This window comes from Cupressus sempervirens, chromosome 2 (genome assembly GCF_028749045.1).
Source record: "Cupressus sempervirens isolate cs-2001-9-10 chromosome 2, ASM2874904v1, whole genome shotgun sequence".
Classification (NCBI taxonomy): domain Eukaryota; kingdom Viridiplantae; phylum Streptophyta; class Pinopsida; order Cupressales; family Cupressaceae; genus Cupressus; species Cupressus sempervirens.
In genome coordinates this window covers 79,321,927-79,394,015 of record NC_143119.1, presented here as the reverse complement: position 1 = coordinate 79,394,015, position 72,089 = coordinate 79,321,927, and positions in this window count along the sequence as shown.

The window sequence follows — 72,089 nt, the reverse complement described above, 5'->3', positions numbered from 1 at the left end:
CAATTTTAGGTCTTTTTCCAAGCTTGGCAATGGCCTTAAAAATCCTCTCCTCGACCTAGTTTAGGACTTCTTTATCTCCTTCCCATTCTTGCCCAATATTTCCTTCTTCTTCATTTTCTTCCTCACTTTTTTTGCCTACGAAAACATTCATCCCTCTACAAATCTCCTCTTATAATGCTTGGACCTGTCTCTAGAGGTCTCTAACCTTAGGAGTAACAACTCCAACCCTTCAACCACACTCCCTTTGTAGAGCCATCTTGTTGTATCAAAACCCACAACCACATAGTTGTGGTGCAAGTTGCCTCATGGTCGGTGCTCTGTCTACACACTTAGGGAAACTAGCTCTAATACCACTTTATGGGGACACAACTCAAGACAAAATGAATGAAACAAGAAAAGGGAAATATTATTATCGGAAATGATATTCTATTACATTTAATACAATAAAAATAGACTCCACAACATGCCCTATGGGCTTACAATTTTATCAAATTCTGGAGAAAACCCTTCTCACAATACCTTCTCCCAAACTCCACCAAAAACTTCCTTTACAATGCTAGAAATTTCCTTAAGTAACCCAAATTAGGTTTAGGGTTAGGAATAAATTTTAAAATATTCCATTTTTCATCCACATTCAAAAAAAAAGGTTCTAGAAAACTTGTCAAAAGTTAGTGTTAATTTAAAAGAATCCAAACATAATATTCCAACTTTCGAGAGGCATAACTTTTGATTCGAGACTCTGATTTATGAATTGTTTAAATTTCTAGAAAGCCCTCCAAGCACACTCTAGCCCTATGCATAAGAATATGTCATCCCTCATTTTTTTGGCATGTATGAGACCATTTAGTGCCTCAAATCTGACTTTGAAGTGGTCTTAGGAGGTCTCCATACAACTTAAAACTACAATAACTTTCAAACCGTAAAACCTTTTGACGGGATTCTTTTCCTAGAGTGCATTAAACTACAATTATAATCATCACTCCAATTACAGCCTATAAATCATTATAATTATTGCTCAATTACAAGATAACCTATTTTCTACATTGGCACATATCCCAAGGTGCTAAAAAACTCTAACCCACAAAACCAATAGTGGAACTATGAGAGTTGGAATCTTTATTTGACCTAAATGGGTATCCAAAAATGAGAACACTTTAAACAAAAAACTAACAATAAGCATTTTTTGGGTGATACAAGTTTTCCCTTACACTATTGGATGCTCCTGCATCATCCTTGTAGAGGTCTCTTAGATCCTTCATTCCTACACTTTGCAATTTTAACTCCTATATGGCTAGGACTTATTGAGAGCATCAACAACCCTATTGCACACACCTTTCTTGTGTTTGATAAAAAAGGTGAATGCTTGCAAATATTTCACCCACTTGAGGTGTCTTTGATTTAGTTTCTCTTATCCATTCAAAAAATAAGGGCATGGTTGTTTGTATAAACCAAAAATTCATTTGGAAGGAGGTAATGCCTTCATTTATTCAAGGCTTGCACTATTGCATAAAACTCTAAATCATAGTTTGAGTAGTTTTGTCTAGCCTCATTTAACTTCTCTTAAAGGAATGCCACAAGATGTCCTTCTTAGATTAAGACTACTCCAATAGCTAACTTACTAGCATTACATTCCACCATGAATAACTAATTAAAATTAAGAATCCTAAGGGTAGAAAACTCTTCTATCCTCTTCATCAACATTTCAAACCCCCTATCTATAACATCTGTCCATTTGAACTAACATTTCACCCCTCCTTTGATGGTGTTCAATATAGGTGTACATATATGACAAAAAACTCATACAAACTTCCTATAACAAGATGCCATCCATTGAAAACATCTAACATCCCCTATACTTTTGGCAGTTGGCCATTATAATACAAATTTGACCTTTTTGGGATCCATCTTGATACATCTATTGGCAACAACAAAACCAAGGTACACTAGTTCAATTTATAAGAACATACATTTTTCTTTATTGATCAGCAACTTCTCCTAGTGTAGCCTCATCAATTATATCTCCAAGTTCTTCATATGCTCCCATTTGGACCTACTAATGATTAAAATTTCATCCAAATGCACAATAAAAAACTTATGTACAAAATCTGCTAGTACCTCATTCATTAGTCTCATGAAGGTTCTTGGGGCATTTCTTAGGTTAAAGGACATTACTAGCCATTCATACATCCCTTCATTTATCTTGAAAGTTATCTTCCATTCATCACTAGGCCTCACTCTAATTTGATGATACCCTAACTTTAAATCCACCTTGGAGAAGTAGCAAGGGCCTCCCAAATTATCTAGAAAATCTTCAATCCTTGGCATAGGGAATCTATATCTAATGGTGATCTTATTGATTGCCCTAGAGTCTATACACATCCTCCATTTTCTATTTTTCTTATGTGCAAGGACTGTAGGGACTACACAAGGACTCAAACTTTTCCTTATGAGCCCTTTCTCTAACAAATCTTGAATCTTCTTTTCTATCTCTACATTTTGGCTTGGTGGCATCTTGTAGGATACCTTATTGGTAGATTTTCCCCTGGTATTAGGTCTATTTGATGACTTACTTTCCTTATAGGAGGTAGTGCACTAGGCAAAGCATTATCCACTATCTCATGATATCTCTCCAATAACTACTACAATTCCTAAGGCAATTGAATCTTCTCTTTGGTCTCTTCTCTAGGCCTTACAACTACTGCACAACACACCCCCTTTCCTTCTTCATAGCCTTTAGGAACTTAATTCCACTTGAAAAAATCACACTTGATCCTACATGTTTCTCCTCTTTAAGCTCCATCAAAGGTTCCATCTAAAATTTCTTACCTTGTTTGGTTATTACATAGCTATTCTACTCTCCATCATGTATGGCATTTACATCATATTACCATGGAAACCTCAACAAGAGATGGCATGCATCAATAGGTATTATGTCACATAGGATGGTATGTGCAAGATCATGGTGTGCCAAAAAGTGGCGATCTGAAAAATATGTAGTTCTGAAATGCCTCAAAGAATTTCAAAATCTATTCCCACTTTTTTCCCAACCATCCTGATACTAAATGAAAATAATTAATACCTTTATAATTCCTACTATATCTTTCAATACCAACCTTATATGGTCCTCTTTAAAACATCTCGAAAATGTGTTTTTGGCATGTTCTTATGTGTTTTTTACTTAGAGCATGTAGCCGATGACTTTTTTTAAACCAAAATTTGATGCAATGAAAAGGGTTTCTTAAGAATGTTCTTAGCTTTTCATAAATGTAAGTTTTGTCAAATTACGAATTCAATAAGTAATTATTACTTATTTTCTAATGGAGTTAGCTACAAAGTGATGATTAACATACTGATTGAAAAATAGCTATAACTTTCAAATTGTATAAGATTTGTGAAATCCAAAAGATGCATCACATTCTATGCTTCGACTAGTATAAGAAAAAAAAAAGAAAAAATTAATTTTGATTTTTTTTTGAACTAGTTAAGGTGGTCAGCCACGGGATTTTTTTTATTCTAAAAATAGTATAGTAGAAAATTCATAATTAATTATTTATTTGGAATAAAAATTTCCAAAAATATGCATCACATCCAGGCATGAGTCTACTTTTTATATCTAAAATTATATTTAAAAATATTATCATTTGATTATGATTAAGGTGGTCAGACATACACCTACTTTTTATTTTTGCCTTGAAATTTTTTTAGTATTGCATTAAAATCCAAACTTTTGACCAATCAAATAATTTTTTTCTCCAGATAAGGCCTTGTAGTTTAGAAACTATATTCAATTTCCTACAGATTATTTTCTTATGACTTTTTAATATAAAGTCCAGAACCACTTTAAAATTATGTGTCAAGTTGACATAACCCTGATTTACTGATTTTTCACTGCCACTTAAGGCCATAGTTTGGTACACCATGATCCTGCACATACCCAGGAGCTTGTCTTTGTATTCCCCAATCCCAAAATCTACTAGTGATGTAGAAGCATCCTAGGTTGCATTGGTATCTTGCAATTATTTCTTATTCTTAGTTGCTACTAAGTTGAAATGTCTTACATTACCGAGTTTCTTAGTGTTTTTGATTTCACAGCTATTTCTGAGTTTTCTTGTGGTTGCCAAGAATTCTTTGGTTACTGAGTTATCCTATAGTTACCAATAATTCCTTGGTTATTAATATCTCCTTTGGTTTCCAAGTTTTCTTTGGTAGTCAAGTTTCCTTTTGCTACTAAGTTCATTTGGGTGCAACATTTTTTGTTGGTTGCTAAGTATTGTTGAGTTCATCGAGTTGCAATATTTTGCATGGTCCTTCATTTACCAAGTTGTATATATGTGGTTTCTTATATAAGTTGACCTTTGCATTTAATTTATTGATAAATATTTTTTGAGAGCCAAATTTTTTCCATGTATGTATTTAAAGAGGTCTTTGGTAGAGCCTTAAAGTATCAAAGTTAGGCATAAGAAATTAGGAAGAACAAAAGAAAATTGAATTATGAAGTTTGATCTTTGTGGACAAAATCTAAATTGTAATGTGGTTGTAACCCAAAAGGCCTTATAGATGGGAATGAATTGTTGGAAATGAGAATGGAGTAACTGAGAGGGGGAGGGGGTGAATCAGTTACCACAAAAACATTTCATAGTCCCTTAGATGTCTAAAATTTTGATCTTAGTTACAGATTACTGAAACTTGATAATGCAGCAAATATTAATAATTATTAAGAATAGATAACCAAAATAATTTAGCAATCATGAACACTAGAGACACCAGATTTAACGTGGAAACCCAATATGGGAAAAACCACCAATGTAACTAGTTACTATTTTTCATTCTTCTGAAGTGAGCCCTGTTAGGAGCCAACCCTATTAAAGGTTACAAAACACACTATTAGGTGTGACCCTGTTAGAGGATTTAATCACCCTGTTAGGAGTGGCCTTGCTAGAGGTCTTTAGAACAATTCAACTGAACTGTCACCTTGTTAGAGGATTTATAGAATGGCTGTTAAACCAACTCTGTTAAGAGATTTTGAGTTCACTGTTACAATGGTTAGAAAGCAACAATAAAATGACCTGATATAGTGTGCAACTTATCTTTGCTGATTGCAGATCTCTGTTATGCTTGATTGGATCCTTACTGATCAAATACAACTTTGCAGCTCCTTTAACACATCTGATCCTCAATCAGACTTTTCTCAACATTAGCTTCTTCATACTATAATTCGCATTCATAACTTTTTGATAATCACACTTCTTTGTTTTTGATTTGCAACTTGAGTGACCATATATACCTTCCAGATTATCTTAGTCGGCTCAAATCACTAACCAATAATCAAAGAATATACAATAGTCAGCTAGAAATAAATAAAATTACAAACTAACAAATCCCTTTACTGGCCGACCCTGCTCAGTTAATACTGTTCAAAAAATAATTCTCGTGTTAACCGACTGAGCTCGGTTAATACAGCCAACTCCGTGACAACCCTTCAATCACCTGAAGAACTGGGTAAGTACTGAGTTTCCATAGATGACCGAGTGAGCTTGGTGGAAATTGTTTTGGTAATCACTGAAACCTTCATTTACCTTCCTGACTCGGTAAACACTAAATCCTTATTTTACCTTCTTGACTTGGTAAATACTAAATCCTTCATTTACCTTCTTGACTCGATAAATACTAAATCCTTCGTTTACCTTACTGACTCGGTAAATACTAAATCCTTCATTTACCTTCCCAGCCTAGTAAACACTAACTTTTCTTCGCTTACCTTCCCATCTCAGTAAACACTAACTTTTGTTTGCTTACCTTCCCAGCTTGGTAAATACTCTGTCACAGTTTTCTTCGATCACTGAGTGAGCTCGGTAAGTACTGAACTTCCTTCGTTAACCAAGTTAGCTAGGTAGAAGCTATCTTTACAGTGTAATATACAGCAACACTTGGTAGACTCTGTAAACTACTATGCTTACCTTCTGAGCTCGGTAGACTCTGTCTGATGACTGATATGACATTTGTGTAACATCAAAGACAACACTCAATTAATCAATTGTATCCAACAATCTCCCTCTTTGGCATTGATGGCAACACAACATGTCATAGCAGAATGAAATTTGAAAACAAGTCTTTCTCTTATAGTGCAACACAATATGTCATCATAATACTTCTCTCTCTTTTAGTAATCTCTCTCTATGAAGGAATTGTATAACAGAAAGATATGACAATTTTATTCTCCCTCTACAAATGCTTACAAATTTCAGAATAGATATTACATTTTTACTCTCCCTCTTTGACAACACATGCCAAAGACAATACAACACAATAAAAGCTCTTCTTCATATGCCAAAAGTACTCTCAACTGGATTACAATGTACCTTATGTACAGATTCATATGCAATGACTTCAATACTTTGTTGTATTAACTTGATAGATTTTCAACTTGTCATAGGTTGATGCATCACTTAAAACTTTATTTTAGTGAACTTTAGATAGGGGAGTGACCCCTAACTTACCTTTGAGATACAAGAATGTATCCTTAGATAGTGGCTTTGTGAATATGTCAACAATTTGTTCCTTTGTATGCACATATTCCAGTCTGATCTCCTTGTCCTGCACCAATTCTCTGACAAAATGGTATTTTATTGCTATGTGCTTGGTTTTGGAATGCATCATTGGATTCTTAGATATATTGATTGCACTAGTATTGTCACAGAACATAACAACTGGTTCTTTGATTTCCATCTTCATTCCTTGTAATAATTGCTTAAACTAAACAATGTTGGAATAGTTTACTGCTGCAGCAACATACTCTGCCTCTGCTGTAGATTGGGATGTACAATTTTTCTTTTTGCTTGTCCAAGAAACCAATCTCTTTCCAAGAAAGAATGCTCCTCCACTTGTGCTTTTTTTGTCATCAAGATTCCCTGCCCAATCAGCATCAGTAAAAACTTTCAGATCCAAATTACCCCCAAATTTGTACCATAGTCCATAATCTTCAGTTCCTTTCAAATATCTCATTATTCTTTTAATTGTCATTAGGTGAGTTTCTCTTGGTTTTGCTGAAAATCTTGCAACAATACCAACTGCAAGAGCAATATCTGGCCTGGTATGAACTACAGTGCTGATGGTTTCCTTCCAGTATTTGATAGCAATGTTTTTTTCTATCATCAGGGTTCTTGCACAATCCATAATGGATTTGTTTCTTCTTTCAGCTATTCCATTTTGTTCTGGAGTTCCTAGTGCTGAAACCTGTCTTTTAATACCTCTTTCAATGCAGGAGTTATTGAATTCATGTGAAATGAATTCACCACCTCTGTCTGACCTTAAACATTTCAGCCTTTTCCCTGTTTCTTTTTCAACTCTTGCCAAATACCATTTGAATTTCTCAAATGCTTCTAATTTATTCCTTAGATACATGAAAATCATCATTCTTGAATAGCCATCAACAAAAAGAATGAAATTTTTTTCTCTAGTATAGCTTTCTATTCTAATGGGTCTACATAAATCAGTATGCACAATTTCTAATATATCTTTAGACTGATAGTTTTTACCTTTAAAACTAGTTTTTCCCATTTTACCAATTTGACAATTCTTGCATAGACCAACCTCAGGTTTCTTAATGTTAGGAATGCCTCTTACTTTCTTGAATTTGCTTATTTTTACCAAATTATCAAAATTGACATGACACAACCTTTTATGCCATAACCAACTCTCTTCAATTTGAGCAATAAAACATGAGCATTCACCAAGTTATAGATAGAACAAGTTACCTTTAGTTTGGGTGCTAGATCCTATCAGTTTTCCTTGCTCATTCAACAGTCTCGCCTTTCCATGCATGAATTCTACCTTGAATCCAGCATTTAGTAACTGTGCAACACTTAGCAAATTATGTTTGAGACCTTCAACCCAGTAGGCATTATTACATATAAGTTCTTTGGATAGATAGATTCTTCCTCTTCCTTTTATGAAATGAGGTTCATTATTACCAAACCTCACACTGCCACCATCATAGTCTTCAAACTGATCAAACTTAGTTTTATCACCAGTCATATGATGTGAGCAACCACTGTCTATAATCCATGTATCATTCTTACTTACATGAGAGATAAGAGCAATTTTATCTTCGTCACTATCAGAGTCATCTTTAACAACAATATAAACAATTTCATCCTCATTATTATCAAAATCCTTAGAATTTTCAGCCATGAAACATGATTTCTTACCTTTGTTCTTGGATGATTTAAAGTCTTTCTTGCCATTCCATTTGTGATCTTTCTTTTCATCATTGTTTTGCTTGTTTGGGCACCTTGCTGCAATATGACCAATTTCATCACAAGAAAAATAGATTAGAGGAACTTTACCTTTGTATTTTCCTTTGCCTCTAGAATATTTCTTGGCTAGTAGAGCTTCAATCACTTCGAGATCACTATCTGAACTTTGTCTTGATTCATTTTCACTTTTTGACTATGATTCTATCTTCTTTTTTCTTTTCTCTTTGAGTGAGAGATTGGCTTGAAATGCTGATTCAATGTTTTTGGAGGCTGGAACATAGTTTTCAAAGTTATCTAGTTCAAATGCAGTTAGTCTTCTGACTATGGCCTCAAGATTTATCTTATGATTTGCTTCATACCTTCTTTCCTGTATTGTAGAGACTCTGATTGCATAAATGGGAAGCAAGATTCTAAGAACTTTTCTTACAATTGTTTCTCCTTTGATGTCACCTCCAGCTGCCCTGATTGCACTTACACATACTTTAACTCTTTCAACATACTTTGCAATGTTTTCATCCTCTCTCATCCTTATTTGATCAAATTGTCCTCTTAGACTTTTTGCTTTTTCTCTTCTCACATTATCATCCCCTCCATAGATCTCCTTTAGCTTGTTCCACATGTCAAAGGTAGTTTTGTAGTCCTTAATGTCATCAAATTATTCATAGCTGAGAGCAGATGCTATGTCTATCATCATATTGTTGTGAGCCTTCTTTTCAGCAATATCATTAACTGACAATGTGCCAGAAGGTTCTTCATATTTTTCTTCAAGGTATTTCAGTCCAGTATCACCAACAGTAGCCAGATGAAGTTTCATCAATTCTTGCCATGCTGAGAAGTTATCTCTGTTAAGTTTTGGAATTTCTCTTTTGTAAGACATCTTGATCTTTGGCTTAGACCCTTCAAATCCTTTCCTGCAAGCACCAAAAAGCTCTGATACCAATTGTTGGAAATGAGAATGGAGTAACTGAGAGGGGGAGGGGGTGAATCAGTTACCACAAAAAAATTTCACAGTCCCTTAGATGTCTAAAACTTTGATCTTAGTTACAGATTACTGAAACTTGATAATGTAGCAAATACTAATAATTATTAATAATAGATAACCAAAACAATTTAGCAATCATGAACACTAGAGACACTAGATTTAACGTGGAAACCCAATATGGGAAAAACCACCAATGTAACTAGTTACTATTTTTCATTCTTCTGAAGTGAGCCCTATTAGGAGCCAACCCTGTTAAAGGTTAGAAAACACATTGTTAGGTGTGACCCTGTTAGAGGATTTAATCACCCTGTTAGGAGTGGCCTTGTTAGAGGTCTTTAGAACAATTCAACTAAACTGTCACCTTGTTAGAGGATTTATAGAATGGTTGTTAAACCAACTCTATTAAGAGATTTTGAGTTCACTGTTACAATGGTTAGAAAGCAACAATGAAATGACCTGATATAGTGTGCAACTTATATTTGTTGATTGCAGATCTCTGTTATGCTTGACTGGATCCTTACTGATCAAATACAACTTTGCAGCTCCTTTAACACATCTGATCCTCCATCAGACTTTTCTCAACATTTGCTTCTTCATACTATAATTCGCGTTCATAACTTTTTCATAATCACACTTCTCTGTTTTTGATTTGCAACTTGAGTGACCATATATACCTTCTAGATTATCTTAGTCAGCTCAAATCACTTACCAATATCAAACAATATACAATAGTCAGCTAGAAATAATTAAAATTACAAACTAACAAATCCCTTTACTGGCCAACCCTTCTCGGTTAATACTGTTTAGAAAATAATTCCTGTGTTAACCGACTGATCTCGGTTAATATAGCAAACTCTGTGACAACCCTTCAATCGCCGAGAGAAATTGGTAAGTACTGAGTTTCCATAGATGACTGAGTGAGCATGGTGGAAATTGTCTTGGTAATCACTGAAACCTTCATTTACCTTCCTGACTCAGTAAACACTAAATCCTTCGTTTACCTTCCTGACTTGGTAAATACTAAATCCTTCATTTACCTTCTTGACTCGGTAAATACTAAATCCTTCGTTTACCTTCCTGACTCGATAAATACTAAATCCTTCATTTACCTTCCTAGCCCGATAAGCACTAACTTTTCTTCACTTACCTTCCCAGCTCAGTAAACACTAACTTTTCTTTGCTTACCTTCCCAGCTCGGTAAATACTCTGTCACAGTTTCCTTTGATCACTAAGTGAGCTCGATAAGTACTAAACTTCCTTCATTAACCAAGTTAGCTCGGTAGAAGCTATCTTTACAGTGTAATATACAACAACACTTGGTAGACTCTGTAAATTACTATGCTTACCTTCTGAGCTCAGTAGACTCTATCTGATGACTGATATGACATTTGTGTAACATCAAAGACAACACTCAATTAATCAATTGTATCCAACATGAATGTGATGACTTGATGAATATATTAAAACATTTGTTCCTCTATCTCCTAATTTTTTTATTATTTTGTGCTTATTTTCTATTGTGTTTACTCTCGCAGGAAGTTAGCATAGCTAGTAATGCCTTTGGCCTTGATTATCTCATCCCTCCCTACATTAGGTCATATTAGAGCTAGAGGTTCATCCTTGTGGAGATTGGATCATGTAGAACCCTAAATGAATTTGGTTGTATGGATGAAGATCTACATATTTTACCTATAACTTGCGAAGGGTTATAATGTTGCAAGAACCTAATTGTAAAGATGGTTTGAGGTAGAGGACATGTTGATAATTTTGTGTTGGATACATTGAGATAGGTTGTAGCTAGATTAGATGCTGTAGATATGGACTAGAGAAGAGGATCACATCTTGATGATGTGAGTGATGATTAAGTAGCAACACCAAACCCTAACACAAAGCTTGAAGAAGATCAAGATGAGGCAAGGTTTTGAGAGTATTGTCTAGCGCACATTCAAAACCTACTATTGAAGTTGTTGCTTACTATGGAAAATTAGATAAAAAAAATTTTTGGATTGGATCTCTGAAATGGAGAAGTTTTTTGAGTATGAAAATACTCTTGATAATAGGATGGTGAAGATTATGGTTCCAAGGTTGAAAGGAAATGTCTCACGATGGTGGGAGCATTTTGAAATTAATAGATAAAGGAAAGGAAAGGAGAAGATCAAGATTTGGACAAAGATGGTGAATAAGGTAAAGAACAAGTTCCTTCTTACTGATTACCAAGTTAGTTTGTTGAGAGAGATGCAAAATTTGAGACAAAGAGATATGATTGTGAAGGAGTATACTGACAATTCCCATAGATTGGACATCAAATCGAGACATGTGGATGATGATGTTGATAAAATTGCAAGGTACAAAAATGGATTGAGATCTAAAATTCAAGATGAGATAAGTTTTGTGAAATTGGAAAGTGTGGAAGAAGCATATCAATATGCCTTGGAAGCTCAAGAGATCTTGAAAAAGAAGCATGAACAAAGACAAAGAGGTAGAAGTGGTAGATTACATAGAGGAAGAGGTAGATCTTATGGAGAAGGTGGCACATCTAACAATATTGTGCAAGATAAGAATAAATTTGAATGGAAGAATGATGCTAAAGGCAAGACCGAGTGGAAAGGAGTTGATTCCTACCAAGGAGATACTAGTTCTTATCAAGGAAGAGGTAGTTCTTATTCTAGCTCGATGGTTTTCATCATAATTATTTGAGATATGGTAAAGAAGGACATGGATATTTTAAATGTATATCTTATGAAAGTGGGAAAGATAATAGAAATGTTGTGGTAAAAGGAGACATTGAGGATTCAACAAGTGGACATAAGGCTAGAGAAAATATGATGGTGAGAAGAACCTTATGTAATAAGGGAACTGATGAGGAACCTATCCTAAGGAGAAGTCTTTTCAACACCAAATATAAGATGGCTAGAAAATGTTGTAAGGTGATCATTGATAGTGTAAGTTCTACAAGTTTGGCATTAGAAGAATTGGTTAAAAAAATTTATTTGTAGAGGTTGGAGCATCCTAAAACTTATCATGTTTCATGGATCAAAGATGAGCATAAGATATTGGTAAGTGAACAATGTATTGTGAAGTCCAAAATGGGGTATTATTTTGATGAAGTTCTGTGTGACATTGTGCCTATGGATTGTTTTCATATTTTTTTAGGTAGACCTTTATAATATTATAGATATGTTATACATGATGGAAGATTGAATCAATATACTCTATGGGTGAATGGGAAAAATAAAATGATGTTGCCTTTGATTGAAAGTCTAGACAATGTTATGTGTACTACTATGAGAATTTGCATGGTTAATAGAAAGAAATTTGAAGGGAAATGAACAAGAATAAATTTATTTTTTTCCATAATCCCTAGGAGACTAAGTTGTGGAAGTAGTAACTAAGTATCAAAAAATAGTCCTAAACAAGTTTCAATCAGTACTCACTGAGTAACAAAAGCTAGTAGTGATTGAGTGACAACAAAAACTAGTAGTATTGACCAAGTACTAGTGGAAATTATAGAATGTTTGAATGAGTATAAAGATATTGTTGTAGAGGATATACCTAATGTTTTAATATTAGTAAGAAATATAATTCATTGTATGGATATGATTCTAAAAGCTAGTTCTCTGAATAAAGCACAACATAGATTGACACGTACTAAGAATGAAGAACTTAACAAACAAGTGTATAAGTTGTTGCCTAAAGGTTTAATCAGATGAAGTTTGATTCCATGTGATATACCTATCATATTAGCACCTAAGAAGAATGGATAATGGAGAATGTATATTGATTCTAGAGCTATTAACAAGATCATAGTGAAATATAGGTTTTCTATGCCAAGGATGGATGACATAACTGATTTTTTGAGTGGAGAAAACTATTTTACCAAGATTGATTTGAAGAGTGGTTATCATCATATCAGAATCAAAGAAGGTGATGAATGAAAGACTTCTTTTAAGAATCTACCTCTACCTTGTAACTAGAATCTGCCTCTAGGTGGCTCTCTTCCTCTGAATCCCCCGCTTTGAGATGACCCCCTATACTAATTATTCCACTACTATTAGAGAATTGTGCTTCATCAATCCTATTAAGAATTTTTCCTCTTCCAAAGCTACCTCTACCTCTAAACCCTCTATTATTTCTTCTTTCTCTTTGATATGACTCATTCTTCCATTTAGCTTTATCCTCTATTCTCAATTCCATTTGAAAGAATTTATGCATATTGTTAGGTTCCATCATGGTGATCTCATCTTGGATCCCTTTTCCTAGGCCATTAATGTACCTTTCTACCTTTTACACCTCATATTCTTGCCTTCTAGCTTTGAGACTCAGTCTATTAAACTCTTCAATATAGGCACTTACTATTAGTTCTATTTGTCTTAGATTTTGAACCTTTTGATACATCTAGATCTCATAATTAGTACACAAGAACTATACCTCCATTCTCTTCCATACTACTATCTTCTTCTTCCCTTCTACTACACTATAATCCTTCATCATGTTCCACCATACTAGTGTTAATCCCTCAAGCCTAGTCTTAGCATAGATGACTCTCTTCTCCTCTTGTACCTCCTTGTAATCAAACTAGTTATTGATGGCTTCCAACCAATCTAGAAATTCTTCCCCATTGAAACTGCCACTATATTTGTTAAGAGAATTGAAGGAATCCAAAAGCATGTTTTTATCCTAATCCACATCAGGATCCTTATTGGAAGATGTCTCCCCTATGAGGCTTTCATCTTCCTCGTCACTCTCATCTCCACACTCTATGATCCTCTTCTTACTCTTAGTGTCTTCTTCATTGGGCTTGGAAAATAGGTCCATCACCAAATCCACTTTGGCACCCTTGCTCATTACCTTGGGTGGCATACTATCAACTTCTTTGTTTCCTTCCTCATTTTCCATAAACCAAACTAAAAATACTCTTTGATACCACTTTGATGCAAAGGGCCTAGGATTTTTAATTTTGAATCATCTAATGATTTCTCTTTCCTGTCTTCCCATCCAAGCCTCCAAGATTCCTCATCAACTTGCTTCATAGGTATAGTTGGTCTGGTATAAACTTAATCTCCCATCTATGGCACTAGTCCTACTTACCCTTCTTTCCCCGAGAACCCTAACCCTCACTAAGGATCTTGTACTTCCACTGCTTTGGAGTCTAATTGTGACTTTCTTGACCTCATTCAACACTTCTAGTTGCAACATAACCCAAAGAAAATTCAATCTCTTGACATAGGCTAATTAGACCTCAAGGCTACTAGGTCTAGTTCTCCCATTCTCCAAATTATTCTAAAAAACCCCTAGAAAAAACTTAGGAATCTAGTTGATATCTCCTAGAACACCAAGATTCCATATTTTCAGAGCTTCAAAACACCCATAACCCTATTTACTCTTAAGCCCTAGTTTCTAGCCTTTATTTTAGGCCTCGAATCTAGTCAGCAATCAAAAATCTCCCAACCTCGTCAAACCTCACTTTAAACCTCCATTCCACTTTCTTATTCAAAATGATATCTTAGGGTTTTTAGGAAATCCATTTGTTATACCTAACATGTTCATTGGTGTGCTTTACAACATCTTTTACAAAACTATCCAGACTTACACACTACTAGCAATCAACCTACGAAATCATCTCATGGCTTGGAAATTAACCCTAAAAATGTAGAAAAAAAAAGAAAGAACACTATGTGCAAAATCTGACCTATCACCCCACTTGGTTTCATGCATTTTCCACCATGGGTGATTAGGTTAGAGAAAATTTTATACAAGTAACCCTGTGAAGACAATATTCAGGAAAATTAGCAAGAAAATATTGTAACTTGAGAACCTGATAACTTCAACAAAAAATTGATTATGGAAAAGAACTAGGAAAAACTAATCTATCAAAAACATGAACTTGATCTCCTATATCAATCTATACACTGCCATACTACATCATAAAAAAATGTAAAACTCTGGAAAAATGTTTAAATAGTAGTATCACACATGCATAAACTAATAATAATTCTTCAATCCCTTCAAAATATAATATCCCATGCTCATAATCCCAAGAATGGGTAGTTAAAACCTCCAAAACTAGTAATTGTAAAAGTTACTCAAGCAACTTTTGAGCAACTTTTTCTCTTTGGCCCTATTGTTCACATGGGTTCACCTTAAACTTTTCTAGGATGCTAGAGAAGATACCTAGGACCTATTTAGAACATCAATGTCCTTAGTTTCCCATCCCCAAACTTATTTGACCTAATGAACAACTTTTATCTCAATGAGAAATTTTTGAGCAACCTAAGACAACTAGGCTCTTACATTTGGATGAGTTGCACTCCAAGGACTCTTGAAGATTATTTAACACACTCACACACCTAACTAACCTCTAATCACATATTTTACCATTTTTCCCCCTTGTATTTTCCAAACATTGACCAATCTCATGAGAACTAGGGTGGCAACCATGTCTATGTTCTTGTCGATTCATTTATTATCATGTAAAATTAAGAGGGATACGTATATATTTTAGTCACATATTTTATATTCTTAAGTCCCTATGCCTTCAAATAATTTATATTTTCATGACATAAAAATTTCAATTTTTTAGTCATGCCCTTGCGACTATCTTATCACCTGGTCAATGTGATTTATGTCTTAACCATTGTTTCGCCTGTTACAATGCAAAATAGTTACCTAAATAGTTAGTCATGTGATCACAAACACCTTTAGGTTCATATATATTTAGGATATGACCTTACAAATCAAACTCTAGTGGTCTACCTCTACCTTGATTCACCTAGTTGTAGGTAGTCAGGAGAAAATCATAGTTAAAGTCATGACCCAACAATTACATTGATCACTCAGTCATGGGTTAATTTCTAGGGTTGAAATTTCAAGTTAGAACTGAGAAAAGTGTATAATTCATGTTGGTCATATAATTGACCCATTATTATCAACTGCATTGTCTTATGTTATGACCCAATGAAGAGACAAGTTTCCCCTTTGTTCATTAAGTCATGGTAGTTAAAACCTAAATGTTTTTTGTACTGTGACTAATCAAAGCTATTAGCATTCCCTTAGTCACACAGTCACCTAATCAAATATGTTACAAAGTATTGTGATCACACCATCAAGGGCTTAAAGGCTAGAAGGTAGAGGATAGCCACAACTCAGTGAAGTGATACATTTTTTCTAACAAAATCATTGTCCTCAGGGTCATAAACATTTTTTATTAGTCAAAAATTCAATTGTGAAGCGTCGATTATAGTAGTGACTGGGTTGCTCAATTAAGGGAGCAATGTAAAAATATGCTATGAAATGGAAAACCACAAAGTGTTGTCATTAAATTCCTTGGTTGCTTGGTCACCAAGGCTAAATGCTAAATAGGAAAATTGGTTATAGTGCAGTGATCAAGATGAGATGAATATAGTGATGGTTTTGCAAAGACAGATGTATAAGTTTAAAAGCAAGTTGGAAAATTGTGAAGAAGGTAAACCTAAGTCAAAAAATAGGAAGAAAGAAAGGGGTGGTGGAATGTTGAAAGGAAATTGGTCCACAAGGAAATATTAAACAATTGACTTCTATTGATTAATGATATGCCTAATTTGGCATAAAACACACTATCTGATATAGTTCTTGAGTGGCAAACTGATTTCCAAAGCATCTGCAACTACCCTTTGATGTTCTCTATGTCTATTTGACACAAAGGACATCCAATCATTTCTCTAGTTATCCATTTATCCAACCATGTAGTTATGAATGCCATTTCTATCTCTTTGATTCAAGAAATTATATGAAAGATATGATTTTATACATAGGGTCATGCACTCCAAAAAATCTTCTTTAGATCATCAGTGATTATTCTCTACAAACTTAATGGCAATAGTTTAGCTTTGGCTTAGGGCAAAAGTTTCCCAGTTATGCTTGAGCTATAAATGCAAGTTTTGTAGACCCTCCAAGGGTCCATCTTTTCTTTGTTTCTATAGTAGTAGTATTATATGCTCTATTACTATAATTCCTCTTTTTCTTATGAATGAACATAATTATCAATTGTGTCTCCTTCTTTCATTAATGTATCATGCAACATATTTTTCCTTACACTAATCTATAGCCTTCATCCTTCATTTATATGCTATGTCTATTGTCTTTCATTGATATAGAGTGAAGTCCCTTCCTTATACCATTTCATTGATTCTTGATCTATGCATGATTGTTGAGTCAAAGATAAGATAGAATTAATATATCTAAGGATTATATGGATGAATTGTGCTTTCTTGGGAATGGATAAGATTGAACAATACTATTTGGTGTATTACCCCTCCTATATTAGAATAGGTAGTTTTCTTTCATCCATTCCTTCTCCCTTTCCCTCACAAGAAATAATTAGGTGCACCCTAATAGTAATGAAGCCAACTTTCTCTAGAGACTTAGTCTCTAATTGCAAAGTCCCACACTTTCAAGGTTTTTTACATATTACACGACATTTCCTTTAGGTAAAAGCTTTAGAAAAGGGCACAATATTTTGTGTTAAAATATTTTGGTACACCTGATGTGACACTCATTAAAGTATTCTTAACTTCATTGGTTCACTAGTGTCAAAAGAAAAACTTCAAATTCATGTTGAGGAGATAGTGTTGATTCTTAACATTTCAAGCCTTCAAGAGGCTCACATTCAAGAACTCATTGAATCTACTCTATCTCTACATTTTGGTTTCTAGACCAAATTCATTGTGATTCATGCCCAAAGCTCACATAAGGGCATCTTCTAGAGGTATATTTCCATATAGCAAGCTTTCATTTTCAAATCCTAGAAGAAAGAGAAATAGATTATCTCTATCACCAATTAGGAGTGAAGAAGTAATACATAAACCTTGAAGATTTCTTTCTACTCCTCCTATTGATAGGTCATAGCCTAGGATACCATCTATCAATTTAAATAGATCATTGTTCAACATAGCATAGCCTAGAGTGCATACTTTTGCTACCTTCAATGATGGGTGTCCTCTTATTCTATCCCTGAGACATAATATTCTAGTTGCTACAATTAAAATCCTACCTGACTTTACTAGTGAAACCTCTATCTCTCACTTAGAGAACATTCAAGAAATATCAAATATCTATAATATGCATGGTATTACAAAAGATGATATTGTTGTTCGGCTTCTAGCTTCATCTTGAAAGGAAAGGCCTTATAGTGGTATAGGGGATTACCTCATAATTTAGTCACTTACTGGGATGAGTTAGATGAAAATATTTGTAAGCATTTTGAGGATAAAAGAAATCATTTTTCACTCTTGGAATAGCTAACTACCACTAAAAGCGTAGCCCATGAATACATGATAGACTTAAATTTATAGATTTTAGAAGACATATGATAGAATACCTACTATAGTGAAGCCTTCCCTTGTTAATGCCTTTTTGTACTAACTCAAAGCCTTTAATATTAATATTTCTACCACTTTACAATCCATGAGTAGGGACACCTTGCCTACTACATATGAAATTTCTATAAGGGAAGAGAATATCTTGATACAAGGAGAAAAATTAGCTCCATGATCTACAATGCCTTTCCTCCTAGACATGCCTAATCATCAGCTTATGGTAGCCCCTTTCCCTACCACCTTTGTAAGTCAATCCCTTTTTGTAGCCCCAATAGCTTCCATATCTTTTAATGGAGTAGATAAGATCGAGGCCATGATGCAAATGATGATGTAGAATATAGACAATAAATTACAAGATTAGGAAAAGAAGATGGAGGATAACTTCTCAAGAGTGCAAAAGATGGGCAATGAGTTGGTGACCATTAAGAGAAAACAACCTCAAAGTAATAGGCCTCCCCAACCTCATTATCTAGGCCACATATATAACTAACCACCAAATCTAGGTCAAATTTATGCTCCATAGAATCAAAATAGGTCCATGGGTAATACCCCTATTGCAAATACAAACACAAATCCAAAAAGGACATTACTTCCTCAAAACAACCTTGCTCAAGAGCAAGACTTTTTCCCTTCTTGCAACTATTCCTATGGGAATTGTATCTGTCAAAGACAAAAAGCATCTCAAGCATTGGTTAGAAAGGGTCAACCAAAAGAACAACAATATAGTGCTCATCAATCTACTGATGCTTCTTATGTATAGTAGTAGGATGAGTGTTTTTTTATGAACCATCAATTCGAAGAGCATTTTCATACCAATCATGATTCCATAGCTCACAACAGTAGGAGTAAAATAAGATCTACTAAGGATGCTATACCTCCTCCACCAAATCAAGCTTCAACTTTAGCTATTGTCTCTCACATACCTATGATGAATGCACAAAAAAAATGTGTTCCTTGATAGAGGCAAGATATTGGAAATAAGAAGGCTATTGAACCTCAAATTGCTCACTTTTAATCATCGGTCTCTATAGCTCCCAAAACTCCAACCAAAGTAGTAATTACTCCTCTCAACATTGTAGATCAAATGAACAAAACCACTATTAATATCTCCATATGGGATGTTGCTGCTACTATACCATCATAGAAGAAACTACTCCAATAAGAGTTAGAAGGCATAGGAGTGGAAGATCAATTAGCTAACAAGGAAAATGCAACAAGCCTAGTATAGCCAAAAAAAAAGGATAAACAAGTAAGAAAAAAAAAACCTCCTCCCTTTTATGTCTCCTTGATCATAACAGACATGCTAGTCCATAATTGCATGGTTTACTTAGGGGCTAGTAATTTTATAATGCTTAGATGTATAGCTGATCTCCTTGGTATTAAATATGAGCCAATGGTTAGGGATGTGCTCCAATTTGATGGTAACTCTGTAAAGATAGTAGGACTCTTAAAAACTATAGAAATGGAACTACATGATTGCTCTAGTTGTACTATTGCACAATTAATTGGCTATATTGCATCTAACTAGACTTACATGTTTTTTAGAACAAGGAATATAAAAAAAGCTTCTATAAGTGTAGAACCCCTAGCCCTCAATCATATAAAGACCTATATTCCTAGTTCCATAAGAATGAATTGCACAGTTCATGAAGTAGATGATGAAGATATAGCAAGTGAGCCTGCTACTTCTTTGACATAGGTGCCTAATTATATTTTGTATGAGTGGGCCATTGCTTATCAATTTGACCTAGAACATGAAGCTAGGGAGATATGTCTTGGAACCTATTGCATAGTTGAGGGAAACTGTCCCTATTCCCAATCTTATGAAAACAAAAGAAAATACATGTGGGTTGTGGAATATGTTCTTTGATCGCTCATGGGAAAAAAATAGCTTTGGTGCTACTGTTATGCTCATTTCGCCTAAATTAGAGAAATACTATTTTTCTTATAGACTCTAATTCAAATGCATTAATAATGTGGTAAAATATGAAGCTCTGATCTAAGATCCTCAGCTTACACAAAGGAGAGGTATCAAGCTCTTACATATATTTGGGGATAGTGAGTTGGTTGTTAATAAAATTAGAAATCAAAATGTCACAAAGAATAACCTTCTCAAATCATACAAGCACATAGTGTGGGATTTACTTGAAAGTTTTTTGGCCTTCACTATTCAAACTGTCCCAAGAAATAAAATAAAACATGTTGACATGCTTGTAGGAATTGGTTCTTATTATGATTTACCCGAGCATGTTGTTGATGAAAAGAGGAAACACATCAGAATAATTAGAAGACCTATTGTTCTATAAAATTGTACAAATTGGAAAGTGTTTGATTCTGATGTACAAATTGTAAATTTCATACAAAATGAAGCAGAATTCTTTGCTAAAAAACAATCCAAGTTGCAAAGCTAGTATGGGGACCAAATCATGAACGTTAGCTCCAACAAACTTCCTAAAGGTCTAATCGCCTTGGAAGGCATTTTCAACTCTATTGATCAAGTAAGAGGCAAAGGTTCAAACCCAACTACAAGAAAGGATGACTACACACCTGCCATTATTGCTAATGGAAGGAATCCCAATTTGGGATAGGTATGCACTAATATTGAACAAGAAGTATTCATTAAATTATGTCAAGAAATAAATGATGTTATTGCTTGGACATATGAAGACTTAAAGGGTTTTGACCCTAGTTTATCTCAGCATACCATAGATTTAAAAAATGATGTTTAGCTTGTTAGGTAGAAATAGAGGTCAATTAACCCCAAGGTTGAACCATTAATGAGAAAGGAGATGTTGAAGCTCATAGAAGCTAAAATTATTTTCCCTATCAAGTAATCCTCATGGGTGGCTAGTCTTATTCCTGTTAGGAAGAAAAGCTGAGAAATTAGACTATGTGTAGATATTAGGGACCTTAATAAGGCTTCTCTTAAAGATCGGCATCCTCTTCCTTCTATAGAACAAGTTATATTCAAGGTTAGTGATTTAGAAAAATTTTCTTTCTTAGATGGCTTTTCAAGATACAATCAAGTGTTAGCCTAGGAGTGAGGCAGATACAAGACAACATTCACTACTAGGTGGGGTACCTATGCTTATTATAAAATTTCATTCAAACTAACCAATATAGGTGCCATATTTTAGAAGGCAAGGGAGATGGCCTTCAAGGGTGTGCAAGAAATTTTTTTCCTAGTCTATCTTGGTAATATAATTGTCTTCTAAAAACATGCAATAGATCATTTTTGTCATTTGAGATAGGCATTTGAAAGATGGAGAGAGTATGGTGTGCCTCTAAATCCAAAGAAGTGTGTGTTTTCCAATGACCAAGGAAAGATCCTAGGACACATTGTGTCAATAGATGGGTTAACAATAGATCTAGGAAGAGTAGAAGAAATTCTCTCTCTCCCACTTCCCACTCATAAGAAGGGATTATAGAGCTCTATTGGTAGGATCAACTTTGTAAGAAGGTTCATCCCTGACATTTCTTTCTTGGTGATGCCTCTCAAACTATGTTGAAGAAGAATCTAATGTTCACTTGGACTAAGGAAAGGAAGGCTAGTTTTGAAGAGATCAAGCAATCAATTGCATCAACCCCTACTCTTCTCAATCCCAATTTTGATAGATATTTTATCCTCTACTCTCTTGGAGGAGACTCAAGCATTTCAACTATGCTCATAAAGTTGAATGATGAGAATTTGGAGTATTCTATTTCTTTCTATAGTGAAGGGCTTAAAGATTATGAGGGTAGATATAGATATGTAGAGAAACAAGTCCTTGTTTTTGTAAGAGTTTTGAAAAAGTCTAGACATCTCCTATCTCATAACAAGATCTAGCCTTTGGTCCCACATGACACTATGAAAGAGTTCTTGCTAAATAAGGATATCAATGAAAAGAGAGTTAGATGGATCACCAAAGTCATGGAATATGACATTGATATCAAAATCACCAAGCTTTTTAGAGGCAAGGGATTTTGTGAGAAGATGGCTTCATCTTTTGAAACATGTAAAGATGTTGCCATCTTGATTCACGGTGAGAAACCAGTGGAGAATGAAAATTAGATTGGTTAGTTGCATGACATGACTACCTTCTTGATAGAAGGAAGATATCCCCAAGGTCTAGATAGAGCCAAGAGAAGATAATTCAGATTATAGGCTATTCCCTATGTCTTGGTGGATGGAATATTATTTAGGAAGGATTCTAATGGAATCCTACTAATGTGTATATAGACCAACTAGATTAGCAAGTTGTTGAAAGAGTTCCATGATAGCCCTACTCATGGTCATGTCTTAGCCAAAATTACTGCAATGAAGATAATGTAGGTTGGCTATTATTGGCCAACCTTATTTAATGATTTTCATAGGTGGGTGAGGAAATGTGAGAAATATGCTTAATTCTCAGGAAAGAAAAGTTTAGTTTCCCTTCCTCTCCATCTCATCCAAGTTGACCAACCCTTTTCTTAGTGGGATTCAGAATTTATTGGTCCTAAAAACCAACACTCTAGTCCTAGTCACAAATAAACTTTAGCAGCTATAGATTAGTTCACAAGATGGATAGAGGCAGTGGCTCTAAAAGATGCAACATAGGCTTTAGTGGTTGAATTCCTTGATGAAATAGTGACCAGATTTGGTGTTCCATCAAATATCATATCTGATAATGCAAAATATTTTTTTGGAGCTTATATATCCTCTTGGGCTCTAGCACATGGGATATGTTTGAGCACTTCCTCAAATTATTATCCCCAAGGGAATGGTTTGGAAAAATCCTCTAATAAGAACTTCATTAGAATCATGAAGAGGACAATTAAAGATAACCAAAGGAGTTGGCACGCAAAGATAAGAACTACCCTTTGGTCTAACAAAATTACACCCAAGAGAGTGGTTGGGAACTCATCTTACATGCTAGTATATGGAAGGGAACTTTAGTTTCCCTCTCTTGAGTTGGCTTATCAATTGGAGCTAGAGGAGAATGATCCGATAATAGTCAGATTATTAGAGCTAATTGAATTAGAAGAAAAGAGATAGTAGGCTATGCATACACTTGAGGCTACTTAGTAGCAAGTCAAAAGAAGTTTTTAAAAAAAGGCTATAGCCAAAGTAGTCAAAGAAGGAGACATAATTCTCAAGTGGGATGTAGATAGAGCTAAACCTCGTAGGAACTCCAAGTTTGATGGTATGTGGAGTGGTCCTTATGTTATCACCAATTGTAAATAGGCCAATAGTTTCCAACTATCCAGGCCTAATGATGATATTCTACTAATTGCAATCAATGGAATTCACACTAAGCCTTGCTTCTAACAAAGGTTAAGGTTTTCTTTGTATAGTAGAGTAGCTTCATGTTCCAATAAGTGCATGAGCACATGCTTTCTTTGTAGAAGATAGCAAGATTTGAAGTTTTATAGTTGTAGAAGAGGAAAATTTTTGTGAAAAGTTGAGAGGAATACAATTTGGATCTCATTTTTCATGACTATATAGCCCAATGGATTACTCAAGGCCAGTAATCTTATGCTCTGCAGGAAAGCATCCCCTCTGAGTCACCAAAAATGTTGACAATTTTCCCCATGTATTTTTTAAACATTGACTAATCTAATGAGAACCAGGGTGGCAACCATCTCTATTTCCTTGCCTATTCATTTATTATCATGCAAAATTAAGAGGGATACATAAATATTTTAGCCACATCTTTTATACCCCTAAGTCCTTAGGCGTTCATAACTTTTATGTTTTCACAAAATATATTTTTGAAATTTTTAGTCTCAACAAATGTCTATAAAACCAACAAATTTTTAGTGACAAAAAATATGTTGCAAAATGGTAAACTAGAGAGTGTTGCAGTTAAATGTCTTGGTTTTTTGGTCACTAGGGTTGATTATAAAGAGGAAAAATGGTCACAACATAGTGAACAAGATGAGATGAAGATAGTCATAGTTTCACAAGGCCAGATGGTTAAGTGTAAAAGCAAGTAGAAAAGCCACAAATGAAGGTGGGCCTAAGTCAATAAATAGGAAGAAAGAAAGGGGTGGCAGAATGCTGAAAGGACATTTGTCCATGTGGCAAGATTCGATGATTGACTTCGCTTCACTAATGATATGGCTGATTTGGTATAAAATACACTATCTGCTACAATTCTTTAATGGTGAACTAATTTTTGAAGCATCTAAAACTACCCTTTAATATGCTCCATACCTATTTGATAAAAAGGACATTCAATCATTTCTTTGGTTATCCATTTATCTAACCATGTAGCTATGAGTGTCATTTTTGTCTCTTTGAAGTAAGAAATTGTATGAAACATATGATTTTCTACATAGGGGCATGCACTAAACCAAATCTTCTTTGGATCATTAGTGATTATTCTTAGAGGACTTAATGGCAATAGTTGATCTTTGGCCTAGGATAGAAGTTTCTTAGTTATGATTGTGCTAAAAAAGAAAGTTTTGTAAACCCTCCAAGGGTTGGATCTTTCTCTGATTCTATAGTTGTGGTATTCTATGCTCTATTATTGCAATTCCCCTTTTGCCTATGAATGAATATAATTCTCAATTGCATCTCCTTTTTCCATTAATGTATAGATTTCATCCTTCAATTATATTCTATGTCTATTATCTTTGAATGATATAGAGTGAAGTCTCTTCCTTATACCATTTCATTGATTCTTGATCTATGCATGATTATTGAGTCAAAGCTAAGAGATAATCTATGTATCTGGGGATTATATTGCTAAATTGTTCTTCCTTAAGTAAGGATAAGATTAAACAATACTATTTGGTGTATCACCCCTCTTAGATTAGAATAAGTAGTTTTCTTTCATGTATTCCTTCTTTCATTTCCTCTCAAGAAATAGTTAGGTGCACCCTGATAGTACAGAAGATAGCCTTCTCTGAAGACTCAATCTATAATTACAAACTCCCACACTTTTGAGATTGTTTCCATGTTACATGAGGTTTCCATTAGATAAAAACTTTAGGCCAGGGTGAAAACTTTCAAAAACCAAAATTAGGGGGGTGCCCTGCACCAATAGTATAAAGAGAGAGAATGGGATACAAAGAGGGAGAAGGAATAATAGAGAGGGAGAGGGAGTGGGGGTGAGAGAGAGATATAGAGGGGAAATATGATAGAGAGAGATCAAGGGATAGGATAGAGAGAGAGAAGGGATAGGAAAAAGATAGGGAGGGGATAAGATAAAGAGAGGGAGGGAGGGAGCAAGGGAGGGAGGGGGGGGGGGAGAGAGAGAGAGAGAGATTGGGAGATTGGTGTATGTGATAGAAAGAGTGAGAGATAGATAGAGAGAATGATTGAGAGAGAGAAGGGGATAGGAGAAAGAGAGATAGGGATAGTATAAAGAGTGAAAATTAGAGAGAGGGAGTGATGGAGAGAGAGAGAGAGAGAGGATGGGATGGAGACAAGGATTAAGAGAAATGATAGACACTTGTTTAGTATAATACATAACCTAATCTCTAATCTCTCTCTCAATCTAACCTTGTGTAGTAGTAATACAAAACCCAATTAGGTTCAGAATATTTTTTAAATTTTCATATCCCAATTGGGTTATTTGAATCCAAAAAACCCAATTGGATTATGGCTTGGTGATAGCCTATGGAAATGACCCAAAGGCTTGGGAGACTATTTTCCCTCCATTTTTTTTTTTGTAAGATGTTGTTCCATCCTCTAAGATGAATTCTTTTCTTTGTTTTCATTAGGTATGCTAATGGTGAAGTAGGTATCTCTAAAATCACTACCATAATCTTTCACATCCTCTTATCTTTCTAACCATATAGTTTTTTATGTTTATGGACAACATTAACATTGTAAACTTTAATTACTTTTACCAATGCCTTGACTTTCCTCACAAACATATGTCTACCATTTTCTAAATAACTTTTGATATACTTTACCAAATTCAAAATAAATTACATATTATCATTCAACACTTGATTTTATGCACATTTCAAAAAAAAGTTTCCATTTTCAATTATTTTGATGCAAGTTATGGTCAACACACGAATAGGTACCAAAATTTCAAGATGTAGCCTATTCAATAATTCATAAGAAAAAGAACTCACCATAAAATTACAAAAAAAAAATATACAAGTTCTAGATATGACTCAACTATCATCCTACCAAAGGGATATGCAAAATACTAAATTAAAATATTTCTTTTGTGTTGCACAAAAAACAACTATATTATATTTTCTAAAAAAATAGAAAATATTTTTCTAGTATGCAAGGTTTGACCCACCTAATCTTATCCATTTTGTAAAAGCTCTAGTAGTTTAGAAAGTAGATTCAAAGTACTACAATTTATAAGTTTTATACATCTTGTAATTTTAGTGGATGGCCCCCAAATGTCTCATCCAAGTTTAGGTTTACCTAATTTCAAAAAAAAAGGTGTCCACTTATAACCCCCTTTTTGTACACCATCTTGGTGCACTTACCATATTGATGACTTGCCATGATATTGGATAGCCAGTATTCCACCTTTCATGTACATGTTCCAAAATATAAAATTGAATTTTTAGCTCAATAGTTACATCAATAAATCTTATAATGTGTGAAACTTTTTTCTCTTTCTTCAAAATATCTCTAGCAATAGAGATCACTTTCTGAATTATCTCTATATGTGGAAATAATTAAAGTTGAATTAATGACAACTTATTCATTATCTCTACATCTTTAGCTATGATCTTGGCTAACCTCATCTAATTTAATGTTAGTTCATTGTAGGAGGTTGAGCTTGAACTTACATTCTTACCTAAAGTGATAACATTAGCTCTCATGTTTGCATGCAATATCTCTAATGAGTAGGACGTATCTACTGTAAAGAAATTTATATCACACAAATTTAAATATAAAGATTTTATGGTCTTCAAAATTGTTGCCAACTATGTAATAGATGTAGAAATCTCATCTTGTATCTATACAATTTCATGCAAGAAATTTTGTAATGCTTTCTACTCCATTATCCTCTTAGACCATTTAACAACTTCTCATTTGTCTCTATATAATCTGTCTAAATTCTATCAAATACATACACTAGCTAGTCCACAATTGTATGATGATTATTTACATATCTTATCCCAAATACATCTATAATCTTTGATAGTATGAAGTACATGTCTTCTCTTCTGCTCTCTTTTCAATTGTTCTTTTCATTCCTTATGGCTCAACAAGATTTGCAATTCTTGCATTTTCTCTAGCATGAAATTATTTAAATCATATGTAGGTAATGTAATTACCTCATCAAGGTTCACTAACTCATCCTGCTCCTCTACATGAGTCACAACCTAAGAACTAGAGCATATATCATTTGGTAGTGATAGTTGCAATTGCTTCCATTTCTCACTTGATATCTCCTTTGGCTACTGCACTGGTGTAGATATCACCTGTTGTATAGGTGTCACTTGTGTAGGGTGTGCAATCTTTGCACTTGGAAATTGAACAAGAGGTTTAGTAGCCTCTTTCTCTTTCTATGTGATTTCATCCTCTACCATTTTAGTGCATGAATTTTTCTCAAAATTTACATCCTTTTACAAAATTGGCTTACAAATCATTTGTGTATATACAATTAATGTATTACCAAGTTACTTGGCACATATAGCCTCTATAACTAATGTGACAGTAACATTATCAGTCTTCTTGACTTCAATCTTTAGATATTCAATTATCTGCAAAAAAATTGGGTTAGTACAGAGTTCTCTTGAATATGTCTTTAAACTTTGAATCTCTTTTTTTGTTAGGGTATGTGCAGGATCATGGTGTGCCAAAAAGTGGCAATCTGAAAAATATGTAGTTCTGAAATGCCTCAAAGAATTTCAAAATCTATTCCCACTTTTTTCCCACCCATCTTGATACTAAATGAAAATAATTAATACCTTTATAATTCCTACTATATCTTTAAATACCAACCTTATATGGTCATCTTTAAAACATCCCAAAAATGTGTTTTTGGCATGTTCTTATGTGGTTTTTATTTCAAGCATGTAGCTGACGACTTTTTTTTAACTAAAATTTGATGTAATGAAAAGGGTTTCTTAAGAATGTTCTTAGCTTTTCATAAATATAAGTTTCGTCAAATTACGAGTTCAATAAGTAATTATTACTTATTTTCTAATGGAGTTAGCTACAAAGTGTTGATTGATATACTGGTTGAAAAATAGCTATAACTTTCAAACCGTATAAGATTTGTGAAATCCAAAAGATGTGTCACATTCTATGCTTTGACTAGTATAAGAAAAAAAAAAAAAAAAAAAAAAATTATTTTTTTTGAACTAGTTAAGGTGGTTAGACATGAGAGTTTTTTAATTCTGAAAATAGTATAATAGAAAATTCATAATTAATTATTTATTTGGAATAAAAAATTTCAAAAATATGTGTCACATACAAGCATGAGTCTAATTTTTATATCTAAAATTATATTTAAAAATATTATCATTTGATTATGATTAAGGTGGTCAGACATACACCTACTTTTTATTTTCGCCCTGAAATTTTTGTAGTACTGCATTAAAATCCAATCTTTTGACCAATCAAATATTTTTTTCTCCAGATAAGGCCTTGTAGTTTAGAAACTAGATTCAATTTTCTACAAATTATTTTCTTACAACTTTTTGATATAAAGTCCAGAACCACTTTAAAATTATGTCTCAAGTTGACATAACCCTGATTTGCTGGTTTTTCACTGCCACTTAAGGCCATAGTTTGGTACACCATGATCCTGCACATACCCATTAGTATCTTTGGATTAGGTGAAGGGGTTTCAACATCATCTTCAATTGGTATTGTGTCTTTCTATTCATACACATTGACAAGTTGTTGAATTTCCTCTATCATCTTGGTCATTTCCTACTTGTATTCATTTTCAAATTCAATAGCATCTCAGCCTTCCCTCACATGTATTGATGGTGTAAGCAGTCCAAATGCTTCTTTCCAAACTCTTAGACTATCTTTCTCAACTTCATGAGCTTTATTCTTTAAAAATTTGTATTCCTTGTCCCTCGACATAAACTTCTTGACAAAATCCTTAAGCATTATAGACATGTGTATCTTCCCTAAACTCAACATCCACTCTTTTGTACAATGCCATTGGATAACTAGTACCCAATACTGGGGTCAACACTTGGAATTGATCATCATATCAATCATTGTGCTTTCAAGCTTAACTTGATCATCATTGTTCAAAGAATCATATTGAATTTATTTGAAACCCATTATGCTTTATGATTCTACCAGTTGTGCACATACCTGATCCACATACATTGGAGGGAGTCTCTAGACTATTTGATGTTTAATTGTTTCATCAAACTTGGTCTTTTCTTAATCTTACTCATCTTCTACAATGATCAAATTTCTCCTTAGTTTGGCTTGATATTCTTCTTTCTCACTCTCTTTGATGTACTACCTATTAATAGCTCAATAAGGGTTGTGCTAACCTCTTTCTAGTGTTGATCACCTTGCCCTTTAGCCTCTGAGTTGTTACCATTTCTTGCATCTTTTTGTCAAGGTCGGCCTTTAGATTAGGTTCAATTATTACAACCTTTCTCTATTTTTTGGTCTTCAACTTCACAACTACAAGCTCTTTTCCTTTTCCTTTGATTTAGGTGGATCTTTAAGACCTCAAAAATTTAACCCACCTAGAATCCACAAATATTTGCACCAATAGATTGAGCATGGAAAAATGTTCTTGACAAAACTGGAAGCATGTCAAAAGGAGTCTATTTTCTAAAGATATTCTTGGTCAAAGGTTTGTTGAAATAGGGATAGAAAAGGTTGACCAAAAATGTTGAAATTTGACCATCTCTAAAGTGGTATACAATGGGTTTCAAATTAATGATCCCACTAAGATCTTTCCAATGATGTTCATTTCATCGAAAATGAAGTTCATATATGAAAGTTATGATCATTTGAAGTTGAATGAAAAAGTCAAGTATGATGACAAAAACATGATGTCATCATAATAAGGTGCCATAATTTTCCATGATTTGCCATGTTTTGTTTATATTTTTAATATGGTTTTTTTGTTTTAAAATGACTAATTTTGTTATAGAATATAAAATAAACTTCTAACCTTCCTAATGATTCATTTTCTTATTTAAAAGTTTAATAAGAGGCCATAATCTAATGAGATTTTTATGTAAGTCTTGAATTATAAAAAGCCAAAAATTTAATCGGTTAGAATATACTGGCTATTAATATTAAGAATTTACATGGGAGGTTTATGGAAGATTTATTTGTTATTTAAGGGGGAATGGTTATCATGTTGGTCGTTTTGTTTTGAACTAAATATGGTAAATATTTTGTGTAGAAGGGGTTATTTTCCCTTGCAAAGGTAATTAAGCCTAGGAAGAACAAGGAGACTTGGAGAAAAGTTTTGTCTATTCTCAGTCTTTGTAAACACTCTTGGAGAGTTTATTTTTCTCTTAAAAAGGGTTTGGAGTGAAAGTTATTTAAAGTTTTATGAGCTAAGTGGTCTCTTGTGAGAAAAATGGAGAGATAAAAACTTGGGTGCTTCTTTGTGTGAATTTTCATGACTTTCAAGTTGGTTGTAAAGGCTTGATGGCTATGTATACTTGTTTGTGATAAAGTTGCAAACTTATTGCTTAGCATTGTAAAAAGTGACGAAGGAGCTAGGCACAAACATGTTGCTAGCAAGTTCCTATCATCACAGTGTTGAAGTGGGAAGAAGATTGTAACTCCATGGGTGATAATGGTGATGTATGAGTTTTGCATCATAATAATGGCATCAATCTTGCATGTTTGCAGATCTAGAGACATAGCTAGACTATAGTGAGCTCTAAAATCAAATCTTTTGTCTCTTGTTCTTTCTAATGCATGTTTTTGTTTGCTTAGTTATTTTTTTCATTTCTAATTATTATTTTCTTAGTTCACAAGAAATGTTAGTATTGATCTTCATTTTAAATTTATATCCTAATGAATCTTAAAATTGTGAGTGATTCATAACAAGGAGTTTATAGATCAGCCTTCCTAAACCTCTAAGGGTTGTCTTGATCCTTCTCCTTATTCATTAACATTGGCCTTGATAAATTTTCTCTTCCTTTTCCTTTATACATTAGGTGTGTCTATTTCAATAGTCAACTCGATAATAACAGTGTCATATGTGCCAAATTTTTGAGCACTGGAATCAATATCTTCTACCAATAGTGTAGTAACTACTACTATTACAACATCAACATTTACCTCATATATAATTGGCCTTAGCCATGCTACCCTCAATAATAATACTTTTGCATACACAAAATCTGTGTCTGTAGTGAAGCATATTTCATGATAATATTTGTCTACAATAGACTTTGGAATCTTGTTTATGTTCTTCATTTCAGCTTTAGACTCCTCAAAGTACTTATTTAATACTACCTCAAAATTCTCTCCTAACCTATTTATTAGGACATTTAACTATTCTACATCACTCCTATTTCTATCTCTTACAATCATTCCAATGGTAGGAAAATAGTTTTGTAAATAGAAAAATATACAAACTAGTAGGTATCATTTTAAAATGGAAGTACTTCCATGTTTAGAGTATTTATCCCTTTGAGTAAGTGGTCTAGGGTCATGTCAAGTGCCTTGAATGGGTATTTTATTTGGATTTGAAATTTTCCCATGTGTTGCCACCTATTCCACTTTAGTTTGGCACTTTTCTAGCATTCTAGGCTGAAATCCTGAGGTTCTTGACTTCTAGGTCAAAGATAACCTCAAGATCAATGATAATCTTTTAGGTCTAGGTTGACCTTGACACTGACCTAGGTCAAGGACAACGTCGACCCTGACCTAGGTCCAAATTTCAAGGTTCCATAATATCAAATGTGAGATTTTAGAAATAATTATTTTCCTACTTCCAGATCGGCTGTTTTGGTCTCTAAAATGGTAAAATATTAAATTGCATTTAATCTAGGACCATTTCTAAGGGTTAATGTTAAATGGTATTTAATGCTCCTATGTCATCCTTCTATAAAGTTTGTGCCCTAGATCTCTATATAATGAAGCCTTCCTCTTTTATTTGATCTAACCATTATCCTACAGATGCACCTATTATGAATTTTATGCTCACAAGTTCTATGAAGTGAAGATATACTACCCATCAATCATTCAAGCATTCAAGCATTCAATTCATCAAGGAGATCCATTAGTAGCCATTGAGGGATTCAAGCTCTATAGAGCCCTCTTGTTGAAGATTCATCCATTTCCATTCAAGCCTCATCCTAATCCATGATCTATTCAAGATTAGTGTTGAATATCTAATTTCATTAATTTGAGACATCTTACATTCATTTCTACAATTATTTGGATTATCCATACTTGTAGATTCAAGGATTCGTGTCCTCCACAAGGATTTCAAAATAAGTAAGGTGAATAGTTCCATTTACTTTGTATATTCATATTACAATTTCAATTACATTTCAATGTTGATTCCAACTAGGGTTTGACTAAGGAAAACCCCTCATCCAACAAAAAAAACTCATTTTTCTTCTAATTATAGGTGTGGAATAGAGAATATCAGTGTAGATTTGGATACCCTTTTTCTCAAACTTGTAGGATCCACAAACAATAATTTTATCAGAGCAATATAGGTCAAGATAAACATTTTGGGCCACAACTATGCCCCAAGGTACAATTATTCCCCACTAACTTGGTCAAGGTCAACCTACCCTCAATAAGAAAAAAAATTTGGGTTTTGAGGATCTTGTAGTTTCAATTGAGGAACATGAAAATTGATAGTTCTTGAGATCGTTTGACATAGTTTTTAGCTGATTCTTTTTTAGAGTTAAGTACCTTTTATTTCTTCATTTCAATATTAGTTATCCATATTTACTTTCCATATCATAACAATTCAAAAGTATGGGTTTCGGGTCTCTTTCATGTGTATTATTCTAAATCCTATTTATCAACTATATTTTATCCTATACACTTTGGTGAATCTAACAAGCTTACCCCCTCTCTTTTGTGAAACTAAATGTCCTATTTTGTTTTTGGTGTTAGATTTTCCTTCATATTCTCATGTGTGTTCACCTTCATCTCACATATTGGTGAACCCATTTATGACAACTCTTTCTTTTTGTTGTTATTTTTGTATCTTGAGTTAGATCTTGCATATTTATAAAAGTGGATTTATTTTATGCTCTTGCATACTTCAAAAATACAAAAAAAATTCAAAATTTCTTCAAAACTACTAAAGCATTTACATTTATGTTTGGTATTAGATGCCCTTAATATGTTTGTGATGTTTGATTTCCTTATAAATTTCATATGAATGCATTTGGATGTATCTAGATCTATTTTTTATACATTTCTTTATTTGTTATCATGTTGCAGAAGTTGTTTCAAATGTTCTACAAATATTCTTCTACAACCTTTGGGATTACACAACATTCTCCTCTTACCTTACCATTGCATGGTGTTACACCTAGATAGACTTTGTTTAGTGTGTGTGATTTTTCTTTGTCCTCTTTTGAATTACCTTGTAAGGATATATTAGAGCAAGAAGATGACATTAATCTATCTCTCCATCATATTTATTTGTATGGAGATGAGTTGAGGATTGATGTTAATTCTTCTCCTAATATATGTCCTTTCTATGACCCTACCTTAGATTATAATTTATCTTCTTCCCCTCCAAGGATCAAGCTTTAGTGATTTATGGCACTCCTACAATGTGCTTTATTGATAGGGATGATAATTCTTCCATTTGGGATGAACCTTTGGATTTCGGTGTTGATCACTCTCTTCCCCATGAAACCATTGTGCATGGTCACATGGATAATGACAATAATTTATCCTCTTCTCATGAAGAATATTTGATACAAGACGGTGATTTATTAATGGATGACATAATGCATGATGATAACTCTTTTTCTTACACACACTCCCCTTATGTAGACATTTTAGTGAATGAAGACAACATTATAGATGCTTTACCTCTATTTGAGATGCTTTCTAGTGTTGAGGTATTACTATAAAAAGATAGGACTTCCCTTAATGCTCTCCCTCTAAGTGATGATCTTATGGAGAATCAAGATTCTTTTTCATTTTTTCCTAGGATGTCTTCTTTGCTTCCTTCTTATGGATTTTTTTGTATTGTTGAGATGGCTAACATGGTTTATCCAAAACCTTTTTTGACTATCAAAGGTTGTCCTTGCATTACGATGAAATGTAAACCTATGGAATATTTAGAGTCTTTTAGTGAACAAGATTATATAGCCCTAACATATTATACAAAGAGTAACCTTCAACCTAATTGGGTAGTTTCTACTTCATTTCCACCTTCTTAACCCATTCTTTCTCCTCCACCTCATCCTCCTAGCAAGGAGTATGATTTGATAAACCAATTACTAAATACACCTACCAAGATTTCTTTATGGGAGCTTCTTCAAACTTTACCTACTTACTATGAAGCCTTGCAAAAATCTCTAGAAACTCTTCCTACTCTACCTCCTAATCAAGAGAACATAAATAATTTTTTATAATGCATTCCTACTACCTCGAGTGTTCCTAAAATTGTATTTAATCAAAAGGATTTACCTTCTAAAGAAGTTAAAAATCAATATGATGCTGTTATGGTGGCTATTACTATCAATAAAATTATCATTCATAGGACCTTGATAGATAATGGATCTAGGCTTAATGTTTGAAGCATGGACATGCTCAAAGTAATTAACGTTGATCTTCCAAGTATTCAACCTAATAATGTTCCTATATGTGGCTTTGATAACATTTCTAAGAGCACTTTGGGAATCATTACCTTACCTATCAAAGTAGGTCTAGTCATCCTAAATACACCTATTCATGTTATTCCTAGACCTCTCAATTATAACCTTCTTTTGGGTATACCTTGGTTGGGTGAGATGCATGATATCCCTTCCACCCGTTACTATAAATTTAAGTTTATACATAACAACATGATGCATATACTTCATGCAGATTATGCACCAAATCTTTGTTTGAATATTCAAAAATACACTACTCCTATTTCTAATAGTAATCCTTCTTCCTCTAATCCTCTTCATGGTGATGATTGGGGAACCTTGGATTTTAATCCTACCTTTATTGGAGAGTATAAGGTTTTTGATCTTGATTTTATGAAGCCACAAAGAGATTTTGAACAATGAGATTTTAATTCTAAATCTCTTCCTAACAACATTGTCACTTCTATCCACAATGAAATTTTCAAACCTACTAATGATGACATACCAATTAATGAAGTTCCATTGACTCCTTCTAATATGGTTTCTTATTATGGTCTTGGATATCATTTCCTAGTTAAACAAGGATTCAATGTTTAAGCATGTGGTAAGCATAAATAAAGAATTAAAATTCCCTTATAGAATGGAGGGCATAAGAATTCTTATGGATTGGGATTTAATCCTCAACAAAAAATCAATGGTACAAAAATTTCAAATAGCACTTTAAAACATGATGAAACTATGAAGCATTTTGATCAAGAAGTTCTTTTTCCTAAACTCCTTCGTTCTAAGATGATTACTAGACCTAAATGGCAAAAGAAACATAGTCCACACTTAAAGACTCTTCCTTTTTGTTTATATTATAGATTTCATGATCACTCTACTAATGAATGTCAAGCTTTACATTATAAGATTAGCTAGCTCTTTGATAGTAAGGTTATTAATATTTCTTGTGGCAATGAATTGTATTTCAATTCTATTTTCATTAAATAACATTTATGTTCCTATTATGGAGCTCCACATTATGTAAGTAATGTTAGCCTAATATTTGGGGGCTTTTTGTCTTGTATAGTTTTGTGAGTGATATAATAGGTCTCCTTTCATCTTTGTTCCTATGCTTGGGTGGAAAGGATAACATCTCTTTCCTTTCTATCTTTCTAGGATCCACTATTCCTTGGTTAAGCATTATCTATCTATTATGTGATATCCAATCATACATGAAAATTTTGGTTTTCATTAAGGATCTATGTCCTTAATCATAACCTATTTCATTTTTTAACATTGGGTTTCCATGGTTGATAAAACTCTCACCTTGGAAGATGAATTGTGCAATATCCCTCACAAGGGTTATTTTTTCACTTCTGGCATGATATATCTTTGCATTCATCCCTTCAATGGCCTCATATGAGTTGTGACCTTCTTGACTTGGAGTAGGTGTTGTCTATGGATATTGTCTTCATGTTGAAGAAGGATTTATCCTTGTTCTGTTCTTTCCTTAATATGTCAAAATAATCTATATTTTTTGCCATCTCAAGGAGAGGTCATATATATGGCCTCCCTCATTCTATATTATGTATTTCTGTTCTAACATTTTTTTTTCAACATACTAAATATTGGAAGGTAACACACATAAATTGCTAAATCTTGATGAGACATGCATTTTAAATTTTCAATATGCTAAATCATGTGATCATAACACATATAAGTTGCTAAATCCTAAAGAGACACACATTTCCAATTTTCAATATGCTAAATCCTTGAAAGGTAATACACATAAGTTGTTAAATCCTGAAGGGATACACATTTTAAAAATGTATTCTAGGGTGATATGGATCCATGCATACTAAAGCTGCTAGAAGGTGCATAACTTTATAGGACGATTCTCAATTGTTTTCTTGGTGAGCAATTCTATTCTTTTTGTGGTTCATAGTGAGTAATACACATCTTATTGGGTGAGTTAGCCACTCATCTATTCCTCTTCTCTCTCTTTTTTAAAGGTGTCTCCCTTATTGTAATCTTGGAGTTAATGAATACTTGAGTCCCTGGGGGCTTAAGGATCTCTTTGTCCCTTTGGTTTCAATAAGATTATCTTTTCATTATGATCTACTTTACTAAGAGTTTGCATCAATTCCATACTCTTGCTATAGTGGGGGCTAAATGTATCATCTTAAAATGGAAGCACTTCCATGTCAAGAGAGTTTAGTCGTTCTAGTTAGTGGTCTAGGGTAATTTCAAGAACCTTAAATTGGTATTTGACTTGGATCTAGCTTTCTCCCTTATGCTACCACTTTTCCACTTTTTTTTTGCACTTTTCTAACATTTTGGACTGAAATCATGAGATTCTTGACTTTTAGGTCAAGGATGACCTCAAGGTCAACGATGGCCTTTTAGGTCAAGGTCAACCTAAACCCTGACCCAAGGTCTAAATTTAAGGTTCCATGAATTCTAGATGTCATGTTGAATTATTTTCTCACTTCTAAATTAGTTTTTTTGGTCTCTAAAATGGTAAACTCTTAAATTTCATTTAATCTAGGTCCATTTCTAGGGGTTAAGGTTAATTGGGATTTAATGCTCCTATGTCAGCCTTCTCTGGAAGTTTGTGCCCTAGATCTCTATGTAAGGAAGTCTTCCTCTCTCATTTGATCTAATCATTATCTTGTGCATCAACCTATTATGAGTACATTCACAAGTTCTAGCATTCAAGAATTCAATTCATCAAGGAGACCCATCAGTAGTCATTGAAGGATTCAAGTTGCATGGAGCCCTCTTATTGAAGATTTATCCATTTCCATTCAAACCTCTTCCTAATCCAATATCCATTCAATATTTGTTTGAAGATCTAATGCCATTGATTTGAGACATCTTACATTCATTTCTACATTCATTTAGAGCATCCATACTTGTGGATTCAAGGATTTGAATCATCCACATGGATTTCAATATAAGCAAGGTGAATAGTTCCATTTACTTTGCTTATTCATATTCAATTTTAATTATATTTCAAGATTGATTCCAAATCAAGGTTTGACTAAGGCAAACATCCCATCCAAGAAACAAAACCATTTTTCTTGTAGGTACAAGTGTGGAACAACAAATACCAATGTAGATTTGGATACCCTTTTTGTCAAGCTTGTAGGATTTGTGAACAAAATTTTTTTTGGAGCAATGTAGGTCAAGGTCAAGCTTTTGGGGCACAATTGTGCCTCGAGATACAATTGTGACCTACTAATTGGGTCAAGGTCAACCTACCCTTAGAAAAGAAAAATATTTATGTGTTTTGAAGATCTCATAGTTTTGATCTAGGGACTCAAAAATTGACAATTTTTGAGATTGTTTGACAGGGTTTTCAGCCAATTCTTTTTCAGACGTAAGTACCTTTTATTTATTCATTTTGATATTAGTCATCTATATTTAATTTCCATATCATAAAAAATCAAATGTGTAAAATATAGGTTTAGGTTCTCTTTCATATGTATTATTCTAAACCCGATTGATCAACTATATTTTTTCTTATAAAATAGGGAATCAAACTTACAAGATGTGTTCTTCTCTTTGCATATTGCTTCCAAGTTTTCTATAAGTTGGTAAAACTACAGCTTGAAAAGATCATATGAATGATCTTTCTTCACATTTTTGTATCCATAATCAGTTAACATACCACAACTATTCCACTTTTCCTTGGTTATGTTTTCAATTTCATTTCATGTTCCACTCCTTATGCTCTTCAGTCAATCCAATGTAGAGTACCCAGTTACCCTTCGAATGATTGCCTTAGTAATCTTTATTGGTCCACCTTCCAACAAAACTCTCATGTCATTAACTTGTCATAGTAAAATCTTGATAAATTCAATCTAGAAAACTTTAGGAAATCCTAGGGCATGAGTAAGCCCTTTCTCTACAATGATCTTAAATTCATCTTTAAGAACTCCACCATTGCATAGCTTCTCATAAGCTACCCTTATTTTAAAATCTCCAATCTCTCCAATCTTACATTAATAGAATGATGTGATGTCTTGCACAGTAAAGACTCTAGGTGGAATTGATGATAACACTCCAACATCATCAAGCAAGGTTTTAATGTTAACTATATTTTTGAAATTTGGTGGAGCTCACTAATCATTCCTAATATTGATAGCATAATGTGTTGTCTTTGATAGTCAAGACTCTAGGTGGAATTGATGACAATGCTCCAACATCATTAACATGGGTTTTAATGTTAACTATATTTATGAAATTTGGTAGAGGTTGTTGATCATTCCTAATGATTTGTGCACTTCTATCCTTTATAATTTCCCTTCCATAATACATTGTGAATTAGGGTTTCAAAAATAGTTTCAAGAAATACCTTTACTGAATACTTTGTTTAGAATAGATTGAAGGAGATTATTGAAGAAGGAGACTATTGAGTACATATTGATATAAGTATGATCAATATATTTCAATCATTTTTTTTTCACTGATGTCAAACTTACTATTTTCTAGTAAGACAACTACTTATATGATTTAAATACTATCAATTATTTGATTGATGTAGAGGATTTGATCAAAAGATGTAACAATAGCACCTAGAGGAATGGTTGAGTTATGATATAAAAAGAGAATACAAGAATTAGCTAAGATAGTAATAATATGGTGTATTGATAATATACTTAAGGTTGCAAAGGCTCATTATACTGAGCAAGTTTAGAAGAACAAGTTAAACAATGTTTTTCTGCCAAGCTTGACTGAGTCGATAGAAGGTGCTAAGAAAAGTTAGTGAAAGCCAAGAAGAAAATTAGATGGACCTTAGTAAAAGTCTATTTTATTGTATGCAAAGAAAAATAGTGGATGTCAAGTGAAGTTTAGTTGATGCTGAGCACTATAAAACTTTAGTTCTTGCCAAGTGATTTTCTAGTGGATGTTGAGCAACATAGTTTCTACCAAGCATCAAAAGAAAGTTAATGATGAGTGGCTACATTACTTGGAAGATCATGAATTTAATGGATCTAAGCCAACAAGTTTATTTTATTGGATTTTGTGAACCAAGTAGAAGATAAGATTGATGAGCTAGTGGCACAAAGTTCAAGGTAAACCATTTTGAGGCAAATTCAAAGAGGATTCAAGTTTAGTTTTTTGAATAGATATGAAATTAAGGGTAGATTCATTGAATCCTACCTAATCTTTCCTAACCCTAAATTGGATGATAGAGAATGAACAAAAAAAGGATCTTAATTTCTTATTTATAGGAATGGATGGTAATAAGAAAGAGTTTTCATGTGTGAGAATCTAAGGAAGACAAGAAGTCAAGGGCATTGCTTCATCAAGTGACCTAAGAGAAGAGTCTGCATTGGCATGTTAAGTAAGAAGGCTTAAGAGTATGAGTGCTTGAAGGGTGAACAAGCTATCAAAGCTGAAATTTATGAAGGCCAAGCAGAATGGAGGAATAAAAAATAGATCTCTTATCTGTAAATGAAGTTGTAAGTTGTTATTAGATCAAGCCTTACTATTACTCTCTAATAATTGTACCAGTTTAGGTTAAATCCTTTGGATTAATGTTAACTTAACAATCATTTGTAAATCCTTTAACTATGTGACATTCCAAGTGAATGATCTAAAGTCCTCTAACAAGGCTCAATCCTAATAGGGTGATTGAAATATTTTAATAGGGTCACATTTAATAGTGTGTATTGTAACCTTTAATAGGGTTGGCCTTTTACTGGGCATCATTCAGAAGAGTGAAAATGAGTAGCATGTCACTGGTGGTTTTTCCTTAGTTGGGTTTCCACAAATATTATTTTGTCAAGTGTGAATGTTGAATCTGTTATGTTTCATGTTTACAATTCTAAAAATTGATTTGACAGTAACCTACAAGTCTTAAGTGATTACATAATCTTATTGATGCATGCATGATGATAAATATTTTATGGGTTCACTAAGTTGTGAAAAGTTTTATTTATACAAATAGACCTTAAATAAATGATTCACCCACCCCACCCCCCTCCCCCCCTATCTCTCAATTATTCTAAAGTATTCCAATAATTAATATCAGAGCCATCTACTTAAGAGGACTAGTTTGAAGGTACTAGAAGCATAAAGATCAATATGTCAAAAAGAGAAGTACCCAAGCTTAATAGAAATAAATTTTCTAAATGGAAAAGTTTCATGAAGCTACACCTTAAAGGACTTGGAGATCATGCATAATCTATCATTACTACTAAGCATGTTGACCAAGATAAGAAATAAGAGTTTGCATTGGCATGTTAAGTAAGAAGGCTTAAGAGTATGAATGCTTGAAGGGTGAAGAAGCTATCAGAGTTGAAATGTATGAAGGCCAAGTAGAATGGAGGACTAAAACAAAGATCTATTATCTACATATGAAGTTGTAAGTTGTTATCAGATCAAGCCTTACTATTACTCTCTAATAATTGTATCAATCTAGGGTGAATCCTTTGGATTAAGGTTGACCTAACAATCATTTGTAAATCTTTTGATCAGGTGACATTCAAAGTGAACAGTCTAAAGTACTCTAACAAGGCTCACTCCTAACAAGGTGATTGAAATCATTTAACATGGTCACATTTAACAATGTGTATTGTAACTTTTAACAGGGTTGACCTTTCATAAGGCATCACGTCAGAAGAGTGAAAAAGAGTAGCATGTTACTGGTGGTATTCCCTAATTGGGTTTTCATGTAAATCATTGTATCAAGTGTGATTGTTGAATCTATTATGTTTCATGTTTACATTTCTACAAATTGAACCTACAAATCTTAAGTGATTGCATAATCTAATGGATGCATACATGATGATAAATGTTTTATGATTTCACTAAGTCATGAAAAGTTTTATTTATACATCTGGACCTTGGATAACTAATTCACCCCCCCTCTTAGTTATTCTAAAGTATTCTAATAATTGGTATAAGAGCCATCTACTTAAGAGGACTAGTTTGAAGGTACTAGAAGCATAAAGATCAAGATGTAAAAAGAAGTACCCAAGCTTAATAGAGATAACTTTCTTCCATGGAAAATTTTGATGAAGCTACACCTTGGAGGACTTTGAGATCATGCACAATCTACCATTACTATTGATCATGTTGACCCTATTGGAGCTCCAACTGTCAAGGATATGAAAAAGAAGAAAGAACATAACCAAGAAATGCTTGAGATTTCTTTTTCCCTAAGCTATGTTGAATTGGATGATATCAAAGGTCTTGATAGTGCAAAGAAAATGTGGAATTCCTTAACCACCATCTATGGAGGAGGTACTAATGTTCTAAGAGCCAAAGCTGAAGGTCTTAGAGGTAAATTTGATGTTATGATAAAGGAAGAAGGCGAAAATATTGCTCAATATGTCACAAGGATAAAATAAGTTGTTAATGCAATAAGAGGGGCTACTGGAAGAATAGATGATGATAATATACTAAGCAAAGTTTTAAGAACATTGCTACCTATATATGCTATTAGAGTTTCTAAAATTCAAGAACTAAGATATATACTAGGGAATAATCTATCACTTGAAGGTCTGGTAGGTAGGCTCACTCCCTTTGAGCTATCTAACTTTGATAATTACAAACCTAAGAATATTGAATCTACTTTTAAAGCTAAGGTGTCATTAAAGGAACCTAATGAGAAGAAGAAAAAGAAGAAAAAGAAAAAGTATACATGTTTAGTGATAGTGATATAAATGAGGAGGATGTAGAACAACTTGAAGCACTACTGGCAAGAAGATTCCAAAGAGGTAAAGAAAAGTTCAAAGGTAAATTACCTATCATTTGTTTCAATTGTAATGATGTTGGTCATATTGTTGCTAGATGTCCAAAGAAGAAGAACTATAGAGGTGGTGACAAGTACAAAAGTAGAAGAGATAAAGATAGCAAGGATTACAATGACAAAGGCAAGAAGTCTTGATATATTGCTAAAGAGGAAACACAAGATGAATCTTATGAACATTATGATGATGTGGTGTATGTTGCAATGAATGATGAATCTGATAAAGATGAGACAACTACACTTGTGACTTTGGTGAACAAGAATGATGGATGGATCATTAACAATGGGTGTTCACATCACATGACTAGAGACAAAAGTAAGTTCATTACCTTGGATTGTTATGATGGAAATAGTCCAAGATTTAGTAATGATGTATTATGCTTTATAAAAAGGAAAGGTTCTATCAAACTTAGAGATAAGATTTTAGTTGAGTGTCTCACAACTAGATAATTCTGGATGTAAGGTTGAATTTGAAATAAATATTGCTAAGCTATATGACACAAATAGAAAATCAAATTGAAAGGGTGATCAGACTAGGATTAATCTATTCTACCTTGACATAGAGGATGCTACTTGTCTAGTTGTAAAATTTGATGATGTATGGCTATGGCATAAGAGGTTATGTCATGTTCATTTTGATAACTTGGTTAGTATTAGTAACATGAGAAAAGTTAGAGGTTTGCCTAAGTCTAAGAAGCTTGATAATATGTTGTGCAAACAATGTCATTTAGGCAAAATGACAAAGTCAAGTTTTAAAAGTAAATCTCATACCTCTAAATAAATACTAGAGACTTTTTGTATTGGCTTGTGTGGACTAATTGAAGTGAAAAGCTATAAAAGAGATAAGTACATTATGTTGTTTATTGATGACTATTCTAGAATGATGATAGTTATGTTCTTGAAGTTGAAATATGATGCTTTCCAAATATTTAAATATTACTTAGTGTAATGCCCCACCAAGGGATCCAAAGAATTAATCTAGAATTTCAATAAGTTTGGTAACATTTTTTTTTAAAAAAAAAATCACCTGAAAGTAAATACCACATACAACTTATTCACAATAAGAGAAGCAATAGAAATGTCCATCTAAAGAATAAACATAACATACACAACAGATTACATTCTTTAAGATCCCTTAACATTGAATTACATACATGAATCTATCTAGTACAACAACCATATGAAATAATAATGATAAGTCCAATGTTCATACATTACATTTCCAAATGCTCAATCATCCACTGTACATGTCACAGGGTATGAAGGCTTAAAAGAATATACATATGTGAAACAAGGTACATCATCCTATTCTAATCCATGATACATCAAAGTAAAGATAATCACATGATACACATGATACATCATCATAAAATTCATATACATCCATCATAAAGATCAAACAAAATAAACTAAGTGCACAGTTCCTCCCAACTGTTAATAGCATCATTAGACCATCGTGGGCCCTAGCCATCCCTCTGTGTGTAACATCCCAAATCACCAAAGAAATCATTGGCATTAACATAGTAGCAATTTCACTCCTAGTAAATACAACATCATATGCAAAAAGTAATCTAACATGCAAATATAAGCATAAGATAACATCATCTAACATATGCTAATCATCAATGAAAGGATACATATCCACCATCATGAAGGATGCTTCAGCCACGATGTCTCAATGAATCTCAAATGATAAGAGTGGAAAATACACTACCACCCGACCGTGTGGTACCTAAGTGGTCCACTCCCACCGTGCTGAGGAGATAATCTCAAGTCCCAAACAGGCTATCAAAATCACATAGCACAAGTCTCTAAAGTCCAGGAATCCTAAAAGTATACTAACTCAAGATTCCAATCACAAAATAGATATCTACTTCCCAGAGGCACACAATGACATGTAGGAACCTACTATGCAAGCGGGAAAGTGTCATTGCATTTATCTCGTACAAGTTACCTTGGCAGTTAGCTAAACTCCACGGGTCCATACAGATTCTCATGCGGCCACTAGTATCCTCTCATACTGACGAGGCATACTATGGAATGCAAGGTCGCAACCATGCGTTCTCACTACTCCCATCCTAGCCTATACAATCACTCAAGGCATGGGCAAGAACCAAAACTCTTATCTTTTTAGGTTCATTCAGTTAGTATTAAGTGTGAATGTTATCACTTATTAATCCAACTTACAATGAGTTACCGTGGCAGCCTCTTAGGGCCCTGGCCCCCATTGCAAGCCACTTCCCGACACTACATGCAGATATCCTACCCTAATGCTCATGGTATCATAGTCATAAAGAAAATACATAAAATCATCAAATATCCATAATAAGAATCATCAAATATCCATGATAAAATCATCAATTATGCATAAAAGCATCAATTCTCCATGAACAACATCCATAGAAAATCATGACCACAACAGCTCTCTATTGGCAACTGAAGTATCATTGATAATCAAAGTATCCATTGGTTCTCAATAACCAAAATATATCTCAAAATAAATCACCATATCCATTGGTTCTCAACAAGCAACCAAGAATATCTCAAAATCATACTAATCGAAGACTCCAAAATGGTTGAGTCAAACATGTCACAACATGACATCATTAAGAATAAATTCACATATCAGTCCCATCATGGCAACTAGAATATAACCAAGGATAACTGATCGATGACCAAAAATAATGGTTAAGTCAAGGGTCTCAAACATAAGAATCTCAACTTTAACAATTAGTAATCACAACCAATACATAGAGCATTCCATCACATAATCGTGGTTGGGTTTATAAAGATTGAGAATAAAACATCATCATGACATCACAATCACATAAGCCCCAAGCCTCTGGTAGACATCCTATACTGGTCAACACTAGTCAACCCAAAACCCAAAACATTAGCATAAGGAATACACAATGTAAACACATGTTTTGGTTTTGCTAAGTTTCAAATTTGAAAAAAAGTCTCAGTTTATGTTTCCAAGTTTAGAGAAAGAATTTAAAGGAACATTTTGTACATTTTTTTTTCATGTACTATTTTTGGATGGATTAAAAGTTTTCCTCTAAACTCCAATTTTTCAATTATACTATTTTATTAAAATCGTTCCCCACCAACTTTAATTAAATTTCATATACTTTATATATTTTATAAATTAAAACTGTTAATTCAATCTTAATAGTCAAATTATAATATTAATAAATAATTCATCATTATAAAAAATGAATTCTTTAATCCTTTATCAAATAGTAATAAATCAAATTTATTAATTACATATTACATATATACATATATATATATATATATATATATATATATAATATAATCATTTGCATTTTATCGAACAACTTCGACATTTATTATTAGCGCATTTTATAACAAATGAAATATGAAAATCGCAATTTACATCCAAATATCATAACATTGCAAATGAAATATGTTTTATTTTTAATTTTTAAACCATACGGTGATATAAATTAATCACCGCTGGCGACCTGCGGTTTGCAAGTACCCTGCGGCCGCAAGTACCCTGCGATACGCAGGCGTTTTAATGCTGGCGGGGGTGGGGATGGATTCCTCCGCCCCTATAACTTTATATATATATATATTTATTGCGTTTTATTAAAAATGCTTCCCTCCATTGTGAATTGCGATGCGTCATTCGCTCGCTGCGGAATGTCATTTGACTTTTTAATTTTAAGTTATATATATATATATATATGTATATATGTATATATATATATATATATATATATATATATATATATATATATATATATATATAGAGAGAGAGAGAGAGAGAGAGAGTTTAATCAATTAACACAGCATGTAAACATATATATATATATATAATTGTATTTACATACATACATACATACATATATATATATGTATTTATGTATTCAGATATAAACAAATATAAATTTCAGTTCTCAGAATTTGCTCATAAGCTTTGATTCCAAATAATTTTCCAATAATTAATCTAATGGGTTTGATTATGAATCTCAACCCTAGCCCCGTTTTATTTTCAGATCTATGCATATAGAATTTTCAAACAAATTAACTACTCAAATTGAGAATGCATACAATGGAAATATGAAATTCTTTAGAAGACATATGGAAGACACGAAAAGGATAGGGAAAGCAAGATGCAAAAATAGCATAAGTAAAATCCCAAGAATCTACCCGAATTCTGATGCTAATTCGCTCTTCCTCGAGAAATCCGCAGAACAAGCTCCTCCCTTCTTCAGAGTTCTTGAGTCCTCCAATGCTCCAATTGCTCTCCACGCTCCCACGCTATCCATGCCATCCCTAAGCTTCTACGAATGCCTGAATATAAAGAGCTCTCGGGAAACCTCTAGAATGCTTCTAGAAACAGCTGGAAGGTGTCACCAACTAAGCATGGGTCTTTTCCAACCTTTTTGATGAGCCATAGGGTTGTAGACACCATGTGCTCAATTGATGCACTAACCCCCGTATTGTTGACACATGAGAAATAGAGAAATACGTTAATTCTCATGCAGACTTATAACTCCAATTACTTTTTAAATAATTTCCATTTAAATATTTATAACTCCCATTTTAATATTATAACTTTTATTTTAATTTTTATAACTTTTATTATTATTATTTGTTTATTAATTTATTAGTATTTTATAATTATTATTTATTTTAATTTCTAATTTATTTTAATTTTTAATTTTAATTTTAATTCTTTTCCCTCAATTAATTCCCCTTTAATTAATTATAATCAAAATATCAAAGATCAAGATATTTAATTTTCTCAAATAATTTATTTATTAATTAAATCTATTTGTTGAGACTTAATTAATAGAAAATTCACCATAGACCTTCAAGATAAAATATGAAAACCCATCATAAGACAATTCATACAAAATCAATCTAGAGGATTAAAAATCATGAAATATGTCATCCGACACATTCAGTGGGTACTCAACTCTGATACTTGTCCTAACTCACTAGGAAAAATGGTTTTAGCATTTGGGATTTGGACTTGAGAATTTATCTCCTTTCTCTTATCATTGAGTTAATATAATAGGGTACACTCATCCTGGCAATCCAGGGAAGTCGATACCCGGTACCTGCAACCTGCAAAAAACCATGCATGTACATACAATATATATAGTGCTAAACTAAACAGGCAATGGCAGGAAGTGGTGCATCATGTAGATCTCGACTAAGCAGGTGACTATGAATCCCTTCCTTAACCACATCAGAAACGCCATACAATAAGAAAACACGCACACCATACACATGCAAGTATGGGGTAAGTATCCATAATAAAACACATGAGATAATAAACCATCTAACTAATCATCAGCAATAACTGAAAACAATATAATGATCATCATACATACATGAAATGTAAAGTCTAAATGATCTCATCATATAACAACTGAATCCATAACATAATGTCTGATAGTGTCAAAACAATACCACTAATCCATTAACATAAAGCTAGTCTATCATAGTTTGATAATAACAGCAATAATATGTCCAGAAAAGATGTGAACGAGGGTAGGCACTACACTTAGCAAAAGATGAGTAAGAAATAGGTAAAATTCTGAAATGTTTGAGATCTAACAGAGGTGGAGAATTTACATCAAATGAGTTTGAGATGTTCTATAATGATAGAGGAATCAAAAGACAAACATCTTCCCCTAGAACCCCTCCATAAAATGGAATTGATGAAAGAAGAAATAGATCTATAATGGACTATGCTAGAACACTCATAATGGAGAAAAATATTGCTTTAAAATATTGGAGAGAAGTTGTAAGTATAGCTGTCTATACCTTGAACTATGTACAAGTCAAGAAAGGTACTCATTCAACACCTTTTGAACTATTGTATGGACACTCACCCAGTGTAAAATATTTTAAAATGTTTGAAAATAAATGCTATAATCTCAAAGACTTTAGAAATGGTAAACTAGATTCAAAAAGAAAAGAAGGTATATTCCTAGGTTATTCCATAAGTAAAGCTTATAAGTGTTTAAATACTAACACTAAGAAAGTTGTGGAAAGTACAAATGTGAAATTTGATGAATATACAAAAGTATGTGAGGCTAAACCTATGAAAGAACTAGAAAAATACAAATCATTTGTATGATTTTATCAAGGAATGCCTACTGAAGAAGATGTTGCAAATCAAGCAACAAACCAACAACAAGTTTTAGTGACTACCAAGTCACATACTATGAATGTTGAGTTGCATTCAGTAATTGAGCTACACTCAGATGCCAAGCTACAAAATGAAGTTGAAGCACATTATGATTTTGAAATTAGTGTAAATGAGAGAGACATTAAACTACCTAAAATAGATGTACATAGTAACTTTGAAGCTGAAAGAACAAATGAAGAAACCGGAGCTGAACCAAGATTGTCTAAATATATTAAGAGACATCATTCTTCTACACAAATTATTAGAGATAAAGATGCTAGACTAATGATAAGAAATAGATTGAGAAATGGTACATTTTTACTGAGTATGAAAGAACCTAAATCAGTGAGAGATGCTTTAGAAGATGTAAACTAGAGTAAATCCATGGAATAAGAGATTGAACAAATTCAGAAAAATAAAACATGGACTCTAGTTCCTAGATCAAAAGAGAAAAATGTGATTAACACCAAGTGGTTATTCAGAAATAAGCTAGATGAAAATGGCGAAGTCACAAGGAACAAGGAAATATTAGTCTACAAAGGATATGCACAATAAGAAGGAATTGACTATGGAGAAACATTTTCTCATGTTGCTAGATTGGAAGGAGTAAGAACTCTGCTTGCTTATTTTGGACACAAAGGTTTCAAAGTTTATCAAATAGATTTTAAATCTGCATTTTTGAATGACATGTTAGAGGAAGAAGTTTACATAGAACAACCAAAAGGATTTGTTGATATTAACAATAAGAACATGGTATGTAGATTGCAAAAAGCTATATATGGTTTGAAACAAGCACCAAGAGCATGGTATGAGAGACTTCATAATTATCTTATGAATATTGGATTTGAAAGGATTGATGATAACAACAATCTAAACATAAACAAAGAGAAAGGAAAAGGTATTTTGTTATCTAAATTTTTTTTTGATGATATCATATTTTGAGGTCAAGATGGTTTATGTAAGGTCTTTGCAAATGAAATGAACCAAGAATTTGTGTTGTCTATGTTTGGAGAGATCAAGTTCTTTGTGGGCTTGCAAGTATATCAGATGAAATATGGTATATACATCACTCAGTCAAAGTATGTAAAGAAAATATTGAAAACTTTTGGATTGGAGGATTCCAAACCAGTAAGCACAACTATGGTGACATGACACAAATTGTCAACGATTGATGATTTAGCTAAGGTGAATCAAACATTATACAAGTCTATGATTGGAAAATTACAATTTGTAGTACATAGTACACCTAACATTGCATTATCTAAAGGGTTAGTTACAAGATTCTCTACTAATTCTAGGGAGAATCATCTGATGGTTGTAAAGAGAATAATGAGATATCTGAAAGAAATAGAGGAGCATGGTCTATACTATAAGAAAAATAAAAAATTGGAGTTAAGAGGCTACATAGATGTTGATTAGGCTAGAAACATTGATGATAGAAAGAGTACTAGTCAAAGAACATTATTCATAGGCAAGAGGCTAGTTACATGGACTAGCAAGAAAGAAAATTGCACTTCACAATCTATTGTTGAAGCTAAATATGTTGTTGTTGCTATAAATTGTACAAACATTGTATGGATCAAATAGCTACTCAAAGGTATGAAGGAAGAGATCACAGAACTAGTGATACTTTATTGTGATAATATAAGTGCTATAAATATATCAAAGAGTCCTATGATGCACACAAAGATAGCACATTGCAATCAAGTATCACTACTTGAGAGAATTAGTTCGAGATAAAGAAGTGAAGATGGAATATGTTAATATAACACAAAATAAAAAATTGCTAATATCTTCACAAAATCATTACCTAAGGATGCTCATTAGTATCTAAGAGGTAAACTAGGGGTGATACCCCTATCAAAGGCTATTTAAGTAACAAAAAGAGTGTCTTGCATCAAATAAGATGAATATCATATGTTACAAATTGATGTAGTGGATCTTACTTTAGGAGCTACCTAAAGTAATCAAAGAGCTAAAATTTCAAATCAATCACAAGCAAGGTGATGAAGGGAGAAACTGAAGAAGTATATACTTGCATATTAAGATGAAAATTCTTTGGCATTGTTGTCAAAGAGGGAGAAATACAAGAATTAAACTGATAAGGAGAAATACAAATACAAGATTGGAGATTGAACAAAAAGGGAGAAATCCTAACACACCATATGAGGGAGAAATGGTGATGGAAAGAAAGTATATCTACTGATAACATCTACCTAATAAGAGGGAGAAGGGAGAAATATGAAGTAATTCATAGGGAGTTACAAGGATGACACAAAAGAGTTTTGTAACATATTTAGAAGATGAAAGTTGTTGATAGAGGGAGACATTTCAATCCAAGGAATCATTTTCTCTTTTGGTATTTTCTTGGTCTTACTATTTTGACCTAGTTAGTTTGGTCGATAACTTTGGTTTTCCATTGATACCAAAGAGGGAAATTATTGAGAATAGATTGAAGAAGATTGTTGAAGAAGGGGGCTATTGAGAACAGATTAATATAAGTATAATCAATATGTTTCAATCATTGTTTTGTCACTGATGTCAAACCTACTATTTTCTAGTAAGGAAACTATTTATATGATTTAATTATCATCACTTATTTGATTGATGAAGAGGATTTAATAAAAAGATGTAATAATAACACCTAGAGGAAACGTTGAGTTATGATATAGAAAAGAATATAAGAATTAGCTAAGATAGTGATAATATGGTGTATTTATAATCTACTTAAGGTTGCAATGGTTGGTTACACTAGTAAGTTTAGAAGAACAAGTTTAAAAAAGTTTGTCTACCAAGTTTGACCTAGCTTATAGACGGTGTTGTGCAAAGTTAGTGCAAGCCGATCTAAAAATCAATTAAACCTGAGTAAAAGTCTATTTTAGTGTATGCTAAGAAAAATAGTGGATGCCACATAAATTTTAGTTAATGCCAAGCACTAGAAAACTTTAGTTTGTACCAAGTGATTTTCTAGTGGATGTCGAACAATGCAATGTGTGTCGAGCATCATAAGAAAGTTAATGTCAAGTGGCTACATTACTTGAAAGATCATGAATTTGATGGATCTAAGCTAACAAGTTTTTTTCTTGGATTGTGTGAACTAGGTGGAAGATAAGATTGATGAGCTAGTGGCACAAAATTCAAGGTAAGCCATTTTGAGGTGAATTCAATAAAGATTCAAGGAGAAGTCTCTAGAAGAGATATAGAATTAGGGGTAGATTCATTGAATCCTATGTAATCTAGCCTAACCCTAAATTGGACGATGGAGAATGAATGACAAAAAGATCTTATTTTCCTATTTATAGGAATGGGTAGTTAGAACCAAGAGTTTTCATGTGCAAGAACCTAAGGAAGATAAGAAGTCAAGGAAATTGCTTCATCAAGTGACCTAAGAGAAGAGTCTGGATTGGTATATCAAGAAAGAAGGCTTAAGAGTATGAATTCTTGAAGGGTGAAAAGGATATTAGAGCTCAAATGTGTGAAGGCCAAGAAGAATGGAGGACTAAAACAAAGATTTGTTATCGACAAATGAAGTTGTAAGTTGTTATTAGATCAAGCCTTACTGTTACTCTCTAATAATTGTATTATTCTAGGGTAAATCCTTTGGATTAAGGTTGACCTAATAGTCATTTATAAATCCTTTAAATAGGTGACATTTCAAGTGAATGGTCTAAAGTCCTCTAATAAGGCTCACTCCTAATAGGGTAATTTAAATCCTTTAACAATTTCACGTTTAATAGTGTGTATTGTAACCTTTAATAGGGTTTTCCTTTCACATGGCATCACTTCAAAAGAGTGAAAATGAGTAGCATGTTACAGATGGTTTTTCCCAAATTGGCTTTCCATGTAAATAATTGTGTTAGGTGTGATTGTTGAATCTGTTATGTTTAATGTTTGCATTTTTGCAAATTGATTTGAGAGTAACCTACAAATCTTAAGTGATTGCATAATCTTATGGATGCATGCATGATGATAAATATTTTATGGGTTCACTAAGCTGTGAAAAGTTTTATTTATACATCTAGACCTTGGATAACTAATTAACCCTCCCCCTCTCTTAGTTATTCTAAATTATTTCAACATACTTTACTCGGAATTGAGAGTAATACTTTGCTTCACAAACTCACTAATCACTTGTTGAGATTCTTTTCTCTGGTCACTAAAATCACTTCTATCACCTTTAAATCTTCTCATGAGATTTTTGATCACTTGGTGAGTAAAAATGAATATTAAAATTTGATAAATACCTTCTATCTTTCAATTTAGTTTTTTAATTAATGTCTTTGTACTCAGTAGTGTAGGGCAGCTAGCTCAGTCATCACTTTAGCTTTATCAAGGTTATGCACTTGGCCATAGCCAATTCACTTGGTCAATATGTAATCCTTCTTGATCACTTAATCTATAATGTAAGGCTCTATCAACATAGCCCATACCTTTGATGCTTAGTACTTTATAATTTTCATTTCTAATAGTTCTTAATGCATCTATATTTATGTAGATATAACTTTCCATCACTTTTATGCTAAGAAATAATGTAAACATATAGCCTTAAGTATGTAGTTCCTACATACCTTCTTTCTTTAGTGAGATGTGGTGTGATCACCTACTCCATCAGATTAGGTAATCACGGTGTCTTCTACTCTATTTCTTCTAGCTCTTACTATCTCTATGCATGTATTATATCCTTTTGGTTTTTCATTTGCATTCCTTTGTACTAGTGCTAGTGTTTTATCCTTGTAGTTCTTACTGATGTGTTCAAATTTGAGACAATTGAAATATACTATCTCTCCATTTAACCATTTCTTGTAATTTCCTCTAACAAGTGTCTTGATTGAACTCTTTGGAATGTGTCCATACTCTTCATAATAGTGATAATTGTACCATGTGTTGTAACCCCAATTGTATGAATTCCCTTTGTTTGTTATATGATTTTGTTTTAGGTGACCAATGTGGCTTCTTCTTAAGTCTTCACCCATAAGTTCTATGTCCATACTTTTGATTATTGTAGAAATGATGTTGGAATTTGGATACCTTTCTAGTTGAATCATTGTTCTTTGATCTACATTCATGTCCTTGATGTCCCATTTTCTTGCAATTCAAACAATTACCACCTGGCTTAGGTTTGGAAATTTTCTTACCATTTTTTCTTCTACAAATATTATTTGTGCATCTAATTTTTCCACATTAATAACATATATGCTTTATTTTTTATTTTTCATTCCTTTGTTCTCCACTTTTGGTTGATTCACCTTCTTCACTAGTTGAATATTTCTTTTTGTATCCAAGTCTAGATGTGTCTCTTTCTCTAGGTTACTTCATCATGTTTTCAAAGTGCTTGACAACTTATATTGGTTTGTTCATCCTCTCCATGACTTCCTTTTCATGCCTCAAGTCATTCTTTAATTGCTCATTTTGAAGTCTTAGATTTGTGATCTCCAAATCTTTATTCTTCTTCCTAATTTGTAATCACTAATTGATTTATCATATCAAGGTGATTACTGATTATTTGTAACTTTTTTAAATTCAAATAATGTTTCTTCAAGTCTTCTAGCCATCTATCTTTTGTCTTCTATCCATCTATCTTTTTTCATCTTTAGCCATGATCTTATCTTCCATTTGTTTCTTCTTTTGTTTGATTGCTTCACATAGTGTAACTGATTGAATTTCTTGCTCTATCTTGAGATCTTTTACTTCTTCCACTAGGGCACAATTCTTCTCTAGCAATTATGTCAATGCTTCATTATTGTTACCAATCTTTCCACTATCTAGTTTTCCTTCAATTTCAACTTTTGTGTATTGAGTGTCATTTAGCTAAATACCTATCTCTCTTCTTCTCTTTAGGGATTTCCTTAACTTCTCTTTACCTATCTCCAGTTGTTGCAACACAATATGGATTTCAACCATCCAATTCTCAATGATTTTTCCCATTTTGTACACTTCCATCTCCATGATCTTAACCTCTCAAGTTGTTAGGCTTCTTTACAAGAGAACTAGCTCTAATACCAATTTTCAGAATGAGTATATGGTAAAATTAGGATCTTAAACTTTTGACTCCAAAAAAAAATTCATTGATTCATTTACAATTCATCAGATAGAGTAGATCTATTATTAAAGTTGTAATGTTGAAACATAAATGAAATAAATCACATCAATAAAAGTTCAACACATAACACAATGATTTGGTAACCTAGAAACACTTCAAGCTAAAGGAAAAACTAGGGTGGGGATGAAACACACAAATCTTCATTACTTCAACAATAAAGTTAACTTGTTAGGGTTACAATTTTTGATCATAAGATATGATCTATCATGTGAGTAGTTTGCCCTATTAAAAGCTTAAGAGATTGTTATGTCTCACCTTATTAAAGAATTTTACACTCATAATAAAGTAAGGACTATGTTAAAAGATTTACATAGGCCTATTAGGACCACTCTATTAAGAGATTTACCTTGCCTCAATTACAAAATAACTAATTCAATACCTAACCTTTAGTTTACTCTACAAACTAATATTGGGTCTCCTCTTTGCTATATCTCTAATCTCATTTTCATAATTTGATAACTTTGTTCAATCCTTCACTACTCATATTGCTCTCTATCTTCTTCTCTCTTAGACTTCTCCTTCTTCATATGCTTGAAATCTCTCTCTCATCTTATTCTATGATTAGAATCCTCCTTAAATAGATGTTTTGTGAAGGTTCTAGATCTTGATCGATAGTTTATATTTCATCATCATTTTCCATTTACATCGCTTATCTAATTAGTTGAATCACTCACCTAGGGATATTTACCTTGTATAATGACATATAATCAACATCTTATCTAGCTCTACAAATATTAAATGTCATAGAAATGTCAGGCAAAAAATGTTTAAATCTGAGTTTGTGTAATTACAAACTCTCATATCAAAATTGAACTACTCGACACTTGAATTCTTTGATACTCGATCATGCGTAAACTTTCATTCTATTACTCAACTTCTATATGTCTATTTTCTTGACTCTTGATAACTTATCAATATGCTTGTTGTTCATTATATTGCTTAACTCATACTATATTCCTTAGCTCACATATCTGCTTAGTCTCTACTAAATTCTTGGAAATCACTGTCCTTCTGGGTATAACTATTATATGCTCAGCCTTTACTAGATAACTTAGTCATAGTGCTGACCTTGTAATCTTTCCTACTAAATGACTTGTAAATGACTAAGTGTTTGGACACTAATTGGAAACATAGACTTAGATATTAACACAGTTGTTCATAATTCTCCCCCATTGATATCAATCACTCTAAATAGTACATCTCATGATTGTTTCATTCTATCTCCCCCATTATAACACTTCTTCCCCATACATAGGAGATGTTTTTCATGTATATTTCTCCTCCATTGACATCAATGACAGAGGCCCCACTATGTCAGACATCTTCTCAAAGTCTTCAACCAACTCAAGTGTCTAAAGACATTGTTTAATACCAACTATTAAGAGTCCTTGACGACTCTCCTTATCTTAGATACTTCCCCATACATGAAGCATCAACATCTAGTCTAGATAAATAATAGTTCTATGTACTGCTGGATTGATGTACTTTCTAGATCTTCTACTCACAAGTAGGTAGGGGCATGATCCCAAGTATACCTCACAAATACTCAAATGTATCTTTAGGAAAAAGCTTCATAAAGATATATGCAATCTACACTTTTGTAATCACATTCTCTAATCTGATCTCTTTCTTTGAAAATTTCTCTCTCAAAACATTATACTTAATTGATATATGCTTAGTCTTAGAATGCAAATATAGGATTCTTAGACATACTCATTGTACTTATGTTATCACAATATATGATAACAGGTTTTGGAAACTCTTCCAATTTCCTTTAGTATCTGCTACATCCAAATGATCTAATTACAATTTTTTGTTGCTACTACATACTCTACTTCTTCTATACTCTATGAAATATAGTCTTGTTTCTTGCTCAGCCAAGAAACCAATGTTCCTCCAAGGAAAATTTCTCTACTGTTGGTGCTCTTTTTGTCATCTATATTGCCTGCCCTATCCGCATCAATTTATGCACACAAAGTAAAATCATTTTATTTTTCATGCTATAATCCAAAATCAGCTATATCCTTCAAATATCTAATTTTTAGCTTTACAGCTACATAATGTAATTCCATAGGATTAGCTTCTACACTTTCTATATTTGGTCTAGTGTAAGTTAGATATTGCAAACCTCCAATCATAGATCTATACTTATTTTTCTCAATTGTAGGTGTCTCATCTTTATTATATAACTTGTGACCAATTATCATAGGTATACCAATAGGCTTACAACTTTCCAAGACAAATCTTTTTAAGAAGTATTTCAAATACTTATCTTATGATAAGAAAATAACATCATTATTATATACAATTTATAGACCCAAGAAAACTTTCGTCTCACCAATCATACTCAACTCAAATTCATTCTTTCTTTCATCAAAAAATTTATCACTTGCTTCATCATTACCTCCAAAGGTTATTTCGTCCACAAATATTACAATTATCAATAATCCATTCTCAAATTTTTTCAACTACAAATTGATATCTGTAGTAATTTTAGCAAATCCAAACTTTGCTAAATATTTGTCTAATCTCCCATACTAGGTCCTAGGTGCTTTCTTTAGGCCATACAATGATTCGTTCAATCTACATAAATGTCTTTTTCTTCTGTCAAAGGAAAACCTTTAGGCTTCTCAATGTAAACTTCTTCTTCAAGTTTTCCATTCATAAATGTTGATGTTACATCCATCTAATATACTTTAAACTTCTTACTTGTTGCATAAGCCAACAACATTCTTACTACTTCAAGTTTGGAAAAAAAGGAAAATGTTTCCTCATAGTACATATCTTCTTTCTATGAATATCCTTTGATACCAATCCTTATTTATTCCTCACAACCTATTTAGTTCCTATAGCATTCTTGTCTTTAGGTATAGAAACCAATTCCCATATCTCATTCTTCACAATTTGATCTAGTTCTTCCTTTATTGGTTGAATCCAATGATCATCCTTGTATGCCTCATTTGGACTCTTTGATTCAACTTGAGAAATCAAGAACAACCCCTCATGTTCTATGTTTCTTGTCATAACTCCCATATCATTGCTTCCAATAATTTGATTCTTAGGGTGTTTCTTTATCAAATTCATGTTTGGTGTAGGTGTTGTTGTTTCAATTCTTACTTCTTCTCTAGGTTTAGATCTTGGTTCTTCTCTTTGTTCAACAAATTGAACATCATTCTGCAGATCATTGTTAGTCTCAAAGAGAACTTCAATATTTTCTCTAACATGTTTAGGATTATCTTTTTCTTCATTAGATATATAATCCAACATTCTCTCCTTAAACCCAAACTTTTCATTCACTTTAACATTTGAACACTCAACAATAGTTTTAGTTATTTGATTAAAATATCTATAAGCTTTTCTTTTTAATGAATAACCAAGGAACATACCTCCATCACTTCTTGCATCAAACTTACCAATATAATCATCTCTCTTTATGTAACACTTCAAAAAATTCTAAAATATTTTATTTGATCTCAAACATTTTATCTTTACACCAAATTCATTGTCAACACTATTCTTGAACAACCTAATCTTTTCAAATGCCTTAGATTTTTCTTAAGAAAATCTACCCACATCGTTCTATTGAAATCATCAAAAAAAATCATAAAGTACCTTTTTACCACAGAATCCTCTTGTTTTGGTCTAGGACCACTCCAATTTCACTATGGTAGTGAAATTCTTGCTAGGAAAAGAAAATTTCTTCTTCTTAGCCATAACACTTTCTCTATAAATAATATTAGTAGATTTCATAATTCTAGGTAGATCTTTGACAAGATATGTACTACCAGCCTTCACAATGTTATCAAAGTTTATATTACAAAATCTTCTATACCATAACCAACTATTTTCCACCTTTGCAACAAGAAAAGTCATCTTTGTAGGGTTCAATTGAAAGACATTACCTCTGGGTCTTGTACCAGTTCCAATAAACATACAATCTTTATCCTTGATAATGCATTTTTTTTTTGTGAATTACAACTAATACCCTTTATCAACCAACTATTTAACACACAATAGGTTACACTTTAATCCATCAACAAATTAAACATCATCAATGTTAGTCTTTCCATCAAAAGTAATAGATTTTATTCCCTTGATATGACAGGATGCATTATTACCAGCTTTGACAATTCCTCCATCATGATTACTAAACTTAACAAACTTATTCATGTCTCTAGTCATATGATGTGAACATCCACTATCTATAATCCAATCAAAATTTCTTTTCAACTTGAAAAACAAGGGATTTTCCTTCTCTAATTTCTTTTTTAGGATTTTCTTCTTGTATAATCACAAATCATAGTTCATCGTCACTTTCACTCTGAATTCTTTTCTCAGACTCACATCTTCATTTGCATACAAACAATATACAAGTCTTCTAAAATTGAATTTTTTCTTATACTTTTTCTCTCTTTTAGGACACTTAGAAGCATAATGACCAAATTCATTGCAATTCAAACTTTAAAAAAAATTCTTACCATCTAGTTCTCTTCTTACAAGAAGGGAAATTCGTTCTTCAATTCTTCTATCCTCCTCGGATTTGGATCTACTACTACTAGCATAGTATCCATTAGTTCTTGCACTTCTTGATAAAGAAGGACAAGCACTCAATGCACTAAAATTTGTTTCCACTCTGGGAATTCTCTAGATTGCTTCAAGCTTAATTCTGTTGCTTCCAATCTTCCATGTAAATTCTCTCAGGTAAACTTTTTAGTACAATGTATCACTTGTTTAATCATTTATGTTGTCAGTTTGAATGGTGGTGTCAAAGTTTTTTAAATATTCCATATAATTTCATCTTCATCTTTAGATCCTTGACAAGACTTAATTCCTATAATAATTTTTGATATTATACCAATATAGGTTCTCACAGATTCATCTTCCATCATTTTAGCATCTTGAAACAAACATATCCAATTCTATAGTCTAATTCTTTTAGTGTGTTTATCACCTTCAAAAGTAGATTCTAAGGCTACCCAAAATTTCATGGGATGTCTCTAAATATTTTATCTAACTGTATTCATTCTTAGGAAGAGCTAACAACAATGCTTCTTTGGCAACCATATTACACATAAATAGATATCTTTTAGCTTCATTGCATTCCTCAAGTTTTCTTTCTTCCACAATCTTATTTTTAGTCTTTGTCATAAGCCAATATCCAACACCCATACATAGAGAATGATTTTTCATCTTTTCCTTCTAACTATCATAGTTAACACCATCAAATATAAGACTTTATTTTCTAAAGTGATTTGCTATTAATCTCCTTAAGTTGTTAAGATTTTTCTTTGAAATCTTGAAGCTCTAATATCAATTGTTACAAATTAAAGTCCACCAAGATAAATGGCAGGGGCGTGGGGGCATAGGGGGGTAATGAATTAGTTATCCAACTAATAAAATGCTTATCGACCTTATTAAATCTTAACCATCTAAATAATATAATTAGCAACCATAAGAAGATATACATACATATTAACACTAGATATGTTAACTAGGGAAAACTCCGGTGCATATGGTACCCAAAAAATGATGTACTAATATAAAAGTTCCTTGTAAGAAGATGGAATCTATTAGGAGCCAATGAAATACATTTAGTACATATCAATCCCTATTAGGAGACTTTTAATCTTTGTCAATAGATTCCAACCCTATTAGTAGTTGTAAAAGGCAGAAGGACCCATAGTCCAAATAGCTTCAAGGGAAAGATCACCAAACTTACCATCAAACTGAACTCTATATTATTCCTTGTAGAGTAACAGAAATTTAATAACTTTAGCTCCTTCTCTATCCTCTTGACCAAACCAAACCTCTTTTGGTCTCAATATTAGATCACCAATTTCACGTCCAAATAATCTCTTGGATTTCTTATATGTATTCACCAACTTTACATATCACTTGAAAAATACACACTTCACTCTCTCTCAAAAATTGCATACTCTATCAAAAGGAAGATAATTTTTCTTTATACCACATCCTCAAAATAATTCTTTGAGTCAAACTTGATGCTCTCCCAATTAATTAAAATAGTAACTTATTAAGATATTACAAAATATTACATCCTTTTGTAATTACAAGTCATTATCAACTCACATTCCTTACATCTTCTCACATGTGTGACCTCTGACCTTGCACACTTATTGATGTCATCATCAAAATTTTTGTTGTCACTATCTAACTACTATCATCACTATTCTATCCTAGTTAAGAGATACAAATCAATCATGAAAAACCACTTATTAGGTACTTTTTCTTCTTACTATATTTAGTAAAATATTAATATATTCTACATGACTTTGACTCTATGTATGTACACTTATCCAATTCATCAAGATACAATGTAGAATGTACATCCTTAACTGCACTTGACCTAATCATCAATACAAAGTCTGTACTACCTCATTTTCTATCTACTACTCTATCAATCTTTACATAACCAATACTATGTTGACATCAATGAAAAATGTAGTCATTAATGCAACATCTCAATCATGCTATCCATAGATTGAATTCTTAGGATACTCCCCCAAAGGAATACCATCAACATTCATGCTAAAAAATCTATGGTTATGTTTAAGTAATAAAATATTAACCTATCTAAATTTAAGGAGACATATGAGATGTTTTAATGTAATTTTGGCTAGAAAATTTGTGAGAAAGTGAAGAACAAAGTTGCATAGGAAAAGTGAGAAGTTGGTCAATGTGAAATTGCTTGAAGTGTTGCCAAGAAGATTGGAGATGGAGAATATGATGAAACCTAGTCAATGAACTAGGGATGAGACAAATGAAGATCTAAATTTGAAAAGTGAGTTGTATTTTATCAGATCAACCTATTTGTTACTTTATAAAAAAATTGGTAGTAAAACCCTTTAATCAAGGTTGATCTAATAGTCATATTATAAATCTAATAATCAAGGTGACATTCTAATGGGATGTTTTAAAAACTCTAAAAAATCCACTCCTAATAGGCTAATTAAATCATTTAATAGGGTCACACCTAATAGCATGTTTTGTAGCCTTTAATAGGGTTGGCCCTTAACCAAGCTCACTTCTGAAGAGTAAAAAGTTGTAGCATGTTGCTTTGTAGTTTTTTCCAAATTGGTTTTCCACATTAAATCCTAGTGTCATATTTGTGTGCTCAATTTTGCTTCAATGTTTTATGCTATTTGCAATTATATATTTATGTTATTCATCATATACTAAACATAGAGCTAAGTGTGAGATGAATAAGTTGGATTACTAATGAGCTGCTTTATTGACCAAGTGGATTTATGAGCTTAATTAAGTTGTTTTAAGTTGAATTGGTACATATGGACCTAAGGATAACTAATTCACCCTTAGTTATTGCAATACTCCTCATTTTCTACCTTTGTAGACTTAGTTGTTAAAGTTTCATATTATTCCTCTATAGATGTGTTAGCCCTTAATTGATATTTGAAATGTAGTACTTTGATATGTTGAGTAATTAACAATGTTAGGTTGTAACAATTTCCTACTTGTACTGATGATGCTTTAATTGCTCTTAGTTAGTAAATGAAATTACTCTTATGATGATTTCATATGGTTTGTCTTAGAAATATTTTTATTATATCCTCACAATGATGAGATATTTATGTTAGAATATGATGTGTGTAGACATATTTTATATTTATGTTTGACGTGCCTGATATGGTTGAGGGAGGGAGTCGTAGTCAACTTCTAGTTGGGATCTACACAATGTACCATTTCCCATAATTTCTTGTTTAGTTTAGCCATATATGCACATGTACATGCTCATATTTTATACAAATTTGTAGGTACCAGACATCGACTTCCCTAAATTGCTAGGATCAGCCTGCCCTATTGCAATAACTCAATGGTAAAAATGAAGAAATACTGTTTAGGTCCAATCTCAACCATAGTCTAATTACTTGTCCTAGGAAGGAGGACATGTATCTAACTTTTCACACTTTTAAAATTCATAAGTTTATCTATGTCTATATTGTTTAATTTTGAGTTTTAGTCAGTTTTGATAATGTTACTTTTATGTGGATTTGGCTATGTGATTTATTTGGTAAATGATCTAATTATAATACTTGGGTTAATGATATGATATTTATAATTATTTAATATTATTTGATTAAAAAAGAAAATATTAAAATGTGAGAATATTTAATTCATTGTAAATTAATTAAATATGTACTTTAGTTTAAAATATTTAATTTAAAAGTCCAATTTGAAAAGTTGGAATTAAAAAGAGATTAAAAATATTAAAAGATGAAAGATTTAATATTGTTTTTTAATAATTATTTAATTAATAATATTTAAATTAGAGTTGGATTGAAATAAAAAAATTTAATTATTATTATTATTTTAAATAATAAACTACACTTTGTTGTATGATCTGCCGACTCCTAGTGAAAAAAGAGGGGTAAAATTTTATTAAGACATAAAGGATTACAATAGGGAGAGCTCAACAAGGAGCTTTATCCTGAGCAGCAAGTTCATCAAATTCTTGTACCATCTCAAAGGGAAGTTACCCCCTATCCATAATCTTCTAGCCCAAAGCATGACCAAAAGCCCATTTGGCTAACCAATCAACAACCTATTCCATTCACAAGGAATGTAAGTAAACCTAATGAACTCAAGAGAGGTACAAAAGAGAAGAATCTGATTAACAATAGTGGCTAGCTACCAACTAACATCCTCAAGCTCTTATGAGGAAAGAAAGTTCACCACCACTTGGGAGTCAGACTTGAGGATAATCTTGTGCAATCCTCACAAACAACACTATTCCACATCATATAAAATGGCCTGAACCTACATGAGATTGTTAGTGTAATCACCCTTATGTAGTGAGAAAAAGAATTTAACATCACTAGAATTGCAATGAGCCACTCTTCCAATACTAGCAAGGCCTAGATTCCCCTAGGAAGAACCATCAGTGTTAATTTTTAGAACTTCATGGGGAGGAGGAATCCAATGTCCATCCTAATTCACCAAACCTTTCCTCTTTTGCCAAGGCTGCCTGGTCACTCTTTAATACCTTTGAGCTACAACCCCATCCTAAAGATGAAAATTGAGGCAATCACATATAGCAAGATCAATCAGATCCATATCCCCATCTAGCGCAAACATCACTTGAATAGTTTCTTAAAGAGAATGTGATATCCTCCACCAAAGATTTATAACACCAAGCCAAAAATCTTGAAAGTTTTGATGATTCCTCCCCAGCCAGATATGTTAGAGAATGAATGATGGGCTAGCAATCCAAGCAGCATGAAGAGGAGAAGACTTGGAGGGAGCACTACCCAAGTGGGCCCAGAACTCAAGAAAAGAGGAAGCATGCCTACAAGAGCAACCCCAAGAACTCCACCAAAGGTGCCATGGCTAAGTAGAAAAGGAGAAATGGAATAATAGATGGGAGATAGACTCCTCTCCATTACCACACAAAACATAGTAAGAGGGGTCCTGAAATCCACATTTACAAAGATTTTCCCACGTAAGACAGTGGTCATTAGCCACTAGCCACATGAAAAATTTGCACTTGTACCAAGAAACTTTATTCCAAAATTGCTTCCACCAAGGGACCTCAGCATCCCCAAATAATTTTCTAGTTATCTCCTCACACCCAACAAAGACATGATATTTACCATAAAAGGTACCTCCCCGAGACAAAATATTTGGACCTAGCAAAGAGGAACACTCCCTAGAGGCTAGAATCTGAGAAAGCTCCTAACAATCAACATCTATACCTCTAGGAGGCCAATAAGAAGAGTTCTTCCATCTATAACCAACAATAGGTCCCACTTGATAAGGAGTCTTGTAACGAGCCACTTTATCCCATCCAGTAGAATGAAAAGAATTAAAAAGAGTCGGATGATGAGGGTACATGGATAATATGGATGGGAATCCATCCCAAGCATTAGACCAATACAAAGCCTTAGAGCCTCCCATACATATCCAGAAAAGACCTCTCTTGACTAAAACAACACTAGTCTTTAGATTATGCCATACCATTGAGCCATAACCTTCAAGAGGAAGTGTAGAAACAGAGAAAGGATCATCACCACAAAAATATTTATGGGTGATAATATGATTTCAAAGGTGATGTTGTCCAGAGAACCATTGCCAATAAAGCTTAGCAACTAATGCTTGACTACTCAAGATAGCTGATTGAAGACCAAGACCACCCTCCTTTTTAGGCCTACAAACAACCTCCCAACCAATCAAACTCCATTTAATTGGTACAAAAATTACCACTCCAAAGGAATTGACAAGAAAGAGCATCGAACTCCTTGAGAAAGTAAACAAGAGCAGCCTAAACCATGCTTCAATAAGTGGGATGAGCTTGGATAACATATTTAAGAAGAGTAACCTAAGCAACAGTAGAAAGCCATCTATGAGTCCAATGTTTTACATTATCCTAAAGCTTGGTAATGAATCTTTTCCAAAAGAGACATGGTTGCCTAGAAACAACAATAGGGATGCCAAGATAAGTCAAAGGAAGTGACCCAATCTGAAACTACAGGATATCAAAAATCCTTTGATGAATAGAATTAGGAGTATTAAAAAAGTAAATGGATGACTTGTGCTCATTAACTTTTTGGCCTAAGCTACCAAATAAATATCCAAAGTATGTTGAAAGGCTTCAACTTCCTTGATCCTAGCAAGACCTGCAAGAGAATAATCATCAAAAAATTGAAGGTGAGAAAGAGTATGTAAATCATTACCCCACTACCACCCCTATATAGAATTTTGGGACACATGATACTTAATAAATCTATCCATTCCCTTAGCCATGATGATGAATAGATATGGGGAGAGAGGGTCACCTTGGTGGAGGCCTCTAGAAGCATCAAACAAGTAGGAAGGTTGACCATTAAGAAGAACTGAAAGAGAAGCAGAAGTAACACAACTCATAGTCCAACTCACCTAGTTAGAGCTAAAGCCAAACGTCAGAATAATATTCCTTAGGAAACTCCATTTAACTCTATCCTAGACCTTAGCCATATCCATCTTAACAAACATTTCTCTCTCCCTTGAACTAGCCATAGAGTGTATAGCCTCAGTACTAATAACCACCCCATCCAAAAAATTTCTTCCAGCAACAAAACCACCTTGTTCCTATGAGGTAATAATGGGGAGCCACTTTTTAATTCTCTTAGCAATCAACTTAGTAATGAATTTTTAAACCACATTACATAAGGAAATTGGTCTAAAAAACTCTAATTGATTAGCACACTCTCTTTTTGGAATAAGAGTCAAGAATCTTGAATTCAATGCCCGAAGCATCTGCTTGCTAGAATAGGATTTCTTAACCACCTCCAAAAAATCATGATTAATGATTTCACAAAATTCCTAAAAGAACTCAACTGGAAAGACATTAGGACTAGGAGCCTTTCCCTTAGGCATGCCAAAGACCACCTCCTCCAACTTTTCCAAAGATATTGGTCGCATGAGATAATCATTCATTTCTTGAGTGATAAGGGAAGGAATAAAAGAAAAAATAATATTTTCTTCATTATTAGTAGGAGGAGAGTCCTTAGAGAAGAGGGTAGAAAAGTACCGAGTAGCCTCTTGGAACAAAGATAGAAATGAAGTTAGTAGGATACCTTGAGAATTAACCAAAGAAGAGATATCACTTTGATTCTAGCAAGATTGCATCATTTTATGGAAAAAAGAAGTGTTCCAATCACCTTCCTAGAGCCAATCAACTCTAGCCTTTTGCTTCCAAAAAAAATTCCTCTTGAAGTTCCGATTCTTCTAGAGCTCTGAAAGCAAGGGATTCATCAATTCCAACATCCTCTGAGGAACCTTGATCTCTAATCAACCTTGTGATGACATCAAGATCTTCTTGAGCAAGCCTCTTCATAGAGTGAGGGTTCCCAAAACATTGTATATTCCATATCCTAAGTTGCCTTTTAACATATTTAAGCCTTTTAGAAAATGAAAACATAGTAGTACCATATGCAAGAGCACCATCTCTCCACCAACATAAAACAAAATCATGAAGAGAGGAGTCATGAAGCCACATCAATTGGAACTTAAAAGGTGGAAGCTTTGGAATAAAAGCCCCAGTAGTAGAAAATTTGATTTCCCAAGGATCAGAACCCCTCTAGTCTAGAATTTATGAAGAGAGAGTAAGGGTGCCACTAACTCAGAAACAAGAAACAAGAAATTTGTCCAGATGTTCTAAGATAGCATCAACCCCATTCCTTTGATTATTCCAAGTATAGAGACCATTAGAAGGCTTAACATTAGAGAGATGCAAAAGCAATATGTGTTGCTAAAGAAGAGAAAAAGAAGGCCCCAATCTAGCCAAACCTCCTTGCTTCTCCTCCAGGCTTAAAACTGAATTGAAGTCCCCTGCTAACACCCAAGGATGGAAAGGGTAACAATTTCTAACATATTGAATATGCATTCAAAGTTCCTCCTTTCCTAGAAAATAAAAAGATGCATACACATTAGAAATCATGATTACCTCTCCTAAGTCAAAAGAAGAAGTCACCATAGAGAGAGCTGAGCAAGAAGATACCCAGCCAAGGGGAGAAGTTTTGTGTGGATCCTAAAAGATAGCCAAACCACAAATAATGCCTATAACCTCTACACATTGGCATTGCCCATGAGTCCAAATAGTAGATGAATGTTGGACCATAGACTCCATAGAGAGCTTACTCTCTTGGATACAAAAAACATTAGGAGAATGATCAACCACTAGATTTTGAATATCCTTTTGTTTAGGGATGTTATTCAACCCCCTAACATTCCATGTGAGAATAATAATCATTGAATAGAATGGGCAAAATGAGCATCCAAAGGTTTTGCTGACCTCGACTCTATCAATATATCTCTTGTGATTTTAATCTTCTCTTGGTCTATTTTGTGCACACTCCTTAGAGAAGGAGTAAAGGAAAGCCGCTTAAAGGGCCTAAGCATCAACCCCAAGGGGAGAGGAGACCCCTTACCCTTACAAAATGCTAGCACATCCTTAACCAAGTTGGAAAAAACAACATCATTTATCCTCCAACACCACAAATGTCACCAAAGAATCTGACACAAGAGCTACAAGGACCTCACAATTCTAATGTACCACAACTTGGGATTCCCCACAAGCATCATTAGGTGAAAGTCCCTCATTTGGACAACCTGGGTCAGAAGAGACTGTAGGAGGAATACCCTCCTCTAGAACAATACTATCCAACACCTCAAAATGATTAAAACTCAAATCAGATATTCTATCTTTGAAAGGCCTCTTCTGACCACATCCCTTAGCTCATGAGCAAGCAAGGGTAAATCCATCCTTATCCTACATTTGAGCCTTTCCCTTTCCTGTAGCATTTGGCTGATACTTCCCCTTGGTTGTATTATCCATCTAAGTTTGTGCTTTCCCTACAATATCTTCCAGACCACCACCATTGCCAATCATAGAACCATCCACTCTTTTAGAAGTCAAGTTGTAAGGGAACTAACATTATAAATGATCATACTCATGACATGTCTGACATCGAATAGGGAGGGATTCATAGTCTAAGTGTTGCACCCAAGAAGAAGCCCCAAGAAAAATTTTCAAAGAGTATAGTAATGGGTTATTCAAATTAATTTCAACACAAATTTTAGCAAAACAAATAACCTTTTTTATCGAGGGATTGATGCACAATCGCATTTAGATTTCCTAGAAAAGTAGAAATTTGACAAAGGATGTCTTCTCACAAGAACTCCAAGGGAGGGTGAGGCAAGCAAACCCAAACTGGCACTGTTGAAGTTATATCCTTAGTAGAATAATATCTTGAATGCCAGGGTTCGACAAAAAATCCCACATGGTTGTAGAAATAAGGGCCTCCTTCAAAAAAATGATCAAGATTAGATGTGCATGAGAATAAAACAAAAAAATAGCTATTTCCTGCCAACATGATCTCCATATCTCCCTCCACTTGTCATGAGTAGTGGACCCATGCCTCAAGAGAAAATAAGGAAATCTAGATTCAAAGAAATTTGCATATCAAAGCATGCTTGGTCCAATATTCAATGTCCTCCATCACTATTGCTAGAGGAATAACTAGAATAGGGTGATCATGACTACATGAAAAACAACCATTAAATTGTTTCATCTTGGAGCTCTCCCCTAAATAAAATGATTCAGATCTCATTGCATGCATAGTTGGAGAAGAACCATTCATCCTCACTAACATAGAAGAAATCCTAGGTCCTACCATGTAAACAAGAAAAACCCCAATCCAAAATTGTCTGCAAATGCTCTCCAAAAATTGGAACCTACACTAACATTGTCCAACAACCATCAATCCAAATGAATAGGGAAGAATATTAGTAAAAGGGGCAAACAACAAACACATGCTAGGGATTGAGCCCTAGCCCAGCCGGCAGCCACTGCTTCTCATCACTCTCACTCTTTACGTTTGTTTATACTGATTTATCATCACACCATAATAAACTACACTTTAAATAATACTTACACTAATTTTTAAAAAGGAGGAAAAGAAAATTAAGACAATATTTTAATTAAAAAGTTCTTTAAGTGTGCATGAAAGGATTAAACAATTAAAATGTTAATATTTTTAATAAAGTTATTAACTTTTGAAATATGGGGGAACAGAAACCCTAGTTGGGATTATGGTTCTTTATTAAAGGGTTTGTAGTTCATTTGAGAGACATAGGGTTTTGGGAGAAAACTTTGGAATTGGAGAAAATGAATTGTTGAAAGTTTCAAATGGTTTTGATTTGCATGCATTCACAGATTGTCTTAGATTTTACTTATTGTTTTGAGGCAGGCTTTGAAAATGTATTGTAGAATTTTATTGAATGATCTACCTACATTTCCTCTTCCTTGGTGCTTGCATAATTCTTGTTAATTTATTGTATTCATTTTTTGGATAAAGAATTATGTTCTAAATTTTGTAAAGGAAAATTTATTGATCAAGAAAACTTGATTGAGAAAAATTGTAGGAAAATTTAGAATATTATTATGTCTACATTCTTTTAAAACCCTTTCTAATATAAGGAATGTTTGATTATAGAAAATTAGAAGAAAACAACAAATTGAACAAATAGGATTTTAACTTTAAATTTGTCATATAATTATCATGAATTTTCTAAATAAAGATAATATTCTTCTTATATCTAAAATAATTTAATTGCAAAATTTATTAGAAAAAGAAAAGATTAATTGAGAGGAAAGCATGTTATAACTAAACTTATACATGCATGCGAAACAAATATACTAAAGATAGAAAACTAAACATATTATGGGCGCATGATTTGAGAGATCAAAGACATGCCAAAATATTAATTACATTTTATTTTTTATTTTATAAAAATATGAAATAATTTTCATATTTATTTATTAAAAAAACTATGATTAATTATTAATTTTGGAAATTTAAATAATAATATTAAATATTTATTATTTATATATTTTGAAAATTAAATAAATAAATACCATTTATTTTCTCATAAGTGAGTTTTTAATATAAAGTACTTTTAAAACTCTTAGTAGGATATAACTTATAACTTATTATATATTTATTTATGCAAGTGGAGTTACAAATTAATAAATATATAATTGTGGGTTAGTTATATTTTAAGTTAAGTTATCGTGGAGTTCATTATATAATCATCTAGTTATGAGTATTTAACATTATGAGAGAAATTGTGAACAACTTAATTATAATTATAATTTCAAATTTGAGTTATCTTTTGTTGCATTATGAATTAAAGGAAAACTAAGTATTAATATTGGACTTAAATAAAACTCAAATTAATATTATAGAAATGGAATTGATATTTATATTTTATCTTGTTATATACTTTAATATTATTAATTATTAATTATTTAAACACTTATTGATTTAAATAAGTATATTAGCATAAGATTTTATATTAAGATATATATTTTAACTTTATTTCTAAACACATCTTTATGGTCCAAATTAAATAAGAGAAATTGATGGAATTAAATCATATGACTGAAAACTACATATTTTCTTATATTCTATTTATAGTCTTGTGATATTTATTTTCATGATAATTTTCTTTGTGGGTTGTTTAGTTGGCCAAGTTAGGATGTGCACGAGAGACAGTTTTGAGATTTCTTTTATAATTAACTAGATGTCATGATGTATTTTATGATTCAAATTGAGATTTATTTTATGAGATGTCTTTTGATGAGCATTTATGAGAACTTGGGTTCTAAGAACTAATGATATTTTAGGGTTTCCTATTAAGGAATCAAATTTGATCAATATTACTTTTGTGTTATGAGACACAATTATGATTTGTCAGTTTTAGAAAGGTAGTCTAGGTCCATGTCTATGTGAGTGGCTTGCAATGGGGGTTAGGGCCCAAAGAGGCTACCAAGCTATCTCATTGTAAGTTGTGTACAAATGATAACACAGTAATTTAAAATATCGAGACACGCATTAAAAATATAAATTAGAGATATTGCCTTGCCCATGCCTTTGGTTTTTGTATAGGCCAAGGATGGGAATGTGATGATACTTAGTAAGAGGTATGACTAGTTTTCCTCATCTTCACGAGAGGGTGTTCCAGTTGCACATATGCCACATTGGGGGTCTAGGGTCTAGGGTCCAAGCTTCAGGCTCCAGAGCTACTAATCTAGGGTAACTCAATGCTTGAGGGTCTAGGGTCTATTGAGAGATGACTCTAGGTAAACTCAAGTAGTTTGATCATGTGATGATACTCCCTAGTATATCGCATGAGTCTTCTTCATGTTTTTTGATATTTGCCTCTAGTGGTATATTTAGATATTATTTTTGATGATGTATTTATTGTGAGTTT